This window comes from Saccostrea echinata, unplaced genomic scaffold (genome assembly GCF_033153115.1).
Source record: "Saccostrea echinata isolate AGI-Se365-2 ecotype Australia unplaced genomic scaffold, CSIRO_AGI_Sech_v1 ptg000011l, whole genome shotgun sequence".
In the NCBI taxonomy this organism is placed as follows: Eukaryota; Metazoa; Mollusca; class Bivalvia; order Ostreida; family Ostreidae; genus Saccostrea; species Saccostrea echinata.
The window spans coordinates 2,744,817-2,816,905 of NW_026889760.1; the positions used below are offsets into that span (position 1 = coordinate 2,744,817).

Consider the following 72,089-nt stretch of genomic DNA (forward strand, 5'->3'; position numbering starts at 1 on the left):
ATTATTCTTTTTGCATTAACAGCAATATGAAAAAGAAATGAATTCCCAAACCTACTTTATTCGCTATTTTTGGATACATGTACGTAGATCGCATATTTGTGTTGAAAGGGCATCAACTCTTGTCATGATTGTTTTTCTATTCTATTTATAGACTTGTAAATTTTCAGTGTAAAAGTCCTTGTTTCGTTTCGCTCATTTTGACAGGAAAACAAGAAAGGTAAAATGAACATCCTTAAAGTATACTTATAGTCTCAAAGAAATCAAAAAATTTTCATTTCGTTTATGATAAAGTTTTCAGTGTGAATTTCTACAGTTAAAATTCTATGAGTTTTAATAAAACAATTTCCTTATCTTTCGTTCTCCATTGTTTACATAATTATAGAACGCCGTATTAGAATAGCGGTTGTATCCTGTATACACTGTGTTATCCAGTGATCGAGACGCTCTGATTGTATATAAATTTTAATAATATTGTGAGGAAAACGAATACCAGTAACCAACAAAATTAATACATAGAATAAGACAAATAAGACGAAAATATTAATATCAGCAGCGATTGGTTCAATGAGAAGCCATGTATAATTAAATATAATGTATTTGGCAGATTTTATACTAGTAGGATAATGAGAAAAGGTTTTTTATCATTTTTTCCACGTTCTAAGATGTGTTTTGTAGAAACATTGGAAGGTTTCAGTGAAACAACCAGAATTGTTGACAAACGTCCACAGTTAACCGGACTGCGCTATGAACAGATACAGTGTGGAGGATGTATTGCGTTTGCTTCAACAGAACACAAGACCACATTCTGGGTAATATTAGATACGTTACTTTGCCGAGAATTTCAAGTTTCTTCACACGACACATGAGAGAGAGAGAGAGAGAGAGAGAGAGTCACCACTTAAAATATGACATAATCCGATGTTTATTATTTTGAAAATTTGAACACTATATAGGATGGTGTTTTATTACTTTTTATTACATTTTAAAACAAGCGCCGTGCAACAAACTAAAAATGTAATACATACAACAATCAAGTCATACTATTATAATATAGTCTATAAACAGTCCCTTTTTAATCCATACAAGCGCAAACAGTTTATAATATTACATATTCACTGGATTTGAAGCCGTATTCACCGGAGGGTCAGTGCGCGTGCAGCGGCATCGTGACGTCACAATCAATACCTAAAACAACGTTGAAAACAATGGTTGCAACGGCCGGAGCCAGCTGTACATGCTGTATATCTGAGCAGGAAAACTTTTAGGCAAATTTCTCGTAGAATTATTTTCCAAACATTTCGATGTCTTACACACAGCAAAAGCAAAACACGGAAGTTATAAGTTATAATCTGGACATTTTTTATTTATTTTTATACGACAGAAGTTCGTTAATGAAAATGGAATCGTCATGCAGCCTTCGGTGTCTTATTCATTCAAATCCTGACTATATAATAAAACAATTATGGACTCTTTCGGTGGTGAATATGGTTTGTTATTCACCAGAAAAATATCAATATTGACCTCGGCTTCGCCTCGGTCAATATTGAAATTTTTCTGGTGAATAACAAACCATATTCACAACCGAAAGAGTCCATAATTGTATAAAATGAGTTATTTGTTAAGTGTCTGTCATTGTGTTGTTATGTCAAATTAAAATACAGTGACTTTAAGGTTCATTTTTATCACCTCTCTATAATTCAAAATAAAAACTTGAAATTTCCATCCAATACTGTAGACGAATACATTTTAGTTTTTTAATGATTTACTTACGGTTTTTTTTATCATACTGTTTTGTTTTAAACTCCACTTATATAAAAATAAACTTCAACAGAACAAGAGCTGAAGGAACTGGTGCCACTGAGCGTCCTTTTTTCCTTCTCAGTTTGTTCTCACCGAATTCATTTCCAAGACAACAACGAAACAAATTAGAAGACAAATATGACAAAGACGAGTTTGATAATGGTTATTCAGCAAAGATCAGCGAGATTTCATCAAACAATGCTGACAATTCACTACTCAATTCCCAGCTGATTGAGAAAACGTCCATTCGTTCTGAGAGACTTCTAGATAGTATTTGGTTCAAAGATCAAGAAAATTCAAAAATTAAAGAGGAAGAAGAAATACGGAATGTTTTTCGGAATGAGGATGAAGAAGAAGAGGACCTAGAAGTAGATGGAGATAATTCATATATTTCAAATCAAGCTTCAATGTGTCCTTGTAATTCAAAAGATTGTCCAGTTAATTTATTATTAATGGGAAATCCTAAGAAACTAAAATGTATTTCACAAACTAATAATAGGAAAAAAGAAATTAAATTGAATGCCTTAGCACAGGAATCGGAATCATCTGCAGAAAACTCTGAAAAATCATCTCAGACACAATCATTTGATGCCACTGCGATTCATCAGATCAAACCGCAATCCTCCAACATTTGTACCAACGAAAAAACACCAGATACTATCTTAACTGAGACAGCAGAACAATTAGAAAATGAAGAACCAATGAATGACGATAAAATTTCTCAGATCAACGAGCCTGATCCAAACAGAGATCTCAGAAATGATAAAATGATTACGCAACCCATTTCTGACGCAATTGGATATGAAGTAGAAAAAGATAAACATAAAGATACAAATAGCACAGAGAATACCCCAAGCATGACAAATCTCCCAACCTCAGAAGAAATCCATATAAAGGATGACTCCGAAGGAGCTGTCGAGGATGATGTTGATGACATCGATGACGTACTACTGGACGAAGACGAATTTGACGAAATCTATGATTATTATACTTTTGATAATATTTTACCAGAAAATATACCAGGGTCAGTAAAGAAAGTATTCAGTGCAGGAGGGGTTCGTGGGAAAGAAGGGCGATATAGTAAGTAATCAGTCTGATAGTCATGTATTAATAAATAAATAAAATTTAAATTTATTAAGGCTTCGTCATAATTGATTGATTGATTGTATGTTCCCATTCGAGAATTTTTCAGTCATATAGAGACGTCACCATATACGGGTGAAGGGCTTCAAATTTTGATCTTTACTCGGCAATTAGGGCCATTGTGCAGTGAGGGATCTTTATCGTGGCAACGCCTGCTGTGACACGGGGTCTCGGTTTTTAAGGTCTCATCCGAAGGACCCACAACTTTCACTTCAAAGTGCCGAGCGCATGGTGAAGGAACAGCTGCTACTCATTTTTTATCGACTTAGGTCAGTCGCGGCCGAGATTCGAACTCATGACCTCCCGATCACGAAGCGAGCGCTCTACCGACTGAGCTACCTTGAACAGTCGTCATAATTGAAGAAAAAATACGAAACAAATACATGTATTCTGTAACTTTTTCCTTTTTTCTTTCTTTTTTTTTTGTCGCCCGCGTGGCGCAGTGGTAAGAGCGTTTGCTTTAGAGTCGCGGTGTAAGGAGTTGACCCCTACGTCGCGGATTTGAACCCCATTTCGGAACGTGGAGACCGGTCCTTCGGATGAGACCGTATGAACCGAGGTCACGTGTTGCAGTGGGTGCTGGCACGAAAAAGATCCCTCACTGCTCAATGGCCCTAAGTGCCGAGTATAGGTTTAAATTCGCAGCCCCCACTGGCAAGTGGTGGCGTCTCCATATCAGTGAAAAATTCTCGAGAGGGACGTTCAACAACTAACAAATCTTTCTTTTTTTTGTTTATTTGTGTAGGTAAGGGAATTAGCCAATATGCCAACCTTCCAACATTTATGGAGTCCATTTGGAAGTTTGCCTCTGACAACGGGTTTGAGCTCGAGGATGTAATTCCCGATGGTAACTGTATGTTCAGGGCAGTTGTGGATCAGTTAAATGTCAACGGTGACTTCGGATATACTCCACAGTCTTTACGTTTAAAAGCAGTACGGTGAGCAGGTTTGGTCTAAAACAAAACTTTATAACTGAAAGTACATTTACTGCTCTTCTTCATACACTAAAAATGTTCCTCATAAACATTGTGAAAATTACTATTCACTAGCTTTAAAATTTGATTTATTTAGAATACTAGATAGGATTTATCAATTCTTAGTTTACCGGTAGCGGAAGTCAAGTGGTAGATCGACAGCTTCTTGATCGGGAGGTATACCAGATTTGATTATATCGTTCCCATTGCCGCATCAAATCTAAGACATAAACGTAGGTAGTGACTGTTCCTTCGCCAAGCACTAGAAGTGAAAGTAATTGTTCTTTCGGACGAGAGCTTAAAAACCGAGGCCCCATGTCACATTTGGCGTTGGCACAATAAAAACTCTCATTGCTCAGTAGCCCTGATTGCCGAGTAAAGTCCTAAAAGACTTTATTTGGTAATTACCATTATTTCCTATTTTGCTTGTAAAACGAGATATGTTTGGTTAGCAAGCCGGGTGTAAATTTCCGTACACCTGACTTAACCTGGGGCGAGGGGATAACGTGAGGTCACAATGCAAAGTTTCTGTATCACAAAAACAGATAACGTTAAGTCACGATGCATTGTAGAACGTAGCAATAAATTATATCAATAGTTTAAAGTTTCATTGATTCGACTTAACTTTACAATGAATTAATTTGGTTACATAGGAAATAAATTCGCTATCAAGGTCCAAAGGCCTCAGGGTGTATGGAATATAGCCCGGGGTAAGTTCCTGTACAACTTTGATTGAACCTGAATAACTAATAGTATCCACCCCCTCCCCCCCCCCCCCCCCCAGTCAAACTGGTAATAGATGATAGGGAAAACTCATGTTCTAAGCCATAAATATTATTATTATTATTATTACATGCACATTTCAAAACATTAAACACTTTCATCCATTGTGACGTCATAAATCAAATATCAAATAAATCAAAAAGTCAAAAATGAGGCAAATTCAACATTTAACTGATTTTTTTAAAAATAGTGTATTTTGATTGGAAAATTATCGAATGCAGGTCTGCTCAAACTCAATTTTTGGAGTTTATGTGTAGAATGGTGATATCAATAAAATGTGTGAAAGTAGTTCCTGAGCAGGTTTGCACTCTATAAAAACTCGAGTCAAAATTGGAGGAAAAAAATTGATGCATTTTTGTCTCTTTTTAAAATAACGGGAGAGATCAACAGTTTGTTACATGGAGACAAGGATGTTAATATTTTTTATTCTCTATCAATAATGGATTTTGTTAAATTAGATTTGTTTTATACAAAATATAAAATTGTGTACTTTTCAAGAGATTTTCAAAATTACTTTAATGGGGACTGGAATATGCCTTTACATATGTATGTTGATGTATATATATATGTGTATATTTTTATGTCGTCGTTCATCGGTATATGGTGGCGTCTCATACGAGTGAAAAATTCGCGCAAGGGAAGTAAACCAACAAACAATCAATCAATTCTTAGTTGAAAAAACATAAACAAATTGTTGTGAGATAGAAAATAATGCTTCAGAGTAAACAATTAAAAAAAATTCCAATTAGTGCACTCTAATTATTGATAACGTTACTTTTTAGCTCACCTCGACGAAGTCGAGATGAGCTTATGCTATACCCCCGGCGTTGGCGTCGGCGTTAGCGTCGGCGTCCCGGTTAAAGTTTTAGGAGCAAGTCCCATTCCCAAGTTACTATAAGCCCTACCTGGACCAAACTTGCATGGATGATGCATCTAGAATGGACACTGCCACACTTGCTTCGGATGCTGGATCTGACCTAGATTTTCCAGATGAGTGACCAGGTCAAAGTTTTTGGAGCAGGTCCATTCCCAAGGAACTATACGCCCCACCTGAACCAAACTTGTATGGATGATGCATCTAGGGATGGACACTACCACACTTGCTTCGGATGCTGGATCTGACCTAGATTTTCCAGATGAGTGACCAGGTTAAAGTTTTTGGAGCAGATCCATTCCCAAGTAACTAAAAGCCCTACCTGGACCAAACTTGCATGGATGATGCATCTAGGGATGGACACTACCACACTTGCTTCGGATGCTGGATCTGACCTAGATTTTCCAGATGAGTGACCAGGTTAAAGTTTTTGGAGCAGATCCATTCCCAAGTAACTAAAAGCCCTACCTGGACCAAACTTGCATGGATGATGCATCTAGGGATGGACACTACCACACTTGCTTCGGATGCTGGATCTGACCTAGATTTTCCAGATGAGTGACCAGGTTAAAGTTTTTGGAGCAGGTCCATTCCCAAGTAACTATAAGCCCTACCTGGACCAAACTTGCATGGATGATGCATCTAGGGATGAACACTACACACTTGCTTCGGATGCTGAATCTGACCTAGATTTTCCAGATGAGTGACCAGGTTAAAGTTTTTGGAGCAGATCCATTCCCAAGTAACTATAAGCCCTACCTGGACCAAACTTGCATGGATGATGCATCTAGGGATGGACACTACCACACTTGCTTCGGATGCTGAATCTAATCTAGATTTTCCAGATGAGTGACCAGGTTAATGTTTTTGGAGCAGGTCCATTCCCAAGTAACTATAGGCCCTACCTGAACCAAATTTGCATGGATGATGCATCTAGAATGGACACTGCCACACTTGCTTCGGATGCTGGATCTGACCTAGATTTTCCAGATGAGTGACCAGGTTAAAGTTTTTGGAGCAGATCCATTCCCAAGTAACTATACGCCCTACCTGAACCAAACTTGCATGGATGATGCATCTAGAATGGACACTGCCACACTTGCTTCGGATGCTGGATCTGACCTAGATTTTTCCAGATGAGTGACCAGGTTAAAGTTTTTGGAGCAGGTCCATTCCCAAGTAACTATAAGCCCTACCTGGACCAAACTTGCATGGATGATGCATCTAGGGATGGACACTACCACACTTGCTTCAGATGCTGAATCTAACCTAGATTTTCCAGATGAGTGACCAGGTTAAAGTTTTTGGAGCAGGTCCATTCCCAAGTAACTATAAGCCCTACCTGAACCAAACTTGCATGGATGATGCATCTAGGGATGGACACTACCACACTTGCTTCGGATGCTGAATCTGACCTAGATTTTCCAGATGAGTGACCAGGTTAAAGTTTTTGGAGCAGATCCATTCTCAAGTAACTATAAGCCCTACCTGAACCAAACTTGCATGGATGATGCATATAGGGATGGACACTACCACACTTGCTTCGGATGCTGGATCTGACCTAGATTTTCCAGATGAGTGACCAGGTTAAAGTTTTTGGAGCAGGTCCATTCCCAAGTAACTATACGCCCTACCTGGACCAAACTTGCATGGATGATGCATCTAGGGATGAACACTACACACTTGCTTCGGATGCTGAATCTGACCTAGATTTTCCAGATGAGTGACCAGGTTAAAGTTTTTTGAGCAGGTCTATTTCCAAGTAATTATAAGTCCTTCTTAAACCAAACTTGTATAGATATTGATCTTGGGATGTACACTAACTAGAAAAAATATGATGTGAGATTTGCCTTACTTATAGATAACCTTCGTCGAGGTGAGCTTCGTAATCTTTGATTACCTATGTTTTTGTAATTATATCAATACATGTATATAGAGTATTAATCATTGTCTAATTATTAAACGAATTATTGTCTTTAGATTTTTACGCAAAAACCCATGTCAGAGTGATGGAAGTAGGTTAGAGGCATTTTTGTCAACGGAGACATGGGAACAGTATTTGCTAAGGATGGAACAGAATTCTCAATGGGGTGATCACATGATACTGAAAGCCATTGCCGACGCACTAAATCTCATTGTGATTGTTTTCAATGTCTTCGAGGACGACATTCGAAGGACAGAAATCCTACCAGAAGGTACTCCTATCACAAAACGTCAAAGACTTACAATATATCTGGGACACATTGGGGAATTCCACTACCTGAGTTTACGGGAATACGACTGGGAGATTTACTGGCCTTTCAGTGAGTAAGATAGAAAATTACTCAAGTTGTAAAACTACAGTGACTCACATCAAAGTACACATAGACTATTTTTATATATATTTTCAAACAGAATCTTTGATAAGAAGGTACCAAGTCTTCAGAAAAATGTCATCACCTTTGTCGACCAAGAAAGATATTCTGGAAAAGATAGAGAATATGGGAATAGAAAAGTTCTTACAGCGTGCAGGGTTGAAGATTCCTCATCAAGAAGAAACTTTGGAACAATTGACGAATTCACTCCCTGAGTCTGTCGACCTACTACCTGAAAAAAACAGAACGTTTGTTAAATATGGCTTAGCCAATCTTCAATTGCAGGAAAATAAAGGTATTTAGATAAATTTCAAAATATGATTTAAGTCTGAATTAGATTTAAACTTTTCTTTAGCAATTGCACATAGTCTAATTCCTTTTAAAAAATTTCAGAGTCATTGGAGTCGCTACTTGTGCAAGGTCAAGGAATCGATCCTTTGACTGGACTACCTTTACCGCATTTTTCCTACATAATAAACTACTTACTAGATTTTCAACAAATAACATCCGTGGTACGTGTATTTAAGCAGGATTTGTTTAAGGAAGGAACATTTCCTGGGTTTAAGTCTCAAATGCATGGTGCTTCAGTAGAGGATGTAAACGTTTGCATGGTAGATTGTACCAAGGAAAAGAAAATGCAGTATTACGAAGATGTAAAATCTTTAAACTTTGCCACCATTGTGATGTGCAATATGAATTTTAATGTTATTTACCTTGACGATGCAAATACAGACAAAACACTTCTGACATTATCAGCGGACTGCAAGAATACACACGCAGGGTATTGCAGACTAATTCCTGCATTTCCACTTGATGACGTCTTGAGTAGCTTACTGTATCGCAGAAACTCAGAAGTGTATCTAAAAAAGACGCCTTCACCACCTTCTGTACAGGGTGAGCTAGGTAGCTGTGAAAGTAAAAAAATATTATATGGTTATCACTGTAATTGCTTTCCTAAATTAGCTCGACGGTGGCACTCTAGGCAAAGAAAATGCAAATGGCCCTCTGACGATATAATTGAAGAAATTTTATCAGGCGGTTGCACACTTATACAAAGAGCCCATCCAGAAAGCGTTCTTCCGGAAGTTGAATGGAAATTTGTCTTTTCAAACGCGGATCAAATTCTCTTAAAGAAAGCACTTTGTCCAGTTCAGAAGAGCGTGTTTAGATTGTTTAAAATTTCCGTAGAGTACCTTACTCGCCACCTTGATAAAACACTTAAGCATAAGCATTTGAAGAATGTTTTCTTTCATGCCAGTGAAAACATCAGAAGAGAAGTATGGGAACAGAATGTCGGTGGATGTTTGTTATTTATTGTTGGCTATCTTTTAGATTGTTTGAAAAACCGAAACATACCACATTACTTCATACCTGAAAATAATCTTATTGATTATTATTCAGAAAAAGAAATTCAAACAATAGCTACGTACATCGAGGCATTTCGAGTTTTACCTATTCAGTGTCTTCAAAATATGTACAACAGGCATGGCTGGAAACATGTCTTCAAACCAGCCCTCGGAGTTTTAAAAGACTGCAAACACTTCTCAGAGACTCGAGATATACATCATGCATGGCTCAATGTTTTCCATCCAACATCTATGAAGGCAGTAACGGGTTTTGCTAGTTTTGGATTATATGAAGCAGCATACCAATATATTTGCGAAGCATATGATAAACTAAATCAAGCGCTCTTGTCGGAGACACCGTCATTCGAACAGGTATTTCAGGACGCTTTGAAGTATGTTAAAACTAGTGCTTCTCGTGAAGCTTTAGAGAAATTGCATAACGAAAAATGTGGTAGATGTTCTCCAAACAATAAACAAAATTCTAGAGATCACAAACCCATGAATATCAGTGACGTCATGCCATTTAAGGTAGATGAAAGAATCAGAGATCTTAAAATCCCAGGCACACATTCCAAAGTTCCGGAGTTGATCACAAAATGGATGGATTCAAAAGCACGTAAATATTATATGGGTGGAAATTTTGAAATGGCAGAGGTTCTACTTCAAACAGATATAAAATACATCAAACACCTTCTGAAAGAGCAAAATGATTTTGACATAAGCGAAATTGAAGACAAAAATCTCCGATCAGAGATTGGTCAGCAAAGAACAGAAAGAACAACAAGCCTTTTGTCAATATTATTTGATGAATATAGGAATTTGTTTATCGTTTGTGGTGGACTTGGAAGTATACGATCCTTTGATGAACATATGGCAGATTTAGAAGAATTCGAGCACTCTGTAGAGGGAGCAGGCATACTCCTGGAGTCTATAAGAGCATTCCCAGGGAGACCTCATCCATCATTGTATTTTCCAAGTTCCAGAGAATCCAGTTTAAGTTCAACGTTTTTAATGTAAAGTGGGTATTGTAATTCTACAAATTTGAACAAAGTAGTTTTGCTTTTGTAAATGTTTCTTTCTTGAGTTAAAAAGTACTTTTATCCTAAGTAAATTGTACCCATATGTACAGAATTACTATCGTATTCATGTATGTGTCATATAATGTAGGTCTGACTTGTTCCTTATGTACATTGTAAACACATATTTATTAAATTTTATGTTATCTGATGCATCTAAGAAAAAGAAAAAAGTCTGACCATTGTACTTGTAAGTAAATCAAAAGAGAGAGAAAGAGAAAGAAAGAAAAAACGTTGATTTTCTATGTAGCAATAAATCTAAATCCTTTTTTTTTTGAAATAGGATAATTACACGAGTTGTTTAGCGTATATTTTTAATTAAATACATGTATTTATCACAGCTAACCTAAAGAGACACCGTGACGGAAAAAGGGGAAAACTGACAAAAGTAGAATTATTGGATGACACATGCAAATTTTGTTCAATTCTTGAAGATATTGAGTTTCAGAAATTACAGGTTTAAGAACCTAAAAACTCTACTCTTTTGAAGAAAAGTAAAAGTAAAAAAAAATTTGTTTGCCCCAACACAAAAATATTGCTTCACTTCTTCCTCATTATTGTACGCATGCGCAGAAAAGTTGAAGAATATACCATGCTATTAATTCCATAGATATAAATATCGGATGACCGAGGATTTTGATACTATCTTCAACAAGTTAAATTGATGCAAAGCATCAAATCGGCCGCAAAAATATACTTAGCACTTTAAAGTACTAGAATTTATAAGAAAGAGTCCAAAAGGGGAAAAAAAGTTCAAAAAGTACATGTATATGATACATTTTTATTGCAAACTGTACACGTGCCTTATTTTCTGTGCATTTTTTATACTTTAATTTTCAGTGATCAATTGTTAAATACATGTATTTATAAAAATAAATAAATTCATGGAAATGAAAATCGCACCGAGATAAAGGAATGTATTTTCATCAAATTATTTGATTCAAAGAATAATGCAACAAATATCTAAAATTATTAATCATGAATATCTGAATGTTGACAGTATGATGTACCAACTTCACGTGCTGATACCGATATACTCTGGATCTTTGTCACGTACGTAATGTCCACGATATGTATCAATAATTGTAAAGTGCGGAAAAAAAATCATTTGCAGATGCAGTGTATTAAAAAAAATATCGTTTTTCCGGCACTTACTTTATCAGTTCTTTCTTTGCTTTACAGTTCAGCTGAGTTGTCAAAACTTCGTTTTATTCATATTTCACATAAATCTTTTATTTTATGATACAATTTTCTTAAATGAAACACGTGATTTTGACTCATTATGTAACATTAAGTTGTCATGGGTACTTTTCTCTATACCAGATTTAGAATTTTGTCGATGTTAATTTGTATATTGCTCAAAATGGTCATAACTGGAAAACGGTGTAGATAAGCTTTGACAGCCCTTGAATGCAATGTTGTTTAAAATCATCTAGATTTTGATAATAGACTAGAGTAAATGTTAGTAGCCCTATATTTTTAACATCACTTTTAACAGTATCAATTTGATAATTAATTATGCAATACACCTGTATGGTATAGAATTTGATAATTCAAAATAAAAATGTTACATCTTAAATTCCTTTCTTTAACATTTCTATCATTGTTTATTGGAAGATTGTCAAAATAAAGTTCCCATCCTTTACCCCTTTGGTTAAACAACAAATTTGAACTTTTCCTAGCAAAACATTTCTTGTGTTCTGTCCTACCATTGTCCTTCTTCGAAGATGACCTTTTCAAATTCCAATTCAATAAATTGATACATTTATATATCATTGATTTCCTCCGATTCTTTTTTTTTTTATCATGAAGAAAAAATTTAACATATTTTAAACTGTTTCACTCTTTTGTTGCATCAAACTTTACAAAATCAAGACTATTAAATCCTTAGAAATTGTTATTTAAAAGAAATTAATGATATTATATTTGGAAAAGTTAAAACAGTGGCAATTATGCTTTCCTTATAAAACGCTTTGAACATTCCTTTGATGTCAACATATCACTGTTTGAGAAAGTTTCGATGTGTAAAAATAACATGTGCAACATTAATTTTCATTCTGAAAAAAAAAAATCACAAAATCAATGATTTATACTTTACAATGATGGAATAGAATAGAGCAATTGAAATAGAACATACACTAATATTTAACTTGATTTCTATGGGTGAATTTCGAAATTTCATAAATAATTAAGTAAATGATGAAATATTAAGATAAATATTCATTCACAGATTAAACTGTGTTTCGTGCTGTGTATCCCTTAAAACTCTTGTTAATTCTTTATTTTAAAAAAATTCATTTTTCTTCTATATAGATGGTCACAAGGAGGGAAAATTCTCTGAAAATGCCGCTGTACAATCTTTTAATGAGGTTTGATCCTGAGCTTTTTAAGTTAATTTTTGTTTGGATTCTATTTCTAAACTTATGCATCATATTAAATATTTTTTACAATAAATTTGAATTTTGAAATGCCAACTAAACTATATTCAATAAGCAATGGCAAGTGTAATCTGGTTTCCGTTAGAAATTGAAAATGCCATAAATCCGTCAAAAATCAGTGAAGCGGAACGAAATGCAAACTTGATCTATAACTCATTAAGTAAAGGCACATACCAAAAATCAGCTCAATATCTGCAAGCGTTTAGAAAAAAAAATTGCGGAAAACCCTTAAAAAATTGAAAAGGTCATAAATTGCGTCAAAAATCATTGAAGTGGAACGAAATGCAAACTTGATCTGTAACTCATCAAGATTCACTCACACACCAAAAATCAGCTCAATATCTGCAAGCGTTTAGAAAAAATGTGCGGAAAACCAAGCGGGACAGACAGACAGATAGACAGCTAGACAGACAGACGGACGGACAGACTCAGAGGAAGCCTATAGTCTCCTCCGGTTTCACCGGTAGGGGCCTAATTAAACGCCTACGATTAAATTCCATACAAAAAACATTAAGGAACTATATTTTGTGGTGAAAAGTTTTTTTTTAAGAAAATGACTATCTTTTTCTTTCGAAGTATCTATTGTCATCTCCCTTGGGAGATTAAGTGCCGGTGCTGTAAAGGGAGACTTCTAGCTGCAATAATGTAGCCCTCTCCAATTTTTTTTAATCTGATATTTTCAGGAGAGGGCTACAATTCCACTGCATCTCCGTAATGGTGCAAATATATTTTTTAGATACGGGCGACTGCAGGCAAAATAAATTGTTTTTGCATTCAACTTACTTCCAATAAGATGGAATTTTTATTCACTGTCAACATCATAGCCCTTTATACGCGAATACCAAGTAAAATAAATCTGCGTGTTTACCAGTCGTTCTCCTCAGCAGCCATGACAGTTCTCGCGTGATGTACTGAGACTTGCGCTTAAAATTTAGAATCACTTGATAAAGTAAATATCGATGTTGATAAATGTTTGTGTTGTATGATATCACTACACATCGATAAATAAAAGCATTCCATGGGATATTTTTTTCATAAACAGTGATATTTATGCTTAAAATAAGGGAAATCCAATTCGATCCGCTCCCATAGATCCCGAATTCTCATTGGTTGTCCCAAAATAAAATCGATCAAGGTCAGTAAACATGGCGGATAAATTCAAGTTGTGATGTTGACATACACGAAAAATAACCGATATACGGATTGTTCTGTATATTTTTGGATCAATTCATGTCTTGCATGACTACATTTTATGAGTTCAGGTAAGATATGTTAATAAAATACCCACTTACTGATAATTTGAGCCGAAATATGTGCGGTAGTGAATCACTCCCGCACTTGCACCATTACGGAGATCCTAAGGAGTTGTAGCCCTCTCCCAAAAAAAAAAAAAAAAAAAAAAAAAAAAAATCGGAGAGGGCTACATTATTGCAGCTAGGAGACTTCCCCCATAGTCAGACTCCTCCCCCCCCCCCCCCCCCGGAAGTCATGCTCTAGGGTGAGACTTCCCCCCGGAAGTCTTGCTCTAGAGTGATTCTTCCCCCTGGAGGAAAATGACTCTAGAGCAGGAGAACCCCGGGGAAGTATCACTCTAGAGCCCAACTTTCGTGCGGGAAGACCTACTCTACCACTAGTTGTAGAGTCAGACTTCCCCCATTGTAGGTCATCTTCACCCTTCATTTAATCTTGCTTTTAACTAGTACTACAATCATTTAGTTCCCAAACCTTTAGAGTGATGCATGAATTGCTCCCGGTTTCGCTGAAAGTAGAGGATATTAATTTGGATCTGGCCGTCCGTTTGTCCTTCCGTCAGTCCGACTTGCTGTTATTCTGTCTGTGTGCAACACTTTCGTTTCCTCACGATATCTTTAAAACCTTTGAGCACTTGCCATGAAATTTTGCATCATTTCGAAGAAAAAATTTAACATATTATTATGGCTTAGGTAACTACACCGTATTAATATGTCTAATATAGTACGAATTAAAAGTTAATAAGACAGCATAAACACTACGTGTAAGTTACTATTATATAAAACATAAAATTTATATCCCCCTTTCCTTTCTTTTCAAATAAGTTCACAAATTTAGAATTTACATAGAAGGGGGAAGGAGTGTTTCACTCTGGAGCGAGATTAAACAGGGAAACATGGCTCTAGACTGGGCCTTCCCCAAAGTGATAGTATTACTCCTGAGCAAATCTTGAGGGGGAAGTAAGGCTCTTAGGTGAGGTTCCCCCCTTGGGTAGACTTACTTCCTTTTGATAATTTCAGAGGGGGGCTTATGGCTGGAGGGGGGAGTATGTCTCTAGAGTTAGATATACCCCTAGTGGGGGGACTCACTCTAGAGCAAGATTTCCAAGGGAAATCTCACTGAAAAGGGGGGGGGGTCGCTCTACAACACCGGAAGTGAGGTCCTGTTGTAAGCTGCCATTATTGGCTGGTGGTCTGGTGATTGTATAAGTTCTATTTATAGGCTAATATTCTTGACAATTTTTATTAAAATAAGTAATAAATGAAATATAAAGATAAGGAACAGCAACGAAGCTCAAAAGTCCATTAAAACAATACAACCTAGAAACAAAGCAAACACGAGCCTCTGAAAACATCAGGTGGGATAAGGTGACTTATTCTTTTCATGTTGAAGTTTTTGAATAAATTCTGCTTCACATGAATACAAAAATAGGTCTGCTAATAACGGGGCGCAATTCCGACAGATTGTTGGAAGACTTGATCTTCAAAAATTTCATAGATATTATCAATCAGAAACTCAATTATCCTTTTAACCCCCTTCCCCGCAGTCACGCATTTTAACGTATATACCGTTACCCCGCAAGCACACACTTTAGGTAATAGATTTTGTAATTCTATTCTAAAATATCTCGTGAAGAAGAATATTTTCCCCGGCCATTATAATATGTCCGAATCGTTCAATTTATTTGACGAAACTTTGGGGGGCGAGTCAAGTTAAAAAAGTCTTTCTATTGACGCTAAATAAGCTCACCACTGGAACCATTGGCTTGGTGATGTGGAAGTCTTCTAATTTTGTGTGAGGTGGGACCCTCGATCCACAATTTACCAAATTTGACAAATGAAAAGTTTTTTTAACTACTGTTTGATGAAAAGCGTGCACAGAAATTGACGGAAGGAACCAATAAAATTACGACAGAGGTTCATATACTCGTACAGTTGCAGAGAAAAGGGGTTTTGATCATAGAATAATGCCTTGTTTTAATTTTATCTAATTTCTTGTTGGATTCAAATTCATTTTCGTAAAAATACAACCTGTTTTTTTTCTGCCTTACACAGTTAATCACATGGAATACACATACACAAAATAGAAAAGAAAAAAAAACCGACATAAATCATGCTGACAGAGAAAGTAAAATGTTCATGTAGATTAATTTAAATTTAGATTATTCATTATCAAGTCAGCGTTTCCAACATTCATAAAGAAAGAAGAAGAAAAAGTTGCACTTATGCACAATATAAAGGAAAAACAAGGTATTCAGGAAAATTTGATTGCAAGTACATGTATACCGGATACCTGTTTGATATTTTTCAAAATGAAAAAAAAAAATTAAAAACGAAATTAATAAAATAAAAGAAACTAAAAAAAAATTTAAAAAAAAAAAACGAAATTACTAAATAAAAAACCGAAACTAAATACGAAATTTAGATGTGCATGCATGGTAAGGAATCATTCCATTAAGCGCAGGTGTAATAAAGCACTAATTCTATATATAGATCTGATTTTGTTTCCACATTAATACAAGTTAATGATTAATTCATCCCTTTCTGGACTGATCATTCTAAAAGCATCAAATCGGCCGCAAACAAAATGTAGCATTTTAAACAAGTTTTTTCACAAGCAAGCAAGCTTTCAAGGAAAAGGCAAGATATTCAAAGCTGAAAGAGTGAACATTTTTATTTCAGGATACATCCCCCTCCAAAAAAAGAAAGGAAAGAAAGAAAGAGCAAAAATTGCAAGAAAAATAGGAATTTTGGTGCTTTTGTTCATCAAATTGATTTATCGATAAGAAAATCAGCGACATGTAAATGATGATAAAAATATGTTCAATTCTACAGATTTACCACTTTCTGAAACCCTGATCTTTGTCACGTGATGATGCCAATGATTTCTGCAGACTATGCAACACGGCGAGGTGATGGACATCACAATAAAATCCAAAATGTAGAAAAAAATATCCTTGTTTCATTTGCAGCTGTAGCATATACAAAATTATTTTTTCTAGTTTTACAAACTTTTCATTTTTTATTCATCACTATTACCACTCTAATTCTTATCCGGAAAATCATAACGATTTGTGTTCACATCTTACATTCTCCCAAATCGGGGAGTAACTATTGTAAAACTTTTTTTTTTAAATCAGATATTAATAATTATTATGCTTCCTGTCAGTTTGTCTCTATATAATCAATACCCAACTATTTTCGCATAGCGTTCAAAGGATGTTAACAAGATAATTATGCTAACATGCAACTTTTTATGTTAACATACGACTTACTTATGTCAACATGCAACTTATTTATGTCAACATGCGACTTATTTATAAATGTCAACATGAGAGTTATATTTGAGCATGCAGGGTATTTATGTCAACATGCAAGATAATAAGTTCCATTTTAACATACATATCTCGCATGTTGACATAATTAACTCGCATGCTAACATAATTATCTTGCATGTTGATATAAATAAGTTGCATCTCTAAATAATAATCTAGCATGTTGACATAAATAAGTCGCATGTCTACATAATTATCTAACATGTTAACATAAATAAGCCGCATGTCAACATAACCCTGTTGTATCTGGTTTGTATGATGTCATATGACATTAGTACATGTAAGTAAGTTTACCAATATTAAAATTAGATTCTCTAAAGAAATTGGTAGTTTGCATGTCAACATAATTATTTTGCATGTTGACATATATAAGTCGCATGTCTACATAATTATGTTGCATGTTAATTAACATAATTCATTTTGCATATAGGGGGCAGAAATATGCCACCTTAAAAAATATGTATAGTACAGTTTAATGATTTGGAAAAATATCAATTAATGACAATTCAGATAAATATTTTCTTCCACATGTGCAGGAACACATTTTTACTTTCATTGCTAATTAACTAAATAAAAAATATAATTTGAATTAAAAATAAATCAGATCGACCCAATTGAATTTCTTGGGGGGGGGGGGGGTTGCTTCAGTCAGGGGACTGTAATGGACCGAAAACCGTTTTGTAGCAAAGTTTTTCAGTGCTTGCCAGAAAGAAATTCAATTTGAGAGAATAAAAGCATTTTTATCCCCCACTTGTAAACAGTGTTCTGTCCCTTACATGCAAGATAAATTATGTTAACATGCAAGAAAAGTATATCAATATGCAAGATAATTATGTCTATATCACCGTGTAAAATTGACTGTTTTACTCTTAATTCATTTTGGACTTTAAATGTTATATATTTCATTTTTGTTTTAATTTGAAATTTAATGTTCTTAAATTATTTTGTTTAAAAATTTGCATTTTTCAAATATTTCTCATGTTAAATTACTTATTCCTTATTTATTTATCGAGTGACACTTGTTGCACAACGAAGTCGCATGTCTGCATAATTATCTCGCATGTTAACATAAAACAGAATTCTGTTGTATCATGCTTGCATGATGTCATATAATGGCGTTAGTAAGTTTACATGTACCAACATTAAAATTAGATTCTATAAAGAGATTGGGAACCTTCATGTCTACATAATTATATTGCATGTTAATTAACATAATTTACTTTGTATGGGGCACTACGAAAGCCCATTGAGCTAATTTTCGTAGGTTAAAAAAAAATTAGCGTTATAACGCAAAACTTTCGCAAATAAAGGCGTAACTTTCGCGTTATAACGCGAAACTTTCTCTGTAAAACAGACATTTGCATAAGTCTCCATTTTCTTTTACTTTAATGATCTAGTTTATTCATTACAATGAAAAACGAAAGACTTTTTTGAACTTGGATTATGAAAAGCTGAAATTTTATGTTTTCACGCCATTGAATGTGTCTTTCCTCTTTCTAAATCTCTTTTGTCGTCAAATTTTGTATTTCTCAACACTGTTCAAACATTTTCAAAGCCTATGCGAGTTTTCCAAAGGGAAACTTTCGTGAAAATGATCCCCTTTCCGGCATCATTTTTAACACTCTCTATAGATTTTGAAATTAAATCAAAATCTCAGAAAATTGACAACAATGAGATAAATTTGTATATTTTACGGAACAATTGTGTCACATCACATGAGTAACCTAATAGACTCACTGTAGAAATTCAACAACGTATTTTAAGGTTGAGCCACGTGGTCATACCATTACTTACGAAAACATTGACAATTTATTCAAAGATAAAGATATATATATATATATATATATATATATATATATATATATATATATATATATATATATATATATATATATATATATATATATATATATAACATCTTTGCTGTATACCTTAAGCAGTTTTTTTTTAATTTATAGCGCTAGTCATTTTAAAACCCCCTCGTATATTTAAATTATTGAGGAAAATCAAGAAAAGTAGACCCCTCCTCCCCGATAAATTTGTGATTAAAAGTATCCTATTATAATTATTCTTTAAAAAGCATCATATTGCAGGTTAAGCTCATGAAATGATACATTGTTCCCACTTTTAAGCCAGATTTCTAAATTGTATAATTTATAGTCTAAAATGATGGATTTCTTTACTAGTGGTAAAGTTATAGTGAACTCTCATGATAAAAAAAAACAGCTTTGAAAAAGAAAGCGACGAGTGGAGATCTTCCTGAAAAAAAAAAATCAGTCTAAAGAATTTCTTGGATTCAACAAGTGAAAAGCAAAAACTTTTAAAGGAATATTCATTTTATTAATCAGTAGGGTTTTAGGATTAAATGCAATTTCAACACTAATCTATCCATTTTTCGCACCTTCTCCCTTTACATCTTCTGAAGAAATGTCATTTATAAATTCATAGAAGTCCCCGTATGTGTTCATGTTTCTTATCTGTCAGTCAAGATCACAGGTTCCTGAGTAACATGACTATATATGTATAGTTTCGCGTTATAACGCGAAAGTCACGCGTTTATTCGCGAAAGTTTCGTGTTATAATGCGAAAGTTACGCGTTTATTCGCGAAAGGTTCGCTTTATAACGCTAAAAATATTTTATTTTAACCTACGAAAATGAGCTCAATGGGCTTTCGTAGGGCAGAAATATGCCAACATACAGTGTAGATATTAAAATAGTAGAGTAATCTAAATGTTCAATCTCTGCAGGCCATCAGACAAACATTTGTATTGATTACATAGACATTAATATTGACTGCATACATGTATATATATAGATCTAACGTTTACTGTCATTTGCAACATAAAAATATCTGAATGGTAAATGAAAAGAAAATGCATGCATAATTATACATGTAATTAGTTAAACGTAATATTTTGAATGTATTTGTATGATTTGGTATACAACTTCGTACTCCAAATTAAAAAAAAAAAATCACAACAAAACCTTTTTTATAAAACTTTTTTTTATGTTCTTGAAATGTTAAAAACTGACTTCGGCAATCGATTCACATCTTCTTTAATCAGTGCGTGCACGGGTTAATTTCTGGTACATTTAATAATATTTAAAGAAAGTATTGACACGAATAAAAATTAAAATTTATACATGTACTGATAAAGTTATCATAAAAGTTTTTTATGACTCGTGCATGATTGTCAAAATAGTTAACACGTCGTTCTAATACGGAAATTATTTTTTCTGGCATGTATTTTATCGAAGTTCTATAAATAGCTTCAAAATCCCCAAGTCAAAATAAAACATGAAAACAGAAGAACGAAACTGGAATTCTTTGAAGAAAAGAAAGCTTGAAATATGCATATGAATTAAACGATCATCGATTTTAAGATTGTAAGTATCTGAATTTTTGTTTGTTTGTTTGTTTGTTTGTTTGTTTTTTTTTTTTTTTACAGTATTTTGTTTAATACAACCCATATAAATTGTGTACATGTAGGTATCAGCTAAAAGTGAAAGTAGATTATCAAAAACTGTTATGTTTTAAGACTAACAATTAAAGGGAATATTCTGACTATGAGGGCATGCTTTTAAAGTTGTCAAGTGTTGGCACCTTTATATCATTTCGTGCAAAATAACCCCTTCACCCCTCCTCTCCACAAAAAGGGTACGAACTCGGAAACATGTAAACTTACAGGCGGTACATTGTAAAAAGACACACACAGAGAGAGAAAGATAGATTTCCTTGAATCAATCCTTCAAATACCGAAAAATTACGGCGATTTTTTTTTTCTCTTCATATATTGATTACTGAATCGTAACATCTTTAAGATACATGTATAAAAATTAATCTTGAAAAATTCTGAAGACATCTGATGCCTTGTTTTATGCTAAAACTAAAATTAGTGGGCAAATAAAAAATCATTTCTTAAACGACAAAATTCTTCTTGCAGAGCTCCTTGGACCGTTAGACCATGTAAAAAAAAAAGGCTATTTTCATGGCGCACGTCCTACACTCCATGCAGTCATTGAGAATAGAAGATATTCAGCTTTCAGGACAATATTCAATTACATGTATTGCTGTTTTTTCAGTCAATACGATGATTTAACCACACTCATCGAGTCCAAATTGTTTTATTATGATTCAATGACACAAACTCGTTAAGGAGGGATTCTTCTCTATTCTACTCATATTTCTTGTATTTAAAAATTAATGAAATTTTCATAAATTCAAGAAGACAATATCACTAAGTGATGATATCAATTAGATTGAATTTGACCGGTTTATTTTAGAAAGAAGGTCAGGTCAAGGTCATTATCTTTTTCCTTGACATTTAGAGTAAAAAAATTACTGTTGCTAATCATGTGATGCCTACTTCTATTTTAAAAGATAAAATGTTTTTCTTTTTGCACAAAAAGATGTTACCATATCGCTTCTATCAGATGATTCTACCAAATTAATTGACATTATTTAACTTAAATAGATATTGGCTAATCCGGATTTCCTCTGTTTTTCTTAATTTTTTAGGATATATTAGTTATTTTTATATACTTCTTATATTTAAATATTTCTTATTATAACATATGGTAAAGTAGTCATATAAATGTACAAAATAATACAAAAACAAAAAGCTTTGACCGTTTAGTAAGAGAGAAAAAACACTTTTTACTGATTTTTTGCTCAAATCTGTTTTAAGGTTGGAGGCTTTCAAAAGCTAACAAGATTGTAGTTTGTTTAGAAAATCATTTTTATTTGCTATATTCTAAAACTTTAGGGCATTATCATTAATTTTAGTGACATATCAAAATTTCTTCAAGTCTTTGATTGTTTAAAAAAATTAACCACATGTTATGTTCTGTAAGTGATTTTGACAGGCAGAAAAGGAGATATTTTCATACGCCGCACATGCGCCAAAAATATAGTCCCTTATGGATTTCAAACTCAGTTTACCATTTCTATTTAAAATTGTACAATTATGACGAGTAAAGAAAAATATGATCTTTTAAATACATTACAGCTAAGTTTATAAGACATACAAGCAAATATACTTGGAATATTTCGTCTAGTCAGAAACCAGACAAGAATCCCTCCTTAAGAGGGCTGGGTGGTCGTGGCCATTTTTAGACTATATTGATTTCCTTTAGAAGAAGAGCTCCATATAAAGATATACAAAAATGATCAAATTTCAAAACTAAAATGTATGAATTTTTTCTTTGCCAAATGATAGTTGACAGCTTAAGATATCATATCTAAAAAAAATAAGTTATATCTGATGGTTAATTTGTTGACCCCCCCCCCCCCCAGCCTCCTTAAGCAATCTATGCCATCTTACTTGTTTACATTTGCTGAAGTCCTAGCAAAACACAATAAGAGAAGCAAGCGATGTTAGAATAAGCATAGCCAGTTGTATTAATTTGGAACTCTTACATCTATTTTAGGTGCGATGTAGAAGTTATAGGCAGATCGATATTGAAATTGAAAGGGGGCAGAGAAAATAAATGGCATCTTACTTGAAAAAAAATTGTGTAGCCAAAAAAAAAAAGAAAAGAAAAAAAAAAGAAAGAAAGAAAAGAAAGAGGTGAATTCTCCAAACTCCCATTTTTATTTCGGGGTGGGGGTGGGGTTTTAGGTCCATTTAAGGGGGGGGGGCAACCAGCCTTTCCATGAGCATTTTCAAACTAAATTAATAGTAAAAAATTACATTAAGAAAAAAAGTGTGGGGAGGGGACAGACCCCCAGCACCTCCCCGATTCTGTGCCTGAATGTTATTTTCATCTTAGTGGAAGTCGGGTGCAAGTGAAATAACATTCCAGAACTATTATCAATTTGGAAGTACTCAATCTATTTTCATTCCATAGTAGAAAAAAATAAATCCTTATATTAACCTGGAAGGTCAGGTGCAGGTTAACATAAAGTAGCATTTTTCTACAATGTTGGATCTCAGCCAATCACAAAGCTAGGAATTATTTAATCATATAGTTTTTATTGCTCAGCAGCAATCTGTAGTCTCCTTAAGCTTGCAATTATTGAATGTTTCCTTTTTAATATATATAATTTTAGTGTGAGTCCATTACAAAGAAATATTAAGCTGGGAAAAGTAATCCTTGAATTTTATAATTCTACAATTAGTTAAAATAAAATACCACAAGGAGGGAGCACGAAATGGTCCCATCGTTATATTTGCTTAGATCATTGAAGCTTTATGTAAAACTACAGAATAAGATTATTAAAATCACAGTCTTGGCTTAGCTTGGTGCCATATTTAATTCATTTATATCAGTATGAGAAATGTACCTCAAGCTAGTGTACAGAGGTGAATTCAATTGCTTTTGTGTCATTACAATAATTTCCTGTAATTTCAGCGCACGGACGTTCTTAACCATATGGCGTACGACGAATTATTCGGATTACCAAAAAGTTCACGTCATGTTATACCCAGAATGATGGACTCAACAGACAACAATCAATTTACACCTGGTTACTGTTCCCTTCCAACGTCTCTCCGTGAGATGACGATAAGTCACTCCAATTCAGTAGTTCAAATGATAGAGAAAAGGAGGAACCAATCTCATTATACTTTTGCTGGAATTTGGAAAACCGAACAAAGAATCGAAGAAAACACAAGTGAAAAAGAAGAAGAAATTAAAAATAATTTTTCTTGTTCTGAAGACGATTTTGATCTTGGTTTTGACAGTAATATTATGAAGGATCATTCAAAGATTTGGAGAAATGAAGCCAGCGAACATAATATTGAAAGAAAACTGGAATTTGATGGCCTGGAATCAAATTACGATAAACAACATACACCAGATGTCATAGAACTACAGAGTAATTTACATGTCCGTTTTACAGAACAAGGAAATTCTACAGCTGAATCTGGTGACGTGGTACTTAAAATCACGGAAGTTTCTGGGGATACACATTATCAGTCTGGGCATAGCTGTAATTCATATGGAGATTCTGGAAAATCTTCCTCGTGTACAGATCCAAATTTAGATTGTGTGAGTTCAACGACGGACGGAACTCTAACAGAATCAGGGACTTATAATATTGTAAGCCGAACAGGGAAGAATTTGGAGATAAATAAAGAAAGAGGATCGGAATTCAAATCGAATATATCTTTAAGCATTGACATTTCTGACAAGCATTCCAGAGAGTCAAAAGCTGAGAGTACATCGGATGGTGTCCATAGTTTATCAACAATGAAAGCAGAATCAACAGAAGAGAACTGTGATAAAGACACAAAGAAAACTCTACCGGATAAAAACGAACAGAATGTACATGTAACAGTTAACAAAACTCCATCCTCGGGTGGTACTGAAAAAAGCCAAGACAAAGAAATGAAAGTTACCAAGAGGTTTGTCTCTGTTTGTCTGTCTGTCTGCCTGTCTGTCTCTCTCTCTCTCTCATACACACATTATACATGCAGTGTTAATATGACGCAATGATTTCCTTCATTATCAAAATAGTTAGGGGATGCGCATCAATTAATAACTATATATAAACATTTTAATATGATCAGTATTAATATGATTGTATAATTTCTATTATCAGTATTTCTACTTCCACTTATTATATTTTATGAACGCAGTATGGAGTCGCCGAAAAGCACAAATAACAGCAACGAAAGAATATTTGCCGCTGAGCGAAGTCAAGGATCTCAAGATGGTGACAGCTATTGGGATTTTTCCAATAATTCATTGACAAATAAAACGCTGGGTGGGTCAAATTATAATAAACAATATGGGTCCAAAAAAACTGGAAACACATGGGGTAAGAACTAGAAATAATTCTGCAATACCCATTCTACACAATGATTCATCATCTTCTCACATATCTCATTATAACATCTCTGAAACCTTAAAAGAAAAAGGCGACGTTAATTCCATGTTAGTTCAATGTTGCATTCTTTTTAGTTTGTGTACAATTTAGAGATTTCTCAGCCATATTTTTTCAAATATTATTGATGTATAACTCAATATATTAAAAAGTTATATTGTACCTCATGAATTTCTGACTATAATGAGAAACTTATCGCAGGCAATTCCTGCTATGACTATAGCAGATTCAACTTTTATGAATACATACCTACAACAACTTACTTCACGTACCACACCAGAGCTATGGAGGATTTCGCTGAAGCCAATGATATAGAACTCCATGATGTGGAAGCAGACGGCAACTGTATGTTTCGCGCCGTCGAAGACCAGATGAGAATCAATGCCGAGTTTGGACAAACTGCAAAATCTCTTCGTCTGCGGGCTGTTAAGTATGATTACTTTAAAAAAATTCAATATACAATAAGAAATTTAAAGAGCATACAGTTTCCATGTTTGGAAAAGATTTTCAACCCAAAGCTACATAGAATGATATGCTTTTACAAATTTTATCATATATAGAAGCCTCAGTCGAGCTGTCATCAAATACATGCATTACTTCAATATATGATGAAATTTTTTTTAAAAAAATAACATAACCGGATTTTGAAAATCCTCCCAACACTTATGTGCTATTTATTAGAATGCACAAAAATTGCAAATATTTTTAAGGTACTTACGACAAAACCCGGAACAGGAAGACGGTAGTCACTTAAGGAACTTCCTCTCCACTAAAGAAACCTGGGAACAATACCTGTGCAGAATGGAAAGAAATTCGTCTTGGGGTGACCATTTAACTCTTAAAGCTATTTCTGAAGCGTTTGGAACAACCATCGTCGTTTTCAATATTGGCAAAGATATTCGTCGAACCGAACTTGTACCAACAGCTCCGGGAAAATCAAGTGATACTCAGTTTTTCCTTGGTCACATTGGTGAATATCATTATCTTAGCCTGAGACCTAAAACGTGGGAGAAAACTTGGCCCAAGCGTAAGTATATGCCTTATGTCATGTTCACTGTTTGATCATCTCTGGCTAGCTACCAATTTTCAGAGAGTTCCAATTTTCAAAAAGACATTCAGTCTTTGCGACAGCGCACTCATTTTATCAGATTGTTTTTTCTTAGGTGTAAAATCCTACATTTTTCTGGTCATTATTTGCGCTTAGCCGGAAAATGTATGGCACAGACCTTTTCATGAAATACAAATGTAATTTGCAAATGAAAATTATTTTGTCTTCGGTTTTGGATTCGCCTTCTTTTCAGTGTTTAATATAGAGGAAGATAATTAATTTACGAACTTTTTTCTTGCAGTAAATTTATTTTGTAATTAAATGGCATTCAGATAAACACTTATAATTAATATGTGGGAAGAAAACATTTACTTTTAGACAGGTGTAAGAAAATTTGTAATGTACCAACAGAATGGTCGGAAATCACGTTCGCGTGTTACACATAAACAAATTAATGAGAAAATGTGAAAAATAACTATTTAAAAAAAACGAATCGTCGATTTGATGCTCTATAATTTTTTCACATACGCAGAGCAAACAAAATGTCAAAGACCTTGGCCGCATGCATTATCAAACCCAGAATTACATTTAATGTTGACGCACAAGATTTCCTCAAATCACATTATTAATAAGCAACACTTTTCAATAATTTAGGAGCTCAACTTTACCGTGAGAAGTGGAGCTACCATCAACTACTTACTAAGTACATCGAGGCAAAGCTGGACAATATTGAATTGAAAAGAAAGATTGCAAACTACGAAAATGTTGTAATGCAAAACAAAACGATGCTGTCCATTTTAAGTCCCCAGGGCGATATCAACGATAATGAGACGGAACCAACTCCAGCAGTACCCGTAAATGATCTTCCAAATGGATCTACCGACAAAGAAATCTCTGAAGATGAGGAAACACGGCTTAATGAACAGTTGTCGAGGATTCAAACACTTGTTGAGGAGCTTCCAGTCGGTTTTGTCTACAAAGGATGGTTCACAAACGAAAAAAGTTGGTTCATAGTTTCATAAACTTTAGTTTTTTCTTATTAGCTCACCTGAGCTGAAGGCTCAAGTGAGCTTTTCTGATCACATTTAGTCTGTAGTCCGTCTAGCTGTCCGTCTGTCCGTCTGTAAACTTTTCACATTTTCGACTTCTTCTCCAGAACCACTGGGCCAATTTCAACCATACTTGCCACAAAGTATCCTTGGGTAAGGGGAATTCAAGTTTGTTCAAATGAAGGGCCACGCCTTCTTCCAAGGGGAGATAATTAAGAATTCGTGAAAAATTAATGGCATCATTAAAAAATCTTCTTCTCAAGAACCACTGTGCTTGAAAATATGAAACTTATGTGGAAGCATCCTCAGGTAGTGTAGATTCAAGTTTGTTCAAATCATGACCCCCGGGGGTCGGGTGGGGCCACAATGGGCGATCCAAGTTTTACATAGGAATATATAGGAAAAATCTTTAAAAATCTTCTTCTCAAGAACAGCAAAGCCATGATTGGTCATATTTATATGATAGCATCCTCAGATAGTGTAGATTCAAGTTTGTTCAAATCAGGACCCCCGGGGGTCGGGTGGGGCCACAATGGGCGATCAAAGTTTTACATAGGAATATATAGGAAAAATCTTTAAAAATCTTCTTCTCAAGAACAGCAAAGCCATGATTGGTTATATTTACATGGAAGTTTCCTCAGGTAGTGTAGATTCAAGTTTTTTCAAATCATGACCCCCGGGGGTCGGGTGGGGCCTCAATGGGCGATCCAAGTTTTACATAGGAATATATAGGAAAAATCTTTAAAAATCTTCTTCTCAAGAACAGCAAAGCCATGATTGGTCATATTTACATGAAAGCATCCTCAGGTAGTGTAGATTCAAGTTTGTTCAAACATAACCCCCGGGGGTCGGGTGGGGCCACAATGGGCGATCAAAGTTTTACATAGGAATACATAGGTTAAATCTTTAAAAATCTTCTTCTCAAGAACAGCAAAGCCATGATTGGTCATATTTAAATGGAAGCATCCTCAGATAATGTAGATTCAAATTTGTTCAATTTATGACCCCCCCCCCCGAACCACTTTTATATTTAAACTTTTCAACCTTTCAAAACTGAACTGATTTCCGCTTTTTCCTAGCCATAGTGCTCAGGTGAGCGATGTGGCCCCTGGGCCTCTTGTTTTTTAAAATGTAATAAAGTGAATATATCTTATTTATATATCTTTAATATTACATTTTAGCACTGTAAGTTTAAAGTGTATGTTATACATATTTTGGAAACGACATTTTATCTATTTTTCAGATTATCATTATCTTCTAGTGGTGGACCCCCTATTCATAGATCCTGAATGTGGAGTGCCCTTACCACATCTGTCATTTATTTTGCGATTCTGGATGAAGGACAGTATTCAACTTCCGGTCAACATAGCTTTTCCTGGTACATCTAAACCTGTTCCTGATAATTGCGTTATTGAATTTGCTGGGAGTTCTTGTGATGCTAGCAACGCCTACCTACCGGACCGCACCGAAAATGGCGCTTCAAACATGTCAAGTCGGTTTCCGAGAGTGCCAATGAAAATTTTCTGTCGTAAAGACATAATTGTGAAGTTTAAGACCAATGAAGAGAAGAAAGAAAAAGAAGTATTTGTAGATGAAAGCCAAACACATCCCGGCTACTGCAGACTTCGTCCAAGTGTCGAAAGTAATGATCTCTGGGGAAGTCAGTTATTCTACATCGAGAACGACTGCTTCGTTGAACAGAGTGATCCAATTGATTCATCAGATCTTCGTGAATACCATGGCTTTCAAAGCCACGAATGGATTCCTTCCAGAACTGATTGGGCTACTCGTTCTCGGCCTTCTATGTGGCCTTCCGATGAATTGAGAGAAAAAATCCAAAACGCTGGAGTGATCTTTATCAACCGTCCTCACGCATCTAGCCAGGCACCGAATGTGGAGTGGCAAATTATTTTCTCTAAGGCAGAGAAGGAAATTTTCCTCAATGTATTATCCCCATGTCAGAAACAAAACTACGATATCTTCAAAGTACTGGTTGATTATCAGACGAAACATTGTAAATTTCGTCTCACTCCTTCACACATCAAGGCTGTGTTTCTGCGTGCAATGGAGTGTGTCCCCCTCACGAGCTGGGAAAATAATAATGGGGGTTGCTTACTTTACCTGTTGAATCTCCTATCTACTTTCTTAGATAAAGGAGACATTCCACATTATTTCATTTCCGAAAATAACATGATAGACCACGTTCCTGTAGAATCCCTTCAAGAACTTAAGCTACATGTTGATACAATTAGGCACTTTCCGATTGAAGTTTTGAAATTTTGTTTTGAAAAACATGGCATTATTGGAACTGGTCTTTCGAAAGTCTTGGACGATTTAGATAGGTACAGAATGAGTCCTGATATATTCTGGACTGTAGAAAACGTTTTCTTGGTCGTCGTAGAGATGTGGACTGCAAACTGTAAAGATCATTATAACTTCAACAGAGCTTTAGATTTGATCTATCAAGCATATCTAGTGAATCAGGATATGGTTCAGCCCTGTAGCACTTCAAATACTGATAATTTAGAGGCTTTCGTCTCAAAAGCTTTGGCTAGATGGTCGGATGTAGAAAGATACAAATTATTTAGAATGTTTGACGACATGTATCATACAAAGCTGAGTAGTATGAACCTAACGGAGGACACTGTTTTCATTAAGAGTCTTCTTGAGGAAGAAATAGAGTCCGAATTTTGCAATATGCCAATTCCCGTCCATTCCGTAGGTAACAAAGGCCAGGAAGCGAAATTACTGGAAGACATTGCGACAACGTGCAACTTCTTGAAAAAAGACGAAGAATCGTTGGTGTTTATTAAAACAGCCATTTCTCTTTTAAAGAAAGCACTGCATGAGGATATTCTGGACGTGAGCGAGGTAGAAGACGCTACCTTAAAACAGGAAATAGGAAGGAAAAATTACAAACTAACAACATCCTTAAACACATCACTCGCTGGCTGCTACCAGAAACTTAGCACCTGTTGCGTTGCTTCGCAACAACAAGAAATGATGCATCAGTATATGCCTGAAATCGAAGCTCTGGCTGAAAGAATGCCGAAAATGCTTTCTTTCGTTGAGAAGATGTGGACTCAACTTGGACAGGCAGAGAAAGGAAGGGAGTTCAAGAAGAAACACGGTGGTTTCCAGAAAAACAACTGGGGACAAAATGAATTTTATGACGATGATATCGACTAAAGTTACAAGCCAAATATCTTTAAAAGAAATCATGATACTTCAGGAATCAACTGGAAAAGACACAAGTCTATATTATATTATATTATATAACATAGTGTAATTAGTCGTTAATTTTTCTAGTCTTATCAGTTGATATGATATGACTTTTTGAATGCAACTAAGCTTATTTTTTTAAACATTTTTTGCGTGTTCAAGGCTAAGTGCTCAATTTTTTTTTAATATACACGTCGTGTCATTTGAACATATAATGAGTTAATGAATGGTTAATTTTAAACATCTCGTCAACGCTTTTTGCGTCAATATTTTTACAGGTATTTTGTATGCATTCTTGATCAAAGCTAGACAACTCGTACCTAAGATTTTTCTGTACATATTATGATTGAAATTATATATATATATATATATATATATATATATATATATATATATATATATATATATATATATATATATATAAAGTTACGAGAACAACAAACTTATCCTTATAGACAAAAATATCATCAATATTCATGTTATTTCCGCAGGATTTTGGTTTATATTTACATATATGTTGAAGTTTTTGATTGAACCTCAGATTGTCTATACTTACCAATTATATATATTTTATGGGACATTTATTTCAACCTTAAGATTAATTATATAATAATTAAGCAAAACGCATTTTTCATATGTATATAACAAATCAATTCAAATTCATCATATTATGATGTGTTAAATCATAACTTAAAAAGAAAGAAAAATAACAGAATAAAATTGGTATGTTCTACAAATCTCCTTCCTTGCATTGGAATTAATAAGTACTTGTCATATTTATAAATATCGATAAATATACTGAAAAAACTTTACAAGAATCATTCAATTTGAATTTCCTTGTGAAGTTTTTTTTTTTTTTTTTACTACGGTGCCTGAATTAGAAATAAAAGTCACGTTTTTAGAAATCATATAGGGAAGTCAAGAAAATCACTGCTCAAAATAGTTTAATCCTTGATAAATTATTAACAATATACAAATTTCATTTTCAACGATGAAATCCACTCTTATAATTGAAAATTTTCATAAAAATTCTGAGATTCCTATCCCCAGAGTATACAAGTCTATATTTGAATCGTTGATCTAGATAAAGTCACAAAACGAATTTATCTGAACTCGTGTGTGTGCATATAGATAGATAGATAGATAGATAGATAGATAGATATACAATGTATATATATATATATGGAAAGTGTGAGAGAGAGAGGGAACACTGATTGATTCCTGCAAGAATTTGCACAGTTTTTGGGCATTAGACAAGCACTATCGTATAACAGATGGGCGACATCTTATATAAAACAATGTAAAAAAGCAAAAAATTAATATTTTTTTTTAGTTCAGACAACATTGACAGATGTCGATTACCATAGATTCACTTTCCTTGCAAAAATAAGTAAATAAATGTAATTTGTAGGCAATCCGCGGGGTCCCGGGAGTGTTTAGCAATTGTCAAGAGACAGGATGAAGGCAAAAAAAAAATCGATGGACGTCCAGATTGGCGATTGCTGATGATAAACAAATTATCATCGATTATAATAACAGCCACATTACCTGGTAATTACAATAGCCCCGACTTATTTCAATATTTGACACCGGCTTAGCTAATGTACAATGAAGAAACCATATTTCACGGCAGTATGTGGGGCCATTATATGGAATAATAGTCCCTGTCATGTTTTCATTAGTTACCATGACCCAGAAAAACTGTCGTCGGAATTTTCATTAATTAAGGAAAAAAGTGTTCGTTACTAGTATTCTAACAATGCAGACATCGATACGTTTGTTCTGTCAAGGTAAATATTGGAGTCATTTCCGAAAACTACAATGTATATGCTGGAATCGTTTTAATAAACATCACCAATAACCATGGTAACTGCAATTTGCCTGGAGGGTTTTTAAAGCTTCTATATCCATTACTAAAGAATCTAGAACATTGTAACTGAGTTTTAAAATATGGTATTATTGTAGATCAATTTTCTTTTCTTAAATTTCAATGTAAAACGTCGAAGACCTTTAGAATTTTGCAAGTAAAACCAACCTTTGGCAATAAGCCTTTATATACTTTAAGGACATAGGATATGCTCAAAGCATATTTATAGAAACTATTTAAACATGTGCAGGTTCAGTTATACCCAAAACTCATACACATGTATTTATCACGAAATTTCCCGATTAAACCAGCCTTTTTTTCCTTCTGCCCAAATATAAACCTTTATATATCTATTTTGAAATTCAAAAAAAAAAAAACATAAATAAATAAATACATGTAAATAAAAATTAAAAAAAAATCAAAAAAAAAAAAAAAAAAAAAAAAAAAAAAAAAAAAAAGAAGAAGAAAAAGAAGAAAAAGAATACCCCCAATCATATTTACTCTTAATTTAACATTTAATGAATTAATTTATTAATAAAAAACAAGAGGGTATGAACAAATCCCCACTTTCTCCCAATTCTGGTATTCTATGACCTGAAATACGGATAGGTCATTAATTAATTCAATATTAATAGATATAAGAACAGGTGTCTATTTTGTCGAAAGTTCCAAAAATATTTGATGTAAGGTGTTAGCCTCAGGTGCTAATGCTGGTCATAAATGAAATTGCCGTTAATTAAAGGTTACCATGACAATTTCTTGTGGTAGAGAAAATGTCAATACACGTAACCCTATACCAGTTCCATGAACATACTTCTGAAAATTACTTTTAAAAGAAAATTTTCGTTTTATAATACACGTGAGTACTTTAGCTTACATTAATTACTACACTCGAACTTTTGCTAATAAAACTTCTAAATTGTCATCTGTCTGATCTTTTTCATAATTTCTTCAGGATGAACACCTAACTTCAAGATGTTACTGCTACAAAACTCAAAAGTATTGCACACACACAAAAAAAGAATTCTTTAGTACTATTTTGCCAGACAATTCGGACAACAATATATAACCAAGGTCTCGTTATAATTATATTCAGGTTATTTTAAGTTTATATTAATCTAGTATTTCATACGTTTTCCTTATAGAAATATGTCTCTGCTCTGTCTATAAATTTTGATTTGTTCCAATGGACCATTTTGCATAAAACTTAGCATAAATCTAAGTGAATACTTCATTCATGTATTCTTTATGTAAATTTGATTTATGTTGCATGTAGTCCTTTAATTCTGACGAAGTATATGTTTTTTAAAGAGCAAATTGGATCAATGTCCTTAAAAATTCTCATAATTAAGTAGTATGAACAGAAATTCAAAACCTATATATAGAACGTACCATTATTTCTACAAATGTGTACTGTAATATAGGTAGATTGTACACTCCTGTACAAGTCAGGGGATACACTTAGTGCTCTCAGTAAGACAAAAATAATTGGAATGTTGAATCATATTCATAAGGAAATTGAGAGAGACAGTGTCTTTTCCATATTCTCCAGAATCATCCTCTATCAAATTTAGAATTTTAATTCACTTAAATTCATCTAAATTTCTATACGGAGATTATAAGTAGAGAACAACATTGTTATAAACCGGTTTTGGTTCACATTTATAACCGCTTTATGTTCGGTGACATGTATTATATACTACTAACTAGTACACGTATGTATATGTTTTTTTTGTATTTCTAATTAATTTCTCAGTCACGCTACTGGGGAGTCTTTTATCTAGTTCACTTAGATGCAACTTAAGATAAATGTAATCGTCATGAAAGGGCAAAAATGTACATTTTAAAATACTACATGTACAGCTACACAGTGACGTGCAAGGTACGACCTTTTATAATAATAATAGTCATAATTAAACATATCACATACATGTAAATGCTTTGAATTTCTTTAAAATAACTCGATCTCTATTTCTCCTTGATATTATTCAAAATATGACCTAGTAGATAACTGTTGTTTTCAACGTTTTACACACACCATAGTTATTTGAATTATTTGTAACATAGGTTTATATTACTTGTTTTATGTGTTACATTTACAAAACTCAACTGTTTGCACTACTGTAAACTGGAAACAAAGAACTGCAATGATTCTTCATCTTACTGAAAGAGTAGTTAAGGCTAATCATCAGTTTCTGGTAGTATTATTACATTGTGTTCTAAAGTACAGTGAAAACTGTCTAATCCGACCCTGTGCAATCTGATACCCTGTATGTTCCGACACAAAATGTCTCCCAGTTTATGTCGGATAAGACAGTTTTCACTGTACTATAGTTATTTTATTCTAAATGACTTTATGTATGTTTTTACATTTTATTTATGAACTTTTTTTTATACTTCCAGTCAGCATTCCCATAATATTACAATGAAAAGTGCAAAATCCTACGTATAGAAATTTTAAAAAAAGTTTTGGTCATTATAGAACACACTTACATGAACACAATGTAAGGATAAAAATTGATACTTTCTACAAAGAAGTACCCTAGCTGTCTCCAATCAGTTAAAATCAAGCGTATAATTGGAGTAAAGGCTTTAATTGTACTTTCGCCTTTAATTATACTTTCGCTAGTAATTGAAGCGAAGTTTTCACATCGTGAACAAAAAAAAAACTTGTTAATGATTCATATGTAAAAAATAAAAATCCATTGGACCAGATACCAGTACCATTATCCTAGATGATAATGATGATGATGGTGATATCGGTATTGACAAGGAATAAAGATGAAAATATAACGAATATATCTCCTTTATTTATTTATCAAAGGACTGCGCGCAATGGATCAAACAATGTACGGAGACATTCAGTCTCCTACCAGATATCGATTTGTGGTGACACATTTTTCATTGTGCTCAGAGACTCGAACATATGTGACCTCGATCTTCCATTGTCAAATAGAGAAATAGTGGCAGTATCGCCATCGTACAGAATGTAATAACCTGGTATATTATACCGGTGGAGAGAATGTGATATGATATTTTCTTGCCACTTATCGGTTAGCTTATACAGTACATACGTAGCTTAAATGCAATTAAAAGGAAAATAAATATTTCATGAGATAGAAATCAGTCACAGTCTCATTAGCAAATGCATCGTACCAGGGAATCGATTAAAGTGAAAATCACAGGTAAAATTTTTGGATAGAATTTCAAAGGTATTCATACCTGACTAATTTGATTGAAATGGATTTCGTGTGAGAATATTAACGAACAAGAAGGCGAGAGTGTGCATAAAATGTTCGTTTTAATTGCCAAATTTGGAGAACGAAATTTTGGATGTCAGGCGATTTTTGGTGGTTTAATCAGGGGGGTAGTGTTTCATCCCCCAGGTACTATACCACATTTATTTATAGCGAGTATCATATAAAAGCAAACAATGGAGAGAAAAATCTATATTTATACGCTGATTACTACAGACAAAGCGCGGGAAAAATCGATAGAGCCATAGAAATTGCAGCAGAGATCAAAACAAGTATACTTACATTGCATGAAATGTAAATTTGATAGCTGTTGATTTCATTACAAAAGCATTCTGCATGAAATTAACAATGTCATCCGTTGAGCCCCTGTTTTCCCACGCTGTTCACTGCAGCATGCCGAGTTTGACACTATAGATTCACTGAAATTGTATATTTTGTATATATCAGTGAATTCTACAAGTGCCAAGAGCTGCATGCTTTTTATGCCCTGAAAGAAAGTTCTTATACCTACCTGCAAAATACCAAAGTATTTCCATTAAATGCCAAAAAAATCCTTGTTCTTCTCCATTGCAAATGTCCTGTGAAAACATGAACGTCGCTTCGCGTTATCCGTCATTGAACAGAGAAATTTGTAGTGATGCTAGGCGCAATATGGCGGACTGTGGCCATGTGATTCAATAATAATTACCCAAATGTTTCAAAGCGCTGATAAAAATAAGCAGAACTTGCTAAGCGCGAATTTACGGCCACAGCCATAGGGATGAAATTTCTCTACACTCAGGTAAATCTGCGTGGGTTCTACCTGGTTTGTTCCCCATAAAAAAGAGTCGTGGGAGGGCTAAGATAAATATTGGGTAACCCCCTCATCACGGTTAACAACAAAAGAAAAACAATTACAGCCAATGCTTTACTTATTCATTCATACATGATAATGAAAATTTCCTTTTGTTATCCGAGTCTAGTAAGAAATAAGATTATACCGGACTCTGTTTCGTAAGATTGCTTATAGGCTACTTTGTACACCAAAGCTTTTCTGTTAACAATTAAATGATGCTAATATTCTGGAGAACGCGTACACGGGCTATGGATGAGATTGTCCACGACAAACTTGATAAATATTTGTTTAAAGCCAAATCCTTTGGAGATTTGAATTGAAAAGACAAGTAGGGAAAATATTGGGCTTAATCTTTTTTTTCAATACCTGTGAATTTCTGACTAGAAGAATGTGAATGAAGAAAACTTGTGCAATGACAGACAAAATACTGAATTTATCCAAATAAATATTTTAACTATTATGTCAATTGCAAAACAAGCAAAGAAAATGTACATTCTTACCTGTTAAATCAAGTCCAATCTCCAGAGTTTAAAAGGCAACAAAAACTATCAATAAAAACACAGTTGGAGAGGGGTTTTTCTTTTTTTGTAATCAGCGAAATGTGTCCAATATTTGTCCATCGCTGAATGCCAACTGTTGTATACATACCAAAAGAAAATTATCATCTCAATCTAATTGAATTGTGAATGGTGTTAGATTCGAATCTTTGATTAGAACAAACATTCATGTCAGAACAATACTTTTACAGCTTTGCATGTAGGCCGGGTTACCCTGATAAGCCCCGGCGTCAGTACCCGGGGCGTTGTGGGGCCTGGTGTTTATCACGGTGTTATAATGTCCAGACAGTTTGACATTTTTAACAAGGAAAACAAAAATTGTACAAGTTATAAAAAATTCATCGATTGCTTTGGCACTAAAAACAAATAGACAAGAAACATTGAGCTTACTTACATGATTTTCTCTAAGCAAAAAAGATGTGTGATACAAAATTAAGTATTGTCATTTGATGCCAGTATGTGTTGATCTATGCTAAGAATGAAAATCTTGATATATACAATTACTTGGCACCGTGTCCTTTTGCTGAACAGGAAAAAAAAAACAACTATACAATTGTCCTCTACAAAAATTTAGAATTTCTCAATTTAAATTTGGATATGACAAATTTAAGTGAGAAATTTTAAAATTTTTCAGAGGATAAAATTGACACCGTTGTATTACATGTACAATCTGTTTGGTAAGAAACCAGGCCCCAAGACCATAAAATGAGAACAGACTTAAGTCAAAAATTTCAAATCGCTTTAACTTTCGAAATAATTTCGTTTATAAAATAAAATTTTCATCATATGTTTGAATTGAAGTGTTATTCACAATTGCAAATTTTTAAGCTAATACGTTGAATGAAACTTAAGATATTAAAAATCAATTTTTTGATTGAAGTCTGTTTTCAGTCTATGGTCTTGGAGCCAGATATTGCATGTTTTATGGATTATACATATTTTGCATCATCAATCATCAACATCAGTAATCTTTCCTTAAGATTCCTTTGTGTATATTTTTAAATACAAATCATACATACAATTCATTATTGTTTTGCCAGTAACTTCACTGACTGCCAGTGATTTACATACAGTACGGCAGTAAAATTTCTCTTTACACCTAATCATGTACAGGGAATTTTGACTGTTTGTTATTACCTATATTTCAGCGATATCTTCTACCATATGACTATTGATATATACTGAAAAAATATTGACCATACTCTATATAATGTATCACTGGAAGTAGTTGATTGCTTTTTCAAGCTTAATTGAAGGTAGAGTTACATTCGTCATGATTTGCCGCTGAAGAGGGGAAGTGGCTAAATGTAAATAAAGAAATTATTGAGGAGGAAAAAATAAGGTCACTTCCAGAATTGATTTTGTTTGATTTTTGAGTGGGTTAATGATATAGCTTTGACTGTAAAAAAAAAACAACGATATCGATGCCGTTCTATATTCATTTTCTTTGAACAAAATAAAAAGATCATTTAAAAGTAATTTACAACTAATTCATTTCACCTTTAACAATGACACGAAAAGAGTATAGTAATCTTAAACTTTTATCCATAATATGTAATGTAAATTCAAATGTGCACGTGACGATCACATCTTCAAAGTTACTTGAAATACAGATGTATAAATAAAATGTTAATGAAATATTCAGGTAAAGAATAAGATTGTTTACTCACTTCCTACGTCTTCAAAAACAAATTTTCTGATATTTTTTTTAAATAAAATCTCCAGCATTGAATGTTGACATTGTTTTCCAGCTTTTATATGACGCCACTGTCAGCGACAAAGTGAAAGACTGGTGTGTTATGTATTTTTTGTTTTTTTTTCTCTCTCTCCCCAGCTTAACATTTCTATTCACATCAAAAACGTTTCAAGCATAATTTTCTCAATACCAAATTAAATGACCTTTCCAGTTTAAAGAGCGCGTCTTTTGATCATTGATTTGGGAGCAATTCACAAAATCATTTCATCCAATAAATTGGTCTACATAGCTATAGCAAAGAAACCATGCTATACGATGGTTAATGAAAAATTTTGCAATAATGGCTAATGGTAATATTTGACCTTTTCTTTTCTATAGAATGGGTTAATCGAAAAACTTTTTTCAAGTTCAAGATCAATTTATTCTCTCAAACCAAATACACATGTAATATAGTACATGAGGTTCTATATACAATATATACAAAGAAAATTTACAAGATACAAATGGCGGAAATACATACAAGTTAAGGAAACAAAAGTAATTATGGAGGAAAGCCTTGTACCTATACATACTTTAGATATGTGACTGCACAATTTAAAGCACTGGAGTCAGAAGCTGACAATTATAATTCTGAGAAATTTCAACTTCTTTCAGCGTCTCAACTGGGAGACGATGATATGCGGTTCTTCATTTAATCAAAATTGTTTTAAATATTTTAGGTAGTATATTTAATATTTTAAAATATTTTTTTCCAAACAATGTATGTTAAGTTTATATCAATAAAAATGAGCAGGGAATTAAGTGTGTGTTGAAGGGGGGGGGGTAATGAGGGAGGGTGTGTGTTTTGAGGGATCAGTGTACAAGTGATATGTTAACAATAACAAGAACTTTCAGCCCTGGCACAGTTTAGATGTGGCGTTCTTCCTAGAAACTGGTCGTTATAAGAATGAACCTTTAAGTGAAAGAAGTGGGTTTTCTGTTCAACCTCTTGAACTATCAAAGATGAAAAACACTTCTTATTAGAATGTCATATTTATGATAACATAATGGAAAAATATTTTGATAGATTATATAATGATCACCCAAATAACAATAAAACTAGTTATTTGTTCGAAGTGTTAAATCAAAATCACTATACAAAATTAAAATTGTACATACAGCCTTTATCCATAGAAAAAATCTGTGTAAATTGCTAAAATTGCTGGAAAAAATTACTTATCGGTCCAATGGGCCGGGTGCAGTTTAGTTTAATATTTATTTTGTGCACAGTGTAAGTTACAATGTTTATACATGTAATGCACAATGTCACTATAATAGACGATTACTTACCTACTTACTAACTTTTATTTTAACAATTTCATAAAAATATTGATAAATAATTAAAATAAATATTATTTTCTCGGGGAAATCGTCATCCTCTTATATTTTGAAGGATAAATGAAATGATTTAAGTAAATTAAACAGACCGATGAATTTCAATAAAATTGCACGTGTTCTATTAAAATCCATTACTTTTTTAAACCTATTTTAATAATTGTTTAGTCACAATAAATGTAAAATTAGACAAATCTGAAGAAGGAAAAACAATTTCAAGTTTAACACTGAAAAGATCCCCCCCCCCCCCCACCACCAAATACTAAATATATATGTGCAGTCTTTTTGATAATAAAATACGTGCATGATTTTCTTTCCTGTTTTTTTTTTTTTTTTTTAACTTTTATAGATGCATTAGGAAATCAAGCATACAACCTAAACAAAAAAATTGAAAAGCAATATTGCACGTAACAGAATTCGCGATCTGCAGTGGAACATTTTACATCCTTCGAAAACATGTAATTTACCTGAAAGTTCTGTCGAAAACAAATAGCCTTCAATGTCTACAAAGGTGTTAGAGTTACCCCGCTTCATGTTTCCGATAACGCTTCCGTACGTGCATAATAGGAAGAGGATGTCTGATAGTGACATAGTATAGAAATCTTGGTGCGATAAAGTAGTTCATCCCTTAGGATATTGACATTGGTCGTGGTGAGGAAGGAGAAAGGGACCCAAAAACGTCACAGGCAGCTCAGCCATGGATTTATAATTAGAAACTTCGGACACCAAGGACATCCAATAATTGCTTAGTAATACTAGTATGTCGATCTATGTATATAGTTGGAATAACAAATATTTTGCAGCTAGCTGGACCTATTCAATTCCAAATTCCAAACAGTCAAAGCCTCATAGGTCAAGTTTACGCATATCTCGTAGATTCCAGTGGGAATATAAGAGCCTCAGTTTTGTCTTATATTTAATTATTGAAGAAACCTTTACATTTTAATTTTTACAAGGGATGGGAAAACAAATAAAATTAACTTACGCTTTTTGTGGTCACTACTTACCAAACAATAGCCCGTGACGGTTGAGGAGTCTATCTAGGGACCCTCCTCTGAAAGCAAGGAAGAAACTGAAGGTGCTGGCTCGTTTTTAGACTGAGTATTAAACTAGATATGAATCCAAGTGAAGTATATACATGTTACATTAAAAGTTTAGACTTTATAAAGTTAAACTTATCTATAACAGTGTTATGGTTTCAAAATCATAATTTTCTGAGTAAAAGTGGTTCCTTCAATTCAACTTTGCTTGGATTTTTTTTTATACAAAGACCCTTGATTTAATTTTCGTAGGTATAACTAAATTAATTCGTGTAATAAATGTGTAACTAATGTTCTTGTTATGTTCGCATATAAACGCGTACATATATAGTTGTCGTTATAACGCAAAACGTTTGCGTTTTAACGCAAAAATAATTACCTAGAAAATGTGCTTAATTTTTCAAATTTTTGAAATTCTGTGGCAATATCTCTCCTTTTACATGCACTTGGAATTATTGGACTTATTTTAAATTGAATACAACTGTACCTCTGAAGTTTATCTATAATTTTTTCTACTTAGTGAACTTTTGGATAAGTATTCATTATTCTATAAATTTTCATGTAATTAGATTTTCTTTTAAATAACTGTTTCCTCATTTTCTGCTATCAGATATATAAAGAATTTATGATAATTTATCGATATTTTTTTTTAAATTGTACTATCAATTAATAATGTAAATCAGTCTTTAGTCTTTCCATTTAGATCTAAATAAAAATTCTAATGAAAGTGGTGATTGCATAAAACACTTTTAAAGGCATGTCACTTCTTCTGAAACATCCCACATCTTGCTAAAATTATATCTAGCAAGGAATTACTCAATAAGAAACTCGCCAATGTCACAAAGGTATTAATTATCTGTGTTTTATTAATAATTTTGTTATAGTCTGTTTTGAAATACAATTTATCAATTGCAATGTTGATGAAAATATATGTTCGCGAAAAAAAAAAATGAAACTGAACATTTTTAATGCGTATTATGTTTTCTTCGTTATGGAACACAGTTTCAACAAAAGTATTTATAAACATGGAAGAAGATACTGAGGGTGGTGGGGTCGGACTGGGGGGATACTGGACAGTAAGTCTAACCTCGTGAATGATCGGTTACTGTTAGATATTTTATATAAAAGGAAAAAAATAACGTTTCTATCTCAAAAATCTATATTAGTGGTTCAACCTTGAAAATGTGGGTGTGAATAAAAAATATCAGGATTTATAGGTGAACCAATAATTCAAATTGCCATAGGCTTGGTATAAATACATTCCATTCGATTCAAGTAAGAGTTGTCTGCTCATGTCGAAGATGGGGAGTGTGATCAAATTTTCATCAGATCCCCCCGCCCCCCCCCCCCCCCATTTTTTTTTTTCGAAATTCTTTGTAATATCGTCTTAGTCAATTTTTTTGTATCCATACGTCATATGATTTGGTGTCAGCTTAATTTTCCTTCGAAATTATATTTCAATAAAATTACATATTCCTATTTTTTTGTGGTAAATCAATCTCTGTAAAAACTAATACATGTAGTTCTTTTTTTTTAATGATTGGGTATTGAACAGCGATTTAATTAACGTTTCCATGATGAAATACAAGTTATATAGGTATTATGGAACGTATCTGTATATCTTTACATAGAAGTCCATCAGAAATGACGTAATACCCGGTATTTAATATGTCCGGTCAAGTTATTCAAATAACAAAAGATATGTCACCATATCATCTAATATAGAGATCTGAATGAAAGATCAAATTAACATATAGCTTTATTGAAAAAAAATATTACAAGTTCGTGTGTGGCACATATGTAACCTGAAACTTACTATAAAGTTGATTAAACAAATTTTGAAAAGCGTATTTCCTAATGGATTTAAGCTAGAAGTTATATGACTAATGGTCTGTAAACTGGTAGTGGACACGGTAGGTGAATTTAAAGGTTTCATGTACACTTTTGATGCGTGAACGTTGTCCTTTAGCTATTACATTTAAAAACATTTTGTCTTGATCTTAATTGAATTACTGGCGCAAAAATGTATACGTCATCCATACACCTTTGTCAAGTTTGAATTTTAAACTATTCTCAAAGAATTCATTGGGTTTCTATGGGACCAAATATTTTCTTTTGTATTGTTTGTTTGTTTGTTTGTTTTTGGGGGGGGGGGGATATGTGTTTATTTGTTTCCTTCTTTGTACATCCCATGAAATGAACAATGAAATTAAAAGGGTAACAATTTTCAAGGCATGTTGTAAATTACATATTGTTGAACAATATAAGATTACGATTCCTTTGCTGAAACTAAGAGCTAGGGTAGTTTTACTGTTTCTGATGTTGGATATTGATGTAAGTACATATTGCAACTCCTATTTTACACTATATGGTAGAAACCTTTATTACACTTCATTCCAGTGAAATAATTGTCTGCCAAAAGTTATACAATCAGGAAATTTAATGTTTCTTTGTGAACACGAGCGACTATCCAATTTCTTATGTTTCTTTCTTGCTTTCTTTTTAAAGTACATACGCAAAATAGTTTGAACTTTATTGTCTTTTTCCCTGGAGTTGAAGAGTTCCAATACTTAAAAGAACTGTGTGCTACATTTTATTGTCTATATATGCTGTTCTACACTTCTTCTAAAAAAGGTTGTTCTACACTTCTTCTAAAGTTTGGATAAACAAAACATCTAGAATATATGTTTAGTAATTTTTGTATATTTTTCTTTGAATTATACAAGAATTTTCATCAATTGATATCTTTTAAAAACCCCTGGTAATGCATGCTGATTTTTTGTCTTCGAACATCTGATGGCACTATAATCTTAAATTCAGAATATATATCTTGAAAAATTACTAGTAGGTAAGGTACGCTGCGTATGTCCTTAAGGATTGATTCTTCATATTGTATATGTAAATACGAGCAATTAAAGAGAACTATGTGTCAATCACTATATACATACTGCTTTAGAGAAGCTGATATGGAGTGCAGAAAGAATGTGTTATTGCTATATAATGAATTGAAGAGCAAAACAACTCAAAACACTTCAGTTTATTTTTGCACATGGTTTTCGTCATGGAAATGTTATTCATTTGTAGTGAACAAAATAGACTCACATCTAACACTCCCCAAAACAATTTTCTGTGGGTAAATTTTCAACACTATAAAAGCCTAAAGAACAGATATTTCAAATTGATTAAGTGCTCTTAGGAAAGATAAAGCTGTGTATATATAATTCTTTTTAACTACATGTAAATGCATGCTACATTACAACATAATAAGAGAGAAAGAGACAGTCGGATAGAAATTCCAGCAAATGTATGACGAAAATGATCACCAAGATACATTTATAATTAGAATATGTATCTTTATGAACAAGTCTTGGGCTGTCTCCGTTAGATCCATGGATTTTACTTTATATTTACGTAATATCAAGTCAGCAACGTCGGATGACGACACTTACACGCTATGTATGGCAATTGATAGTCCACGGTTTACACTATCCCGTGAATTCTACCAGTGCCATTCACAGAATGAAGCAAAAACAACAAGGGTGTGGGTAAACTGAGAAACTGTCTCGCACCTAACATGATATGTGTAAACTCAGTGGTAAAATACAGTCATATATAAACTATATAAACGAAAACAAAATAAGTTTCCCACGTCCCTGAGCAGTGTTAAGGATAAAATCACTGTCCTTTTAAAAAGAGGATAAAGTTACATGTAGTACTGTGAGCAGTTCGGACAATAAAACTGGGATAGCGATTTCCGCCCCAGACTATGAATATACCATTAGTAAATCTAGTAGCTATGTTAGATAGAAATTAACTCATTTCCTACGTCGCGTAAGACTTGTTAATCGATAAAGCCTCTCGTTGGCTTTCTACCTCCAATTCATCTTCTGACATCCTGCCGAGAGAAAGAGTAAAGGTTAATTATTACATAACATTACCAACAAGGATAAATACTGACACCATGTAATTTATAGAGACATGGGTACAAATTAAAACAATCAGGAAAAGGCGTAAAAGAATTTTTATGATATGTGGAATCTCTTCAGACCATCTCGTTTCTAAACATTGTATTGCCCAAGGTCATGAATGACCGTAAGAGCGATACCATCTCATTCACAGTACGATAAATAGAAACATGAAAATTCTTTGCCCAAAGGTGTGTGCTTTTGTTGCTTGTTTTTCAATTAAGATTTGGTCCTAGCATTTTTAAAGGTATATTAAAAAATGTTAAAAGGACGATTAAAAAACAGTCCATGGTAAAAGAAGAACCTGTCAGTCAGTTTACAATTCCAGATCATTTTTGCGTCTGGCCTTTTTCGATATTTATTGTTACACACCAATTAAACACACGTACTGTCTATGCAGGTGTTTGCGAGAACCTCCGGCAAACTATAGCAAGCGAACACTCCATTATATTGATCTGTAGATGGACAGCGGTCTTCGTCCATCTTCAAACTCCCAGGTATATAATCAGGTCACATCACACACGTCAATACTGTGATGGTCAGTGTGTAGAATACTATAAATAGCTCAATCATTCCTACATATTGTATTCCCTCTTCATTCAGACTCACTTGAACAAGAAAAATGTTTGTTGTTTTAGAAGTGCTGCACATATTTTTCGGTTATGTAAACTAATTGCATACGGAAAAAATATTCACTCCACAATATTCACATCACTTACGTATCTGACTGGTCTATCATGCTATATAAATTTGAACCTCTTCCTTAATAAATCCCGTATAAAATAAGACAAATAGTCTTAATATATGCACTCTAAATGGTTTCAAAGTTTGGAATGCTTTTCATGTTGTGACTCAACCGGAAATACACCCACGCCTTAAAAAAAAGTTTGAATCTTCTTTTTTTCAATAAGCTAATTTGAACACTTTTGCAAGTCTTGTATAGACGAGTTTTTGACTGGAGGCTAATTTTATGGTTAGGAATTATATTTCGATTACACTGCTATACAAAACCCCCACATTTAATCAACGTCTTATTGTGGGGTAGTCCAAACATTGAAAATTAAATGTAAAACTCTTAGATCTATTTAAATCGAGATGACCAGCACAGAGGGACGTGTAATAATCAATATATTTTGAATTATTACTTTACGTTCATTGGTCAGATTTTTATTGGATAATTTCAGAATTTGTATCAATTGACCATACACTTAACAGGAGAACATTCTATTATTTGATTATTTATCAAAAAATAAAATGTATGTGTCTTAAACAGATGGATAATACTATTCCTTGTATAAGTGATGTTTTCGTCAATAACTAACAAATTCCTTTACATACATCATTTTCATATTATAAAGCAAATGTGATAAAATAAGAAGATTCATCAATTATAATATGATTAAATAAAAGATTAATCAATTCAAGCTCTAAACGTGTACTTCTAGATGACATATTGCATTGATATTAAGTGAATCCATTTGATTACATTTAAGATATATTGTTTACTTTTTATTATAGAGTCACATTTTGATGATATATACATGTTTCTAAAAAATAATTAATAAACTTTACAAATGATATTAATTCAACATTATTGACTAATATAATTATAATTTATAACAATAGCATCTAATGAAATTAGGAGTTGTTTTTTTTTTCTTTTTCAAAACTATTGTGGAAAAATACTTCCAAAATTACCATTACGTCTCTTCTCAAATCTGGTTTCAGTAATTAATGAACAATTTATTCCAAACTCAATCTTAACGAAAATTAAAGTTTTTTTTAGACACCTAATAGTGAGTTTTAATGCATTTATACTTAATTTGCTATATAAAACACACCTCAACTTCGTTAGTTAAAAATGCAATTTAAAAAACATACTGAGTTTTCTGTGTTTTCCAAATAATAAAATATACTTTTTAAGGAACTAGTATTTAAAAGGTAATGTTATCTATAGCTATCATTTACAACTGAAATCTAAATTATTATCTGCCTCCTACTTAGCTTCTTTTGCTATTAATAGTAATGTTGAGGAAAGTCGGATTTTTTCCTGATTCTATTTCTTTTGTCCTTCACGACTAATGTTAAAACTATGTGACGCTGTGCCTTGTGGTTTTTGGCCAATACTTGTGGCATACCGTCAGAGCATCACTATAGTTCAACTAGGTCACCATCAAAAAAATCCGTTTACGGTTCTAGTATACAACCTTTCCCTGACCTGTGATGGAATTTAATGTACAACATATTTATTTTCTTAGATCCCTCTTTCTCAATGAAGAATGTACATCTACAAGTATTTAAAGGTGCGGCGGCATATTTCTTGACGCTTCGTATAGTTTTTGTCGAAGTGACCGCCATGTGCAAAAAAGTGTGAATTACAGATAACAGGGTTCCCATGTAATCATATCAGATACTTTCCCCCTCTAGCGATTAATGATTGTATACTTCATACAAACTGCAGTATGTAAAGCTCCACGAAATCCGGGACATTCAAGGACCGGGCTTCGTCACGCCAGCTTAAATGTCCGGCAGTCCTTTCAACCAAGCAATTGTGAAAAAGAAAAATTTAGCCTGACCAGTAAGCTCAAGGTCGCAGTGATTTTTTTCTAGGTCAAGTTAACTGCCAATTCAAGCATTTATTATCACAAATCGGATGAAAACGCTTGGGGCGGCATGGACGGTCGCTTTTCTGGCCAAGATTACGGGATGACCTCAGCGGCTATTGAAGCAGACGAAACGAGAAACACATGCGTGCGATCAAATGCCTGCTTTTACCTCAATAAGCAATAAAAGCACACGGTGGTTGTTCTCTGAGTAACGCATTCCTGACCCTACCCCTATTATGCAATGCTTCTTCTAAACAGGACGGTTTTCTGCGATTGTACATCGACCAGCAGTTACTTGTCTGTACATGCGATGTCCACTCGTCCGTGCATATTAATTGCCTAATGAATAATTAATCGTCCGTTACAATGGTCCGACTGCCACGGAAATATGTTGTAACACATGGTATGGTCATTGGGTCAGTATATAGAGGAATTCGTCCTATATCTATTACAAGTGTTAACTTTAGACAAACACCCGCTACCAATTTATATTTATTTAAAAAAAAAATTAAAATAACACCAATCTTTACTGGTACTATGAAATCTAAAAACCTGAAACTATGTCGATTATGTAATACTTTGGCCTCGAGTACGCGAGGTTGTTTACGAAAGTGAACGGATTTATCGATGTTTGACCAGTACTTATCGCAATATTCCACAAATGCCTTCAATTTTATCTCAAGTAAATAAGGCTGCTCATCGATATTTATAACTATAAACAAATAAATTTTTACTTACATGTGAATATGTATGTCATTACCTGGGGAACTTCAAAAACCACATTCTTTCCGTTTCCCGAACTGACCACTAGACAAATGGCGTCCCTTTCGCCTCTCACTAACGCTCGGTCAAGGCGCGATGAACCTTAGCGGGAAAGAAAATGGTCGTGGTTATGCAATCCCTCTAGTACTGTGATGCTAATATTGAGAGGATTTCAATAGCTATATTTTCTATGCGCATTTTGCTCTAGGTCAAACAAGAGAACTGACCAATCAACTCGCCCGACACAAAATGTAGGTATTATCATGTCCCTGCACGGTTTCTGATCCGGTAATTGTGAAATCTCTTATTGTAACCCGGTAGGATAATAAACAAGGGAAAATGGATCATAAATATTTGAGTGGACCGCTGTTAATATATATTATATAATTTTGTTTGTCATTGTTTGATATGAACGTATAATATGCCTTACAAGTTGGAGTTTATTAGAAAACCCCTAGCAACATGGCGCAATTGCTTGACATTTTTTCCGTGAAAATTTAAGGGTAAAAAATAAATTCAAACATAGTTTAAAATATAATAAATAATACAAAATACATCTTAATTTTGTTTGACAAATTGACTGTTTTCACAATTTGATATTGTTTGCAAACATGCAAATTACTATAAATACCTGCTCGGAACTGGTGCCAAAATTCAGCAGAAAGTCCTTACACTCTGTCTGGCATTAGTACTACCACGCAATGGAGATTTTTTTAGGGGGGAGCAAACAGGGTTGAAAAAGAAGTTCTATGGCAGGTGACCGTTGATTGGTCAAAATGGCGAGCATTGCTAAACATTACAAATACATGATCTAATTGTCCTATTGTGAAAAAGCTTTGGTCAAATCCCCAACCAGTTTGTCATAAACAAAACTACCGTGAAATAAGTCCAATAGAATGGGGACTGGGGGTATGTTACCTAAATAAGCTATTTTCACAAGAAGGCTCCATGGGGATAAATAAACAATAGACAGAATTACAGTATATTTATTCCGAGATTCAAATCGATAAAAGATCGACTTATCAATAGTACTTTTTAATGATTTTTCATGTCCTAAATTGCAAACATGGTTTTAAATGCTTCAGAATATTTTCATCTGTTGATTTTGGTTGGGACTTTGAATAAAAAACAAAAATATACACATTTTGCTTTGATAAACTTTAACTAAAATCAATGAACTTCACATCTGTTTTTTTAAAACAAGAAAAAGGGATAATACTTTCAATAATTAACCCAAAACATTTCACATGAATGTAGACATTTAAAAGAAATCCTTTGCTGGACCTCTTTCAATTGCATTAAAACTTCAGTGGTCAGTTCTTACGTCGGGAAAAATATGTCTAATTGTTTGGCTGAAAATCCCCGTATCTAAACCCGAAATCAAATAGTAAGCGCAGTTGTCTTATGTCAATAAAAAGAAGAGAAAACCCACCCCGCATTATGTTCCGTTATGGTTGGTCTGAAATTACTTTACCTAGTTATTAACTCAGGGAGACCTTAAGAACTTCCAAAAATAAACCTTCAAATCCTACATGAAGCATTATTCAACAATGGACTCGGCGCGCAAAGGGTTTTTTAAAAATATATTTTGGTCTCTATTAAAATTTGTTAACACTGCGCACAATCTTGCACGACTTATTTACTGCCAAATTCCTGACAAAAAGTATTTGGTTAATTTTAGAAAATCTGTATATATATATTAAATAGAATGTGCAAAAGTAACACACAGATCCAGTGGCCCTAGTGTAATTTAACTCAGATCTTATTGTAATTACATATTGTATTGTATTTGTATCAATGGACGTATATGTCGCTATATCAAGCTTTTTATTTACTAACTTACTATCAATAAATGTAATCAAGGTTAGGTTGTATTTCATATTTTAAAAAAATTCCAAAACACCACCTTGAAATCCACTTTGAAATTGGGCGCAATTTCCAGTCGAGAGAAGGTTCTGAGCTTTTAAAAAAGAGCATTTAAGATATATATATATATATATATATATATATATATATATATATATATATATATATATATATATATATATATATATATATATATATATATATATATATATATATATATATATATATTCAATGCGAATAAGTATACTGAACTTAAACAAATTTTAAAAGTCCTAGAAGTGGATAATTGACTCATTTTGTAGGCATATCTTTTCAAATTTTAAATGTCAAGAAGATCTTTATGCAAGATATACTGATCTTAATATTCTTTATTTTTAAAAGAATGTTTTTGAGCTGGAATTTATAAAATAAAATCACATTTCTGGAGGGTGAATTAGTTGATAATTTCTTTAACAAGGGTTGTTGATAAAGGCATAGTGTATTTAGTTACACGAGTATATTTCAATAATCGACATATTTCATCTATTTAACTTGATTTTTTTAAATCTTATTTCCTTGGCCATAAATCATGTTATTAAAAAAAAAAACTTTGAATTATTCTTTGTCTCATGGAAAACCTTAATACCTAACTTTTTTCATAGTCAAAATTGAGCAGTTCTTTCTGACCAAGTTCTTAAAAAGAACATTCCCCTCTCCTCATATATATTGATTCTCATTCTTTTTATATTCAGCATTTCATCACGTCTATTTCTTGCTACAGCACCCTTATTTCACAACTATACAGGGTAAACAGTCAAATTGATAAGGAAGACCAGCATGGGAAACTGTTACGCGAGGCCGAAGGCCAAGGACAACAGTTTCCAATTTAAGGTCTTCCTCACTGCTAGGGGAGGGACAGTTTGACTGTTCTCCGAGTAGACATGAACTGTGTTTCATTACATTAAATACTGTATGCTATTTTCTTAAAGTAAATATAATTTATAATCAATGGACTTGCACAAGCAAAGAGTCACTGTTATTACAGTTTGTAATACATGTATTTCATGCAATCTTAAAACAAATTTGAACAAGCTTAAGTTAAAAATTGATAAAATTTGCATACCACATGGTATTAAATCAAAACAAGTATTCCTTTTAAAAGTGTTGTATGGTAATATGTCAAACTTGTAGTCTACGTAATGGCTAAGAATTTACAGAACAGTCATTAAACGAATAAACCATAGTTAATAAACAAATACTCGTAGTAATGTATACCAAAGTACTAGTTAGACTTACTCGAAACACCAATTATGAATGAATAAGCTTTACTTTAAAGGGATAGGGTATACTTCTGTTTTGAAAGTGAATGGCATTCTTGCGCAAAACGAGAAAATGTAAGTTTATTCACAATGAAGCTGTATAAATGTTTACAACTCGTAGTAAGTGCATTAGAAAAAGTTCCTTAGTACATGTAGTTAACATGTTATTTAACAAATTTACATGAAATCTCAGTCCATATTAAACAAAGTAGTCCGTCGCGTCATGTGTGCGCAAATGGTTACATTTGCCGGATGCTTCACGTGACATCAACTGTGATCGGCCAAAGGCGATCACAAATAGGAATTGAGGGTTTTATATTGTTTAGTCAATCATTATTTAAGTATCGATCACGCTGAAGCTTTAACCATGCATCGCTGTAACCAGACTGCATGCGCTTCGACTGTTTTAGATATATGCAAAATTTAAAACAAAATCAGCGAAAGGTTTTAGATACCTAATTACATATTATATAGTGGGTTAGGTAATGTAATCTTTTACTATTTTCTCTCTTAAAAGAAACAAACAAACAAACAATCAATCAATCAAACAAACATATCTGCTTACAATATTATTCGTAAAGGATTTCAGTTTGCAGCACAGTCTTAGGCACAAACAGAAATACTGGACTTTGCAGCAACAATTAAATTTGTAAAAACACTTGTCATAGTAAATTCTGAGAGAAAAATTAGCAACCTCTGAGATTGATAGGTAATTTTGGGTTGCCTAATTGACAATTGCAATCGAGAAACATGAGCCATACAAAGACATTCGTTTAAACCTATGACCTGGCTATTTGTTCGAAAAGGTAAGAATACTGCTGATGTACAAAGGTATTTTTATTTTGTTATAGGTAAGTTTACGCCTATGCATCCAAAGCAGGATATTGACTTGCAAGAAACGTTTACCTGCTTTAACTGAATCTATACACACACACCCTTCAACAAATGACAGAAACACAGATGTTCTGTACTTGTGTGACGTTATCCTTTAGGACATTGACTTGTTGCTTTTAAAGATTGCTAAACATCAAACACAGACACGAGAGAGAGAGTTTAATTTACTTGTTTAAGTAGTTTAATATGATAAAATCTGTCATAAAGAAACGACAGTTGTTCTGAAATTTACGAATATACATGTACATGTATTTGTTAATTGTAGTAGTTGAAATCAGTTATTGGTTTGTAAACATCTAAAGTCTACGTGTCTTTAAGATTCTGTATATTTTATATCTGTTGATGGTTTGTTGCTATCACTATAATGCTACATTTAATTTGTAGATCTTTTGCTAAATATGACAATAATCCTTTTTGTCTAGTATATGTTTTGCTTATTCCATAGATTAGAATATCCAGCAATTCTTTAAGTTTTATAAATAACTGGAAATTTATGAGTTTTCATTCATCCCAGGTGTAACGATTCTCTGACTTTATTAAAATGAAAATAAAGGAAAAACTGACTGTTTTATTTATTTATTTATTTATTTATTCAATTTATTTATTTAAATTATTTATTTCATTTATTTATTTGTGTTTATGAGGATGGAATACCAAAAAGCCAAAAAGCTGTCAAACGGTGAAACATATAAACTTTCTTACTTTGTTAGTTACAGTATTCGTTATGTCAAACAAAGAATACTAGTAAACGATTCTAGAAAAAAACATAAGCCATTTAATATCAAAAACTTTTTTGTTATTGTGTAAGAAGAACGGGAAAAAAACCGTAGGTTTGTCTTTTCTTAATAACCAAGGGAAGATTTAAAAACACCCTTTAATGGCCGTACATATAGGAACCAAACATGGAGCGTGTTCACTGAAAATAAACTAACTTTAAACATATGTATATGTCTTGTGCTGAAACTATCAATGTTATTTACTATAAAATGATATTGTACTGAACTCGATATTTTTTTAAACTGACAAACACAATACATAACTGCATATACAGTGGAGTCTCTTTAATACGGCCTCTTCACCTTCCGGACATTTGTTGGGAACAGAATATTTGTAAAAATTTATATATATATATATATATATATATATATATATATATATATATATATATATATATATATATATATATATATATATATATATATATATATATATATATATATACCAATTTTAGAATTCCGTCTCAGTAAACCGGACGCTTCATTAATCCGGATGATTTGCTTAGGAACAATAGAGTCCGGATAATCGTGGCTCGACTGTAGTTATTATTTTTCTTTCATATTTTAGTTTTAATTCATTAAACTTAACCTTGGCTCCACCACTTTTTTTCTCAAGAAGTGGTGGACAATGTACACCTTCAACAATCTGGGAAAAAAATTCGACAGGGCTATTTTGAATACGATGTAATTATAGAAATCAATGGTTCATCAAGACGCAGACGAATGTTTTAGAATAACATTCGTGGCCATTCATGGCCATTTTATAATAACAATACATGTATCACAATGAGTCTGATGAGGCTTATTTTATCTACGACATGAATAAACAGCAGAGAAAAAAATGTGCTGGTAAACTTGACAGAAATGGAAAAGGACCAGCGAATTATCGTGATGTTCAAAGACATAGGTTCAATATAAACCGTAAGAATTAACTTTCTAATTTGTCGCAGATTTGTATACATTATTTCTAATAAATGAAATAATAAATGTTCAACCTAGAACGTGAAATTTTAATTCGTTTATCCCCCACCCCCTCTCTCCATTGTATATTATTTACTGTAAAAACTGTGCTTAAATAATAAATATAGAAAATAAATACTAACATGTAATTCCATTACGCGATTAGAACAAAACTTGTTTAATATAGTACTAGTATTGTATTTAATGACTAATCACTTATGTCAAAACAATGTGGCATAGCTAAATACCTTTAGAAACTGAGAAACCTTAGTCGTGTTAGACCGGTGAAGTGCAGAGTTATCTTCCCGGAGATGAAAAACAATAAAGGTTTATGACAACTCAAACAACAACAACGTGATCATGACATACACGCTAAAGGCGGCTTACGCATGCAGTAGAAGATTGGTATTTGCTATTGAACACATTGAGCTTGCACGATGCACTTATACATCTAGGCGTTCTTCGGTTGTCATATTTTGCACTCATTGATATACATGTACAACTGTAAGCGTGTGGGAGCCGATGAGTAAATATTGAATTTTAAATTAAAATAGATACTTAAAGATACTTCAATGTTAAACTGGACAATATTACTATACACTTAATATTACTATACATTATTCACTATATAAAATAATTACAGTAAAAGTTGAGTTTGGAGCAAACGTTTGGAACATAAACTTTTGGTTAAATCTAACTTCTTTTCCTACAGCTTAACATGTAAGTGATCCAGCGTTTAACCCCCTCCCTCGCCCGCCTCTCCCAGAAAGGATTAGCAGCATGCGCAGTATTGTCACCTTCACGACGGTCGGAAATGCATTTATATGACAAATGTTGTATGTTTATGTTTTATTTGAACCAGAGACATTACATTTCATAGGTATAAAAAATATGTACATAAATATTTATACATAAGCTTTGCACAGGATAATTATAGAATATACTATACAATATACAATGTACATTGCATGTGGCAATTACATAAACAATAGCATTTATAATGTATTATCATTTCTTATTGTACACTATTTAAAACATCATTTCTTAATTGATAAGAAAAATACAGAAATTTACCTAGGTTACATAGTTCTTTAGTATTTGTGGATGACATCGCTTTGTAGCAATTGGAAATTCATTTATCAACAATTAAGAAAATGCAACGCATTAATTATGATATCAAAAAGGAATAAGACACAGAAAAGGACGTTCGCAAAAATCACAAAACTACCATATTCTAAATTGTGAATTTACTGGATGGGAGTAAATTTAAAAGAAAATTATTAAGGAAACTTGAATATATTTCCATGCTTAAATTTAGAATAAGCCAGACAAGAATGTTGCGTATAACCTTGTTACATGTAAGTCTGACATCTGCAGGTCTCTAAACGCTGCTTACTGTTGCTTAAGAGTACTCCTATAAATGCCTTTTTACTAAAATCAAATGGTGTAATATATGTATTTAGAGATAATACAAAGAAGTGTTCAATAATTACGCATGGCATGTTGGTGACACGGTCATACCAATTTCCAAAAATCAACTAGGTCGGCTATTTGCGAAAGTTTGCTTGGCTTACAACCAAAACAGGCAGAAATCGACAAAAGAAAACTATATTTCTTTGGAAAGCTTTAAATTGTTGCATGGATAGTGACCTAGCTAGCTCCTTCCATATCAAGTATATATTTACCATACGAATGTTCGAATACTCCAACTACAAGCATCAGAATTCGGCTTCTTTAAAAATCGCATCTTCATTATTCGGAAATTTTTCAGAAAGATTCCTTCAGACATATGTATCCAATACCAGTTTTTCGCCCAGAAACATTTGGAAGAACATTGTAAAATAAGCCTACTATACAAATTCTTACTACAATTCCACGTGAGAAGATTTAATTCACTGTGACCCTGGCTTTGTTGACTTCGATTCAACATGTACAGCTGTATGGACATATCCATTCTGAACAAAAGAAATGCAAGTACTTAGCAAACTTATGGACTCTTTCATCGAAGAAAGCTACAAAGTAGATCAGTGCAATATCTGCTCAAAATCTTAATTTTACAAATAGTTTTCAACATGCCTGTTACTTCTATAACGGAAGATGTCAATTTTTGTCTGAATTACCACTTGAATACTACATGTATGGTGTTTATATAGATCTTATCACTCCAAGCGAGTACAATTTTAACTTATCTATTCTCAGCGTTACCCACGACCAAATGTTAAACAAAAAGAAGTTCATGTTAAAATGTTTTTTTTTTTAATTCGTAGTGTCTTGTATAGCCAATTACTACGACAATGTGTATGGTATATACACCATGCTAAAAATACAGTAATTGATGTTTATATATATACAATGTACAAACCACTTTTTTCACCCTTTTATCACTTCTTTTTTTTTTAAAAAAAAAAAGAAGAAGAGATAATCGTTTCCTTGTCGTAAGAAATACAATAGTTATACATTCTCTGTAATTGGAATGTTATAATGAGTTGTGAGAAAGACATAAGTTGTGCAAACGAAATAAATAATTAACAGATCGTGACAGTGAATGAGATTATTTTATGTGTACTACACAGAATTTTCCAGCATGGGTAAAAAAAAAAAAACCCAATAATAACATTGCTGAATATACCACCTTATAGAATATTTTTTTGTCATATATATATTTTTTGTTATATATATATATTATATTGGAAATTTTTATAAAATTTAACAATAAAATAAAACCGTTTTATGATATTAAGATAAAAATATTGAAGCTATCATAGCATTATAGATTAAAGTAGAATTTAGCATTATGATGTTTCAAGAGTTTCCCGGCTTTGAAAACTTTGCCACTTCCCTAAACATCGTGATTTCCTTCCTGAGAGAAGTTTTTTTGAATTTAAGTTGATTTTACCAGAAAAGTCCAATAATATATTTTTGATTATATTGGAAATCATTAGGTAGCCTAAACCATAGGAACTTGTTGTTTTTTTTTAATTTTAAACCAAAACTGGGTTAAAAATTTATAACAAAACAAGTGCCTGTGGCCTTAACCTCGAAACGGTCGACTTTGAAAAAGACACTAAATATTAAAGTCGGGATCGGCTTGCCAACAATCACGTGAAGCAGTAGAGTTGATTATGGCGGAAAGGTATGCATGCTGTGTTTTTATTTGAAATATTTTTCTCATTCAGTTAAAAAAACTCAGGAAAAGCTGTTTTTAAAAATCTGCAACATAAAATACCTCACGTAGAATACATGTGAAATATTAAATTCTTACTTCTTATATTGACAGCGTATTCTCTTTAGAGAAGTGGACAGGCTTTCGCCTACATCCATGGATGTAGGCGAAAGCCTGTCCACTTCTCTAAAGAGAATAATTGACACCACTGTCCAGTGTTGAAAGTTGACAAAACATATACCCCTTGGTACCCAAACTCCGTCACCATAAGCTGATAAGCGGAAAATATCCCGCGTTACTCTCCGAATTAGTTTTTGATTTTTTTTTTTCTTTCTTTTTTTTTCCCTACACTTGGTTATGAACCTAAACATTGTTTTTAGTACTAATATTAACAGAAACATTGTTTTTAGTACTAAAAATTGTTTTTAATACTAAAAACAATGTTTTTGGTACTTACATATATAACAAAAAGTGCTTTTTTGAGCTTATATGACACCACTAAATAGAACGTGTATCACATCCATGTACATTATGTCCAATGAACCCTAACTAGTCTCCGTCACCACCTGCTTTAATCAGGGTTGGCCGGAAAATACCAGTGGTGGGAATTACCAGTGGTAAATACTGGTATTTCCTGTAATGGTAAATACTACAAATTTTCTTTAACTGGGAAATACAAAGTTTTAAATTTATTTTTATTTCTTTAATTTATTCAATCTTATACAAAATTAAAAAAAAAATAAACATTACAACCAAAGATGAATAATAGTTAATACTGAATATATGTCAAACTCCTGTTTAACAAATTCAGATAGTATCACTACTCTAGGTCCACTACCCATAAGCATTCATTAACAGAATATATTTTCCTGACTGTATTTTAATGTGGGAGTTCGGTCTCCATGGACCGTGGACATTGGCCTGGATAGCTCAGTGGTTAGAGCACCTGACTAATAATGCAGGGGTCCTGGGTTCGATTCCTGATCCAGCCATATATTTTCTTCATGCATTTCTCCTTTCCTACTACATTTGGTGGCCAGTGTGGGGGGCCTTGTCCAGGTTACAATGTATTTGTAAATTAGTCATTCCTGGCAGGGCCCTAGAACTTGTGACTTCGAGGTCAAAGACTGTTTAAGGAGGGAGGAATTTGAAAGTTCGGGCTTTATGGACCTTTATGACCTTTTATGGACCTTTTACGGACCTTTATGGACATTGGCCTGGATAGCTCAGTGGTTAGAGCACCTGACTAGTAATGCAGGGGTCCTGGGTTCGATTCCCGGTCCAGTCATATATTTTCTTCATGCATTTCTTCTTTCCTACTACATTAAGAACAAATCTGAAGTTTTTTAATTCAAGTTTCTTTTCAGTTTTGTAAAATTATTAAATTTATTCATAATTGTCATCTCCCTCGGGAGATGACACATTAAGTTTGAATCACCGGAAGTAAAGTCCTAGTGTAAGCTGCCATTGATAAGCTGGTGGTCTGGCAAAGGACCTGATGATGACACGATTTCTAAATATAGAGATGTAAACAAAATTGACCAAAGTCTGTCTTATTATTATTAAACAAAATGGTCCATCTTAAAGTTAAAGTAAAACCACACCAGTATTCATTAAGAGTAATAGAGGTAGGATCACTTGGGTGGTGGTGGGTCTTCATTAACGGTTTATTTACATAAACATTGTATCTAGGCCATTGCGTAAAACGATGGTCAGCGCGCGGGGATCAAAATACAGAAAACATTGCATATTGAGTGTATAAACCAAGGCGTGGATCCAAGATTTACTGATGAAAGAAAACAGTAAAAACATTTAAATAACAACTCACATTAAATGCGTATATACAATGGCAAAGACTTCACTTTTATGTGCACTTTAGTTAATCGATAATTAATACCGTATATATAGGCACTGGAATAAAGATCATAAAGAATCATTATGAGTATTTTCTCGGATGTGTGCACTATATTCTTTTTTTTTTAAATTTACCCCTGTAGAAAAGTATTAGGAAAAGATAGTTTTCTTTACCTGGCCCAGATTTTAAGAATTAATAAAAAAAGCAACTGTTATCATTTTCTTTATGCAATTCTAATTTGCGTTTTTTTTTTGTCAATGAGGAAAGGTAAAAAAAAAAAAAATCTCCTCGTATTCTTAAAATAAAGCCAAAATTATAAATTTTAAATGTGTGTCTCATGGAACAGCCTATAAAATCAATGTTGGTAGATTAGGGTTCTTTTCGGTGTGTTAATACTTAATCTCAAATGGTAACTTTCAATTTTATTACCTTTATGCATGATTTTTTCACAGGAGCGTATACATGTACATGTACTTATATTATACATAATATAGCGTTAGAACATGAATCTGCATGGGCAGCAGAAGGGCATGATGCAGGAGTGTCTCAATTTTTCCCTTGATATTCCCAGTGGCTCGATAATCAATCAAATCCCAGTGGCTCGATGGCCAAGTCAATTCAGAGGATACGGTTAAGGAAAATAAGGAAAGTCTTGGGAATTAATTCAGGTTCAGATTAATTTAAGTTGGCGCTTTAAAACTTCCTTGCTGCCGTAGTAGGCGGCTAAGAACTAAAGTCAAAAGGAACGCTAAGTTTTTATCCATCTTCTTTCGGAATAATTGTTAAAGCTATATAAGGCGTATCTGAGCTAAAAAATAAAAATACGAGATTGGGTGTAGCTAAACATGATATATGTTATTTACGTTGAAATTAAATTTTTCACCGATTTTGAACTTGAATAACCCCATGTTTCCATAGTTCGACTGAATAAAAAAAATTAAACTGTGTCTGTTAATTAAAATCTGAATCGATAAGATAAATCGGTTTTTGTTTTAAATTTCTAATATCTTTGAAACGTGATTGATTTAAATTGTGTAATTTACAGGAAAGTCCTATTTTTATATAAAGTAATAAAACAAAAAGAGGGATCTTTTTAATTTAGGTAGTCTGAACTTATATATATATATATATATATATATATATATATATATATATATATATATATATATATATATATATATATATATATATATATATATATATATAATACGCAATATATGACTTTAAATAATTCTTACGAATATTTCTCAGTGGTTAGAATTTTTTACAGACATTATACAAAATATATTTAAATTGAATAAAGCATATATTACAACAAGTCAAATAATACAGGCACCAGGAGGGCCGTCCCCTTCCACTTTTTTCCCCAAACATTGAAAAGGCGCACCTTTGACCCTTCTTCCACCTTTTGTTGCAGTATGGTACGTCAAATCATCCCATGAGAATGTATTATAATATAAAATATGTTTGTCGGAAAAGTTGTAATCCCTCCTTCCCTTCCAAGAAATGAAAATGTTGAGTTTGGATAGCCCCTTTTTCCCTTTGTCAAAGATTGTTCAGATAAATCGTCGATTTTTTTTTTGTCCTCCACCCCCCATTTTTTCAAAAGCGATACTACTGCCTGTAATAGCTGAGAAAATAATATTAACATTCCACTGTTTATTCTGTGACATTAATGAAGCCAAAGAGATGACATTTCAGGCTTTCTGGAAAGCCAAACTTGTAAATCTAAGAACAAAATAATCTTGTTTTAATCCTTCTATAAACACTGTAGCTATTACAATCAATTCATGTTTTAACAAATTTCTCTGGACAGTTTGTGCCCCTGCTACATGTATGAGAGATACATGTAATTAGCTTGAGTAGACCTGAATTGCTTCCTTTTTCTTTTAGCTTTGATATTTTCACCATATTTTACATTTAAGTATTTTCTTAGATCCTATTTTAGTTACATAAAAAGAAACTCAAATGGGATCTTTGGATTCATTTCATGGACCTTTTATATAAACTACATCTGACTCAAGCATAAACAAATGACACTCAAGACTGGTATTTGAATATACATGTACTGTAATGTAATCATTGAAAATGAATTAAAATATAAGAGACCAGAATTTTTTTAATTAGGGACAGTGATACCAGGTAGATATAACCAACAAGGTGTATTATATGATTAAAATTATGAAAATTGTAGCTATATATGTAGCTTAATTTCTTATTTCCCAGTATTTCCTGGGAATTACATGTAACAGTAATTCCTGGAAATTACCAGTATTTCCCACCGTCCTGGGAAATATGTGTAGTATTTCCCATTTTTTTGCCAACCCTGATGCCAATGTATTAAATATATTTTTTTCCATTTTAGTTTTCCCCCCTTTTTCTTAAATTTGTTAACATATGATAAAAACTAGCTTTTGAGATTTAAAATGGCCGGTATTAAATTGTATTTTAAAAAAAAAACTATCAACAATAGAAAAAAATAATGTTAATATAACATATTTTATATGTGATATAATGTTGCCATAACATCATCTTCAATGTGTAGCGTATTGGGGCAAATCTAGACCAAAAATAAAATATTTTAGCCGTATTCGACATGGTATTTCATCTTCAACTTTTGACATAGAGTTTCTGAAAAATGTAAGACAAGCTTTGGTGCTATGCACCTCACAATTTAAGTCAGTCTAATTTTGCAGAATGAACAAGTTTTGACTTATATCACTTACATTTATACCGATACTGGTGTATATGGAATATCAAATTACAGTTTTGATTTTTACCATTTGTATTTTACCACCTTAGAGCTAAAAAAAAAATTGGAATATACATGTATATCTATTAATTATAACCCTAATTGAAGATCAATAATATTCTATAGTGACTTTTTTAATTTCACAATTTTTCAAATATAAAAGAACAATATGTAATTATAATTTCCTTCTTCTAGCATACATCCTACTGTACATGTTGGGTTTGATGCTGCTTTATTCCATGAATTTGATATGCTATGCTGGATAATCAAGGTATGTTTGAAAATTTTTCATACCATAATTACCATAATTTTAACAAAATTATGAATAAAAGATTTAAGGTCCCAAACTTAAATAGTTCCACATCAACTTATTGTGATACAATTTGTATGTTTTACTATCTCACAAGGCTAGGGGTGTACTTTTACAAGCACTGAAAGAAATTTCTGGACCTTTTTCAACAAATGTTCATTTTTGTTTCAAAGTGAGATAATATATGAGATGAAGTTCAAAGAAAACAAGGGTTACCTCTCTTCTGACTAAGACCACATATTGTGCAACTTTTCTAATTTTTCTGCATAAATAAATTATTTTAAAAATTTAAGAAGTATTAACATTTTTAGTATACAAAATACATTGCTTAACGAGGTTCGCTCCTGGGCTTTTGAGCAGATTTTCATTTTAACCTATATTTAAAAAATTCTGGATACTGTTTTAATTCTTACAATAAATTTGGATTCTACAATGCCAAATAAACTATATTCAGTTAAAACTCCATGATTAAATTCCATACCAAAAGCATTAAGTGAGGAACTATATTTTGTGGCGGAAGGCTTTTTAGAAGAAAATGATAACTTTTTCTCTTTCGAAGTATTTAAAGTATGTTAAGTTTGGATTGCTATTTTTACATGCAGTCTGCACACAGAGTTATTTTGTGCAGTGAACTGTTTTATACAGGTCCTAAATTATATATTTAATAAACTGTCATGAATTCTATCATCATATTTGATAAATATAGCAAATATATTGTGAAAATCAAGGGGAAAAATAGCCCTAATTTAAGCTCAAAATTAGCCCTTTTTTAATAATATCTAAAAATTAACATCACAGACCCCCACTTTTAACTTTCTTTTCTGAATATATAAGATACTTTTAACCATTCTTCTTGAATTCAGTAAAATGGCATTACTTTTTACTGAGCTGTTTGCTTGTTAAATTATTAATGCTAGCAAAATGAAATTTTTTGAGTGCAAAAAGGTCAAATAATTGAACATGCGGAGTAATTTGAATTTTTTTTCGTTGTCAAAAATTCTAATGGGTCTATTCAAGATGAAATAAGACTGTGTTTGTTCCCATAACTTATTTGAATAATAAATATTGGAGGAAAAACTGTAAAAAATGATTTATGTGTAAGATGTATTTACAGTGCAAAAAGGTCAAACTAAATGCTCTGCAGCGCCAAAAGAAGCGCATTGACCCCCATTTTTTGTTTTGATTTTTAATTAAGCTATGTGTATAAATTCTAAAAATATACTTGATAAAAATTCTCATTACTTTTGATGTCAGGATCCAACCTCCTTAAACACTTTATAATGAATTTTCAGTTGTTAATGCATAAAGTATGATAATTAATAATCTAAACATTCAAAAATAACTCCTAGCTGTTATTGTTTAAATAAACACCATACAGATGAACAAAATTTTGACTGTCTGTATCATGATCCTACATTTTCCAAGTATTTTTCTTTACCATATTGAAACAAGAGGTCCAAGGGCTGTAATGGTCACCTGAGTATAATACAACACTGTAAAGGATCCAATAGAAGTATAAAATAAAACAAAATAAACTAAAAGATGAAGCTACATATATGTTTCCCAAGAGCAAGAGAAAGAGTATAATCAGGGATCAACAAAATAATTAGTTCTAGAACTCACAAATCTTGAAGTAGATCTATTTACTTGCCTGCACTTACCCCTGTTTTAATGAGTTCTTAAAGTTGTTATAATGAATAAAATTTGTTTAATTAAATTTGACATTGAGGACCTATTGAAAATTATCTATGAATTGTCAAATTTGTTTAAATAGATTTAATTCATTATAATAACAAATTTAAGAATTTGCTTGATTGAATTTAATTTGTTATGACAAATTTTTGAATTTGTTATAACGGATTCAACAAATTTGTTGTAATGAATTAAATTCCTTATCACAAATTCAAAAAATTGTTATACAATATGCCTGTTTTAACAAATTCAACAATTCATTATATTCAAAAATATTTTTTGATAAGTCCTAAATGGGCTTATATAGTCTCGCGTAATTACATGAAAATGAAGTTCTCATGAATAAAATGTGATTTACTGTAGTTTGTTTGCTTACTACCCAGGAGCAGAGAAGATTTTCAAAGGAATAATGCATTTTCACACTATATACATGTAATCAATAGAGAACCACCTGAACATCAGAACCCTAACCCAGAAGCCATGAAATTCACAATTTTGGAAAAAGGTACTCTTCCTCATCATAGCTATGTACTTGTTTGTTTCCTTAATAAGCAGGAGCAGAGATGAAAATTTTCAAAGAAATAATGTATTTTTCACTCTATATAATCAATAGAGCCCCTTTTCAGAACCCCTGACCCTGGGGCCAAAAATTTCACAGTTGGAAGAGTCACTCTTCCTCATTATAACCATGCACCAAGTTTACCTGCTATTAATATACAGGGGGAGAGAAGAAGATTTTTAAAGAATTTATGAATTTTCACTATATGATCATTAAAGCCTCATCCTAACTTCAGAACCCCTGACCTTGGGGCCATGAATTTCACAATTTTGGTAGAGGGTTCAATACTTAATACAATCATTGTAACAGTTTAATGTCCAGAAGTAAAGAAGAAGATCTTTAAAGATTGCATTAACTTTTATGGTTTAAGCCCACAAGCCCAAGGATGGCAGGGACCATGAAATTCACAATTTTTGTTACCCTTCACTCAGATGCTATATGCCAAAATTGGTTGTAATTGGTTCAGCAGTTCCAGAAAAGAAGCTGAAAATGTTCATATGTTAATAGACGACACACAACGCATGATGGACAACAACAGATTGCAGTACATGTAGGTCAGCTGAGTGACTCAGGAGACTTAAAAAATTAACTCGTAGCTCCCTCTTTATCCGGATGTTTCCAATACTTGAAAAAAAAATTCTGTCGCAAAATGTTATTACCTCTTCAACAAGACACCATTGAAAGATGGTCTAAATAAAATTCAGTTGATAAAGAATAAAAAGTTTAATACTCCCACAAAATACTATAAAGTGTTACAAAATATATTATAAATCACTGTAAAATTTTAAAACCCAGAAAGTACAGTTTAAAAAGTTAGAGGTTGGTCTGGAAAAACACACACACATACACACAAAAAATTGAGAACATTATTCAAACTTGTTTAAGTATACTTTAATTTAAAATCCACTTGTGATGTCTCTTTTGTTTGATCAATCTATTACTTAATAGGATTGGAGAGTTGCAATTTACATTGAAAAGGTGTTTGTAATGAACAGATGTTATGTACAAATGTCACATTCATGATAACATTCTCTTGAGCAAGTCTTTAAAAAATGTGAAACTTCAAAATGCAATGTATTTCTTTTTAGCTCGCCTGGCCCAAAGGCTTTTGCTGATCAAAATTTGTCCATTGTTGTTGTAAATTTATCACACTTTTTCATCGTCTTCTCCAGAACCAATTGGCCTGTTTCAACTAAACTTGGAACAAAGTATCTTTTGATTTAGGGGATTCAAGTTTTGATTGTATGTTTCATTAAATGAAAAACTGACACATCGCCTTTCCAAAGGTGTGCAATTATGCATTGTTTTGTCTTTTTGTATATGTATACTCAGATATCAGCAAACAATTGTATAACTCCAATGCCATCAACTTTGTTTTTTAATATTTTTTGATAAATAATTGATTACTTACCTTAATATTCATAATAAATAGATCCTCTGATTTTCCAAGTGCAATATTTGCACAGAAATAAATAGTTGAGTCAGAAAAAAATAGGAAATGTTTACCATAGAAGGGAAAAAAAGATAACCACTGGAAGTGTCTCCCCACAGTGGAATCAATGTATATTTATTGTTTTTAGTTGTTCAGTGTTGTCTGTCATACTATACACACACAAATAAACATGCTCACACACCCTCACACACAATTTATTCTTATGTATATATAATCTTTTGTTCAGTCTCTGGAGTCAAAGATAACTTCAACCATTAGATCAGGGTTATACCTAAGAATTGAAATAGCAGGGGACAGTAAAAAAGTAGAAGAGGGTGTGGGGATCCTTTCCTAACAGGGGGTTGAGGGGGGATACTAGAATAACTAGGTGATAACATCATAGTCAGGAAATTTCTCTGGCTCCCTGGGCTCAGGGACAACCCTGCCATTAGAGGAAGGGCCTATCGTAACCAGATAATTAGACAACAGGGAGCAAAAAGTGAAATAGCCGAAGCATATTTTTGTCCTCAAAGTTCACTTCAACTATGTAGATCCATAAATGTACCCATCTAGTTATACATCCTGCAAACAAAGTTCAAGAGTTACTTTAGCTGGAATCTTCGTCTCTCTGTCCATAGACATTTTTTTCTCCAGAGATTATCTCAGAAATTAGTGCTTAATAATTTATTGTGGAAATAGGAACATGTGCATCTGGGACCTTTTAACATTAAATAAAGATATTGCTGTTTAGCTCACTTGAGCTGAAAGCCCATATGAGCTTTTGAGCTTTCCTTAGATCACATTTTGTCTGGTATATGTCTGTCTGTTCATCTGTGACAGTCTGTTCATCTGTAAACTTTTCACATTTGACCTTTTCTGGAACTACTGGGCCATTTTTAACCAAACCTGCCACAAAGAAGGGGATTCAGATTTGTTCAAATCATGAAATGAAGGGCCACTCCCTCTTTCAAAAGGAGATAATTAAGAATTAGTAAAAATTTGGTTGCCTCTATTTAAAATCTTCTTCTCAAGAAAAACTTGTCCAAAAAATTTGAAACTTATGTGAAACCTTCATTACATAGTGTAGATCCAAGTTTGTTCAAATCATGACCCCCAGGAGTAGGGTGGGGCCACATGTGGGATCAGAATTAAATAGTTTTACATATACAATTTTTTTTTGTTCAAATCTTGACCTCTGGGCAAAGGGTGGGGCCACAGTGGGGGATCAAAGTTTTACAAATTAAAGAAGAAATAGGAAAAAAAATCTTCTTTTCAAGAACAACAGAGCCATGATAAGTCATATTGATATGGATGCATCCTCATGTAGAGTAGATTCAGTTTTATTATACCCCCCGCAAATGATGTTTAGAGGGGGTATATTGGAATCACCATATCTGTCTGTCTGTCCGTCTGTCTGTGGAGTGTAGACGAGATTTTGTCTGGACCTGTTCTCGCAGACTATTGCATGGATATATGTCTGAAAATTTGTACACTTATTATTCACCATATGAAAGTATGTACCTAGTATTTTCATCATGATTGGATAATTTTTGCATTTTACAGGTGTTTTTTCATTTTTATTACTTGATTTTTCTGAAAATTGGTACACTCATAATTCACCATATGAAGGTTTGCACCTGCTATTTTCATTATTATTGGGTAATTTTCTGCATTTTAAAGGTTTTTTTTTTTTTTTTTTTTTTTTCCATTTTTATTGATTTGGTCATTTTGGGTTCATATAGGTTTGAGACATAGAATCTGGAACTGCAAGTTGGAACATCGGTACAAAATGTGAATTGCAGCTTAAATCTACTCATTACAACTAAATATAAAATCAACAAGTACTAAAAAGAGTTTTTGATAGATAGTCCCTACAAATCCAAGAGTCATGCAGTAATCTTATTAAGAAATGTTGCATCAAGAATACACAGCTCTTTTTTTTCATTATATAAAGATTTGTAACAAATTAAAAGAAAAAACTCTTTGTTTTCAATAGAATGACATAGATATGCCTTTTCTATTGTACACAGTGCATTACAAAGCAGTTAGCATAAATTCATTTGTCCCTTGGGAGTAATGAGTGGACATGCATCAAGTTAAAATTAATTAATGAGTTCAGTGTGGGAAAATGTTAGGGCATCTCTGATCAAGCAGGTGTTACATGTATCTATATCTCCTTGGAATTTGGAAGAAGAATTAAAGACCTCTGTTCTCTAACTCTCTTAATTGTAATTTATAGTCTGTCAAAATACATATTTACTGGATGAACAACCTTTTATTTTTCAAATGACTTTGATGTAAAGTTATCAAGATTAATTTGGATTTGTATTATTAAATATGATATTTTAAATTTTTTTTCAACAGTCAATTTGCAGAGTTCATGTCTCACAAAGATGACAGTTGCAATGTTTTTTTCGATGTAATAAAATCAATGTAATTATTAGTATTGATTTTTTATTAGGCTGCACTTTAGTTTCATTCATAAAAAAATATAATGAGCAATTATATTTTCACTTTAGTCGCCTGCGTGGGGCAGTGGTTAGAGTGTCTGCTCTAGAGTCGCGAAGTAAGGAGTTGATCCTTATGTCGCGGGTTTGAATCCCACTGTGGGACGTGGAGACCGTTCCTTTGGATGAGATCATATAAACCGAGGTCCCATGTCGCAGTAGGTGCTGGCATGAAAAAGATCCCTCACTGCTCACTGGCCGTAAGTGCCGAGTATAGGACAAAATTTGCAGCTCTCCACCAGCAAGTGGTGGCATCTCCATATGAGTGAAAAATTCTCGAGAGGGATGTTAAACAATATACAAACAAACAATATATTTTCACTTTAAATGGTTGTGGCCATAATGGCGGATCCTAAGGTAGTCTAAAGTGAAAATATAATTGCTCATTATAATTTTTAATGAATGAAACTAAAGTGCAGCCTATAACAGAATATGTGTTCAAGTCATATGCAAACCTTTGTCTCAATCATAACCATCTAATGTTTCTCCAGTTCAAAGTTGTTGTTAGAACAATAATTTAATACTTTTCTACCCTGTGACCTTTGCCTCAACTAAATTACATTTATACTGGCTCAAGATATACCTCTGGTCACAATCTACTTTTGTATTAAGTAGGTCTATGTGCACCTAAAGCTCTGAGGTTCAATGTCCAAACAATAGATAACTTCTGCTTTTGGCATTAAAATTATTTAGGCACAATGAAACCCCTGGGGCCATAATTTGAACAAACTTAATTCTACACTTAGACTGTAGAATTAAGTTTGTTCAAATTATGGCCCCAGGGGTAAAGTGGAGGCACATTTTTAAAAATCTTCTTTTCAAGAATAATTGACAATTATAGGAATATGTAGGAGAAAAAAAATCTGCTGCTGAAGAACAGCAGGGCCATATTAACTAGGGTGAGCGTTGTGGTCCATGGACCCCTCGTTTGAGGTTTCATTGTGCACATATTCTGTTCTTAAAGTTGCCTGGACACAGATCTGAAGTTATTTCATATATAAGGATATCTCAAAATTTCTATATGACATCATGACTTATATGTTATGTAAACATTAACCATATCAGAGCTCGTGCCCTGTTTACAAAAAACAGGTTACGTTTCTCTGGGTGTGTTCAATTTGTTAAACTCTGCACATATCGCTGAGCACGGACTGACAATACTGGTGAGTTGGTTTTGCTTTCTCACATTTATACTCTAAATTTTCTGGATTATAGTTATAATATTTTTCAGTAATACACAACAAAATTTCTACTTTTCTTAAGTATTAAGGATAAAGTTTACTTTGTAAAAGTGCAAGGATTTGTCAACCGAACGTGTCCCGAATTTAATTAATAGTTATCAATCAATCACTGATATATATATATATATATATATATATATATATATATATATATATATATATATATATATATATATATATATAATTAATAATTATCAATTGATCACTGAAAATTAAAAAATTAAAGTGTAAAATAAATGCACAGAAAAGTAAAGGAAATGTACAGTTTGCAATAAAAATGTATACTTTTTCTATACATTGATTTTATTTTGGACTCTTTCTTGTGGAAATATTTTAAAATGCTAAATGTATTTTTTGCGGCCGATTTGATTCTTTGCATCAATTTAACTTGTTTATTAAGAAGTCATGTTTACAGTAATTCAGTGCATCTAGGAGTGACCCCGATTCAATTTAGGTACAAGTATACAAGATTTGTCCAATAAAACATAATTTCAAGTCATTGTTGTTTACCTCAGGTTACATTAATTCCCGTGTAATCTTCATTAAAGTCAGATAATGTATTTTTCCTTGAAAAATGATTTTTTTTTAACAACAGATACTCAGTTGTATCTGCCTGAATTCTTATTTACATGCTTTTGTTATCTACAAGTAAATGTTGTATACCCAGTATTGAAAACATAAAAAAGTACAACTGAACTCTGTTAAGACTAGATATCAATGTTAAAAAATAAGAATTTCCACTGCGAGTTTGTCAATCGTAATTGTCAGAAAGCGTTCTGCTTTAGTGAGTTTTATGTTTCATAAGTCGTGTAGACGCTAGTGTGGCGCCGTTGTTAGAGAGTATATTCTAGAGTCGCGGAGTAAGGAGCTGATCCTTGCGTCGCGGGTTCGAATCCACTGCAGAACGTGGAGACAGGTCCTTGGGATGAGACCGTATAAACCGAGGTCACGTGTCGCAGTAGGTGTTGGCACGAAAAAGATCCCTAACTGCTCAATGACCGTAAGTGCCAATGTATACATTTGCAGCCCTCCACTGGCAAGTGGTGATGTCTGCATATGAGTGAAAACTTCTCGAGAGGGACGTTAAACAACTAACAAATATAAGCCGTATAAATAATAAACATTGGCCTAGGCATCATTCCCTTAAAAGATTAATGTAGAATAAATTGATTCCAAAATGTGTTATTGTAAAGTTGAAATGTACCAATAAGAAAGAAACGGTTTTACACATGAGTTTCCAGCAAAATTAAGCTTACAAAAAAAATAAAGGATTAGAAAATGACAAAGACAAAAACATATGATATAAAATTGTGATTTTATATCGAAATTACAAAAACCCTCTTAAGTCCATTACACTCGATATTTATAATGCAAAAGGCTTACGCTGACTTTGCATTTGGAAGCAAAGCACCCTTAGTAAATTTTACTAAAAATGACTCTCAATCGTTTTAGTTTTTATTTAAGATATGCAATTGGTAAATTCCCATAATCTCTTCAGTGAAATTTTCTATATGCAAGATTCTGAGTTAAATGAATTGTTCAAACATTTTAGATAAAGAGTGTTCTCAAAACATGATGTTCCTATTGTCTAGTTTTATGGTTTTATGAACACATGAACTCTTTGAATTCCACGTCCTCTGTAGTGTTGTTTCCAGTTGGTGGCGAGATACGGGTATCTTATTTTCCCATAATATCGATCAGCATTGTATCTTATGTAATCTTTTTCATTATCATACATTACTCCAATTGTGAGCGATCCACCTGTTTTAGTCACACACCATGCCCTCGCGATTGCAATGATATCTCCCCATGGATTAATTCCATCGCCATATCTACCTAGACCAGAGTGTTCAACAGAGCTAAATGTTACCACAGCGTCAAATGCACCAAGTGACTTGTTAAGAAAAGCCCTCCTAAATTCTCTAGGAATGTAAGTTTTAATTTGCGGATGCAGGGATTTAATTTCTCCATATTCAAGAGTAACAACTTCCTTCGCGCCGGCTTCCAATACGCATGCCTCAACCCATGGACTCTCAGACCCTATCACCAAGACACGCCCACCTTTGACGCCAGGAGCATGCTGTATTCCATCTCTTAACGCGTTAGTTTCAGATCTGCCATAATTTCCACCTAAAACTCCTCTCCTTGCTAGAGAGACCTGTTGTTCCACATTTTCTTTTGTCCATATTGGTGTTCTACTTTTTGCATTGAGATATTGACTATTAAAGTAATAATCTGAAACTGGCAGTCGAAAATTCATTGTAAAATCCTTAAGAAGTCTTTCTGGAATCTGTTTTGGAG

General features: G+C 33.0%; 2 protein-coding genes and 1 non-coding gene across 3 annotated transcripts in view; 2 read left to right on the top strand and 1 right to left on the bottom strand.

The window, feature by feature from the left end:
- The first annotated feature begins 744 nt into the window (after positions 1 to 744).
- On the top strand, positions 745 to 30,853 carry LOC133184861 (uncharacterized). The gene is made up of 13 exons (XM_061319934.1): positions 745 to 809; positions 1,832 to 2,880; positions 3,689 to 3,881; positions 7,555 to 7,877; positions 7,969 to 8,223; positions 8,322 to 10,287; positions 22,805 to 22,811; positions 23,729 to 24,723; positions 24,958 to 25,139; positions 25,407 to 25,635; positions 25,916 to 26,232; positions 26,908 to 27,255; positions 28,546 to 30,853. Exons 1-13 carry the CDS (start codon positions 745 to 747, stop codon positions 30,489 to 30,491), a joined length of 7,875 nt encoding a protein of 2,624 aa, XP_061175918.1. The 3' UTR covers positions 30,492 to 30,853.
- A 27,505-nt stretch (positions 30,854 to 58,358) lies between these two features.
- On the top strand, positions 58,359 to 58,432 carry Trnai-aau (transfer RNA isoleucine (anticodon AAU)). The gene has a single exon. It is a non-coding gene; the product is annotated as a tRNA-Ile (tRNA).
- Positions 58,433 to 71,382: 12,950 nt separating this feature from the next.
- The window catches only part of LOC133184862 (uncharacterized), a 1,002-nt gene continuing 295 nt past the window's right edge, over positions 71,383 to 72,089 (bottom strand). Inside the window, exon 2 of the mRNA XM_061319936.1 lies at positions 71,383 to 72,089. This exon is cut by the window's right edge and continues 18 nt beyond it. Coding sequence (XP_061175920.1) covers positions 71,383 to 72,089 — 707 coding nt within the window.

Coding starts and splice junctions, on each gene's coding strand:
- LOC133184861 (XM_061319934.1), top strand. CDS start 745: ATGAACAGATACAGTGTGGAGGATGTATTGCGTTTGCTTCAACAGAAC. Junction 2,881..3,688: donor TGGGAAAGAAGGGCGATATA/GTAAGTAATCAG, acceptor TTATTTGTGTAG/GTAAGGGAATTAGCCAATAT. Junction 7,878..7,968: donor GGAGATTTACTGGCCTTTCA/GTGAGTAAGATA, acceptor ATTTTCAAACAG/AATCTTTGATAAGAAGGTAC.